Genomic DNA, 72,089 nt, shown 5'->3' on the forward strand with positions numbered 1-72,089 from the left:
TAGCCTGGTAATCTGCATGGTTTCCTCTATAGCCTGGTAATCTGCATGGTTTCCTCTATAGCCTGGTAATCTGGATGGTTTCCTCTGTAGCCTGGTAATCTGCATGGTTTCCTCTATAGCCTGGTAATCTGCATGGTTTCCTCTATAGCCTGGTACAGAGCCAAAACAACAACAAACATTGTCACCGCCCCAGTAATTACAGGGCACTGAAGATGATAATGACATGGATGATTATGAAGATCAGTGAATGTAGAGTAAAATGAGGTAAAGAGTCTTCATACCTCTGGTGCGTTCCTAATGAGGTAAACAGTCTTCATACCTCTGTGTGTTCCTAGTGAGGTAAACAGGCTTCATACCTCTGGTGTGTTCCTAGTGAGGTAAACAGGCTTCATACCTCTGGTGTGTTCCTAATGAGGTAAACAGTCTTCATACCTCTGGTGTGTTCCTAATGAGGTAAACAGGCTTCATACCTCTGGTGTGTTCCTAATGAGGTAAACAGTCTTCATACCCCTGGTGTGTTCCTAATGAGGTAAACAGGCTTCATACCCCTGGTGTGTTCCTAATGAGGTAAACAGGCTTCATACCTCTGGTGTGTTCCTAATGAGGTAAACAGGCTTCATACCTCTGGTGTGTTCCTAATGAGGTAAACAGGCTTCATACCTCTGGTGTGTTCCTAATGAGGTAAACAGTCTTCATACCTCTGGTGTGTTCCTAATGAGGTAAACAGGCTTCATACCCCTGGTGTGTTCCTAATGAGGTAAACAGGCTTCATACCTCTGGTGTGTTCCTAATGAGGTAAACAGGCTTCATACCTCTGGTGTGTTCCTAATGAGGTAAAGAGTCTTCATACCTCTGGTGTGTTCCTAATGAGGTAAAGCGTCTTCATAACTCTGGTGTGTTCCTAATGAGGTAAACAGGCTTCATACCTCTGGTGTGTTCCTAATGAGGTAAATAGTCTTCATACCTCTGGTGTGTTCCTAATGAGGTAAACAGGCTTCATACCTCTGGTGTGTTCCTAATGAGGTAAATAGTCTTCATACCTCTGGTGTGTTCCTAATGAGGTAAACAGGCTTCATACCTCTGATGTGTTCCTCATGAAGCTTACAATGTCATATTGAACACCTGGTCATATTTTATGATCAAAGACAATATGTTCTACCCATAATGCTATGTCTATATATTGTAACTATACAGTTAATGAGTAGAACGCTGCATCTAATTGATGTGTGGGCAGAACACTGCATCTAATTGATGTGTGGGCAGAATGCTGCATCTAATTGATGTGTGGGCAGAACACTGCATCTAATTGATGTGTGGGCAGAGCGCTGCATCTAATTGATGTGTGGGCAGAACGCTGCATCTAATTGATGTGTGGGCAGAATACTGCATCTAATTGATGTGTAGGCAGAGCACTGCATCTAATTGATGTGTAGGCAGAGCACTGCATCTAATTGCTGTGTGGGCAGAACACTGCATCTAATTGATGTGTAGGCAGAATGCTGCATCTAATTGATGTGTGGGCAGAACACTGCATCTAATTGATGTGTGGGCAGAACACTGCATCTAATTGATGTGTGGGCAGAATACTGCATCTAATTGATGTGTGGGCAGAATGCTGCATCTAATTGATGTGTGGGCAGAATGCTGCATCTAATTGATGTGTAGGCAGAACACTGCATCTAATTGATGTGTGGGCAGAACACTGCATCTAATTGATGTGTGGGCAGAATGCTGCATCTAATTGATGTGTAGGCAGAACACTGCATCTAATTGATGTGTGGGCAGAACACTGCATCTAATTGATGTGTGGGCAGAACACTGCATCTAATTGATGTGTGGGCAGAGCGCTGCATCTAATTGATGTGTAGGCAGAATGCTGCATCTAATTGATGTGTGGGCAGAATGCTGCATCTAATTGATGTGTGGGCAGAATACTGCATCTAATTGATGTGTAGGCAGAATGCTGCATCTAATTGATGTGTGGGCAGAATGCTGCATCTAATTGATGTGTGGGCAGAATGCTGCATCTAATTGATGTGTGGGCAGAATGCTGCATCTAATTGATGTGTGGGCAGAATGCTGCATCTAATTGATGTGTGGGCAGAATGCTGCATCTAATTGATGTGTGGGCAGAATGCTGCATCTAATTGATGTGTAGGCAGAATGCTGCATCTAATTGATGTGTGGGCAGAATGCTGCATCTAATTGATGTGTGGGCAGAATGCTGCATCTAATTGATGTGTGGGCAGAACACTGCATCTAATTGATGTGTGGGCAGAATACTGCATCTAATTGATGTGTAGGCAGAACACTGCATCTAATTGATGTGTGGGCAGAACGCTGCATCTAATTGATGTGTGGGCAGAACACTGCATCTAATTGATGTGTGGGCAGAACACTGCATCTAATTGATGTGTGGGCAGAGCGCTGCATCTAATTGATGTGTGGGCAGAATGCTGCATCTAATTGATGTGTGGGCAGAACGCTGCATCTAATTGATGTGTGGGCAGAACACTGCATCTAATTGATGTGTGGGCAGAACACTGCATCTAATTGATGTGTGGGCAGAACGCTGCATCTAATTGATGTGTGGGCAGAACACTGCATCTAATTGATGTGTGGGCAGAACACTGCATCTAATTGATGTGTGGGCAGAGCGCTGCATCTAATTGATGTGTGGGCAGAATGCTGCATCTAATTGATGTGTGGGCAGAATGCTGCATCTAATTGATGTGTGGGCAGAATGCTGCATCTAATTGATGTGTAGGCAGAATGCTGCATCTAATTGATGTGTGGGCAGAACACTGCATCTAATTGATGTGTGGGCAGAGCACTGCATCTAATTGATGTGTGGGCAGAACGCTGCATCTAATTGATGTGTGGGCAGAACGCTGCATCTAATTGATGTGTGGGCAGAATGCTGCATCTAATTGATGTGTGGGCAGAATGCTGCATCTAATTGATGTGTGGGCAGAATGCTGCATCTAATTGATGTGTAGGCAGAATGCTGCATCTAATTGATGTGTAGGCAGAATACTGCATCTAATTGATGTGTAGGCAGAACGCTGCATCTAATTGATGTGTGGGCAGAATGCTGCATCTAATTGATGTGTGGGCAGAACGCTGCATCTAATTGATGTGTGGGCAGAATGCTGCATCTAATTGATGTGTGGGCAGAACGCTGCATCTAATTGATGTGTGGGCAGAACACTGCATCTAATTGATGTGTGGGCAGAACACTGCATCTAATTGATGTGTGGGCAGAACACTGCATCTAATTGATGTGTGGGCAGAACACTGCATCTAATTGATGTGTGGGCAGAACGCTGCATCTAATTGATGTGTGGGCAGAATGCTGCATCTAATTGATGTGTGGGCAGAACACTGCATCTAATTGATGTGTGGGCAGAATGCTGCATCTAATTGATGTGTGGGCAGAATGCTGCATCTAATTGATGTGTGGGCAGAACGCTGCATCTAATTGATGTGTGGGCAGAATGCTGCATCTAATTGATGTGTGGGCAGAATGCTGCATCTAATTGATGTGTGGGCAGAACGCTGCATCTAATTGATGTGTGGGCAGAATGCTGCATCTAATTGATGTGTGGGCAGAATGCTGCATCTAATTGATGTGTGGGCAGAATGCTGCATCTAATTGATGTGTGGGCAGAACACTGCATCTAATTGATGTGTGGGCAGAATGCTGCATCTAATTGATGTGTGGGCAGAATGCTGCATCTAATTGATGTGTGGGCAGAATGCTGCATCTAATTGATGTGTGGGCAGAACACTGCATCTAATTGATGTGTGGGCAGAACACTGCATCTAATTGATGTGTGGGCAGAATGCTGCATCTAATTGATGTGTGGGCAGAACACTGCATCTAATTGATGTGTGGGCAGAGCGCTGCATCTAATTGATGTGTGGGCAGAGCGCTGCATCTAATTGATGTGTGGGCAGAATGCTGCATCTAATTGATGTGTGGGCAGAGCGCTGCATCTAATTGATGTGTGGGCAGAGCGCTGCATCATGCTCCTGATGAGGTGGCGGATGGTCTCCTGACGGATCTACTCGCGGACCTGGAGTAAAGAATCCGCGATATCCTGGTCAGTCTATGGTGCAACGTGGCGTTGGTGGATGGAGCAAGACATGATGTCCCAGATGTGCTCAATTGGATTCAGGTCTGGGGAACGAGCGGGCCAGTCCATAGCATCAATGCCTTCCTCTTGCAGGAACTGCTGACACACTCCAGCCACATGAGGTCTAGCATTGTCTTGCATTAGGAGGAACCCAGGGCCAACCACACCAGCTTATGGTCTCACAAGGGGTCTGAGGATCTCATCTCGGTACCTAATGGCAGTCAGGCTACCTCTGGAGAGCACAAGGAGGGCTGTGCGGCCCCCCAAAGAAATGCCACCCCACACCATGACTGACCCACCACCAAACCGGTCATGCTGGAGGATGTTGCAGGCAGCAGAACGTTCTCCACGGCGTCTCCAGACTGTCACGTCTGTGACGTGCTCAGTGTGAACCTGCTTTCATCTGTGAAGAGCACAGTGGCGAATTTGCCAATCTTGGTGTTCTCTGGCAAATGCCAAACATCCTGCACAGTGTTGGACTGTAAGCACAACCCCCACCTGTAGACATCGGGCCCTCATACCACCCTCATGGAGTCTGTTTCTGACCATTTGAGCAGACACATGCACATTTGTGGCCTGCTGGATGTCATTTTGCAGGACTCTGGCAGTGCTCCTCCTGCTCCTCCTTGCACAAAGGCGGAGGTAGCGGTCCTGCTGCTGGGTTGTTGCACTCCTACGGCCTCCTCCACGTCTCCTGATGTACTGGCCTGTCTCCTGGTAGCGCCTCCATGTATATATAGTGTAGGTAGCATGTTTGACGCTCATTAAGGACAACTTTAGCATTTTTCAACTACTTACAACTTTTAAGCTACTTTGCAACAACTTAGCATGTTAGCTAGCCCTTCCCAAAAACCTAACATTAAGAATTTTAGCTAAACGTAAACCTACGCTTTGCAAATAAATCTGTAACATATTTTGCAGGTAGCCTAGTGGTTAGAGCGTTGTGCCAGTAACCAAAAGGTTGCTAGATCGAATCCCTGGGCTGACAAGCTAAACATCTGTCCTTCTGCCCCCGAACAAGGCAGTTAACCCACTCTTCCAAGGCTGTCATTGAAAATAAGAATTTGTTCTTAACTGACTTGCCTAGTTAAATATCATAGATGAGTGTATCGGGAATTTACATGCAGAATAACACCAAATGCTTTGAGACCAGGTTGGACACACACATCCCCATCCCCCCAACCCATGGTAGTTGGTGACATTTTTCGTAGTGGTGGTCTTGGTGTGTAATGTTTTGAGAGGGGGGAGACGCTGTAGCTTCCTTCTTCCATCGGTTCCAGCCATTCTTTCACTCGCTCCCATCTAACGTCAGTGGAGAACTTCTCCTGTCTCGCACACAGACAGACCGCCTTGTCTGTTTAAAGACGTGCAGTATCCACTCCACGGGAAGATGGAGAAACGGCAAGCACAGTTCCCCAGATTTACAGAACAGAAGCTTTTCCGTCGATAGGAACTTCTTTTAGGGAAAGGGTAAGTGATATTTCACATTTTTACAGAATATTATTTTATTCGTTTTTTAAAATAATATAATTGTGCACTGGATATGTAGTTATGTTTGACCAGACCTATGGCGATAGGCTACTCTATACTGCCACAACATTATTACATTATGTTATAATGACAGGCTTTCTCAGGAAATTGACATATTTTAGATTTATATATTGTTGCAGACAAACCGGAACGTTCGAAACGGGCACACGTTGACGTCAGATGTTAACGAATTGCGCACGAGTAGTGTGCATGCGTAAATATCAAAAGTATTGCCACTCTGTCATTTGAAGCTTTATGCGTGAAGTTTATATTAATGTAATTCATGAGATTATTTGATTGTGAATCGAGATTGGTTCAAGGTTGGTTCCGTTACTTATCCAAGAACTCCCTGATGAAATTGGGATTTCTCCCTTTTCCTACGTTTGATTATGAATTCTACCCTCTCAAAATACCACTTTTTCCTCGAGCAAATTGTGTTTTGTGAGGGTTTCCACCTAAATGAATAAATACTCGTCAAGCTTTTCCAGACATAGGCTACTTGAAATATAAAGCAAATCAGTTTTTTTTTACTTATAATAATCAAATATGTGAATGTTTGACCAGAAGGCAATGTATCAGAGATGAGAGGGTGGTGGTAGCGGAGAGAGACAGAGATATATAGAGACAGAGGGAGGGAGAGACAGAGAAAAAGAGACAGAGATGATGTGTTTGGGGGGTTTGTCAGATAGGAAGGCACATATCTCTGCCCCTTCCCCCTTGTGGTAGGAACTGAGATTACAGAGTGTTGGCCATACTTCCAGTTTGGTATAGCCAAGGTGGGCTTTTCATTCTCTAGCTGTTAATCCATTATTATCAAGAGTTGGGCTGCATGGGGCTGGAAACCACCACCTTGGGGCGGGAGAAATAGCTTATAGCTGAAGTGGATTTCTGTTAGAAATCGTAACGGATGTTAATTTGGTCATGGGTATTGGTATTGGTCATGGGGAAGGTATTGGTCATTGGGAAGGTATTGGTCATGGGGAAGGTATTGGTCATGGGGAAGGTATTGGTCATGGGGAAGGTATTGGTATTGGTCATGGGGAAGGTATTGGTCATGGGGAAGGTATTGGTCATGGGGAAGGTATTGGTCATGGGGAAGGTATTGGTCATGGGGAAGGTATTGGTCATGGGGAAGGTATTGGTCATGGGGAAGGTATTGGTCATGGGGAAGGTATTGGTATTGGTCATGGGGAAGGTATTGGTCATGGGGAAGGTATTGGTATTGGGGAAGGTATTGGTCATGGGGAAGGTATTGGTCATGGGGAAGGTATTGGTCATGGGGAAGGTATTGGTCATGGGGAAGGTATTGGTCATGGGGAAGGTATTGGTCATGGGGAAGGTATTGGTATTGGTCATGGGAAGGTATTGGTCATGGGGAAGGTATTGGTCATGGGGAAGGTATTGGTCATGGGGAAGGTATTGGTATTGGTCATGGGGAAGGTATTGGTCATGGGGAAGGTATTGGTCATGGGGAAGGTATTGGTCATGGGGAAGGTATTGGTATTGGTCATGGGGAAGGTATTGGTCATGGGGAAGGTATTGGTCATGGGGAAGGTATTGGTATTGGTCATGGGGAAGGTATTGGTATTGGTCATGGGGAAGGTATTGGTCATGGGGAAGGTATTGGTCATGGGGAAGGTATTGGTCATGGGGAAGGTATTGGTCATGGGGAAGGTATTGGTCATGGGGAAGGTATTGGTCATGGGGAAGGTATTGGTCATGGGGAAGGTATTGGTCATGGGGAAGGTATTGGTCATGGGGAAGGTATTGGTATTGGTAATGGGGAAGGTATTGGTCATGGGGAAGGTATTGGTATTGGTCATGGGGAAGGTATTGGTCATGGGGAAGGTATTGGTCATGGGGAAGGTATTGGTATTGGTCATGGGGAAGGTATTGGTCATGGGGAAGGTATTGGTCATGGGGAAGGTATTGGTCATGGGGAAGGTATTGGTCATGGGGAAGGTATTGGTCATGGGGAAGGTATTGGTCATGGGGAAGGTATTGGTCATGGGGAAGGTATTGGTCATGGGGAAGGTATTGGTATTGGTCATGGGGAAGGTATTGGTCATGGGGAAGGTATTGGTCATGGGGAAGGTATTGGTATTGGTCATGGGGAAGGTATTGGTCATGGGGAAGGTATTGGTCATGGGGAAGGTATTGGTCATGGGGAAGGTATTGGTATTGGTCATGGGGAAGGTATTGGTCATGGGGAAGGTATTGGTCATTGGGAAGGTATTGGTCATGGGAAGGTATTGGTCATGGGGAAGGTATTGGTCATGGGGAAGGTATTGGTCATGGGGAAGGTATTGGTCATGGGGAAGGTATTGGTATTGGTCATGGGGAAGGTATTGGTATTGGTCATGGGGAAGGTATTGGTCATGGGGAAGGTATTGGTCATGGGGAAGGTATTGGTCATGGGGAAGGTATTGGTCATGGGGAAGGTATTGGTATTGGTCATGGGGAAGGTATTGGTCATGGGGAAGGTATTGGTCATGGGGAAGGTATTGGTCATGGGGAAGGTATTGGTCATGGGAAGGTATTGGTCATGGGGAAGGTATTGGTCATGGGGAAGGTATTGGTCATGGGGAAGGTATTGGTATTGGTCATGGGGAAGGTATTGGTCATGGGGAAGGTATTGGTCATGGGGAAGGTATTGGTCATGGGGAAGGTATTGGTCATGGGGAAGGTATTGGTATTGGGGAAGGTATTGGTCATGGGGAAGGTATTGGTCATGGGGAAGGTATTGGTCATGGGGAAGGTATTGGTCATGGGGAAGGTATTGGTCATGGGGAAGGTATTGGTATTGGTCATGGGGAAGGTATTGGTCATGGGGAAGGTATTGGTATTGGTCATGGGGAAGGTATTGGTATTGGTCATGGGGAAGGTATTGGTATTGGTCATGGGGAAGGTATTGGTATTGGTCATGGGGAAGGTATTGGTCATGGGGAAGGTATTGGTCATGGGAAGGTATTGGTCATGGGGAAGGTATTGGTCATGGGGAAGGTATTGGTCATGGGGAAGGTATTGGTCATGGGGAAGGTATTGGTCATGGGGAAGGTATTGGTCATGGGGAAGGTATTGGTCATGGGAAGGTATTGGTATTGGTCATGGGGAAGGTATTGGTATTGGTCATGGGGAAGGTATTGGTCATGGGGAAGGTATTGGTATTGGTCATGGGGAAGGTATTGGTCATGGGGAAGGTATTGGTATTGGTCATGGGGAAGGTATTGGTCATGGGGAAGGTATTGGTCATGGGGAAGGTATTGGTATTGGTCATGGGGAAGGTATTGGTCATGGGGAAGGTATTGGTATTGGTCATGGGGAAGGTATTGGTCATGGGGAAGGTATTGGTCATGGGGAAGGTATTGGTCATGGGGAAGGTATTGGTATTGGTCATGGGGAAGGTATTGGTCATGGGGAAGGTATTGGTCATGGGGAAGGTATTGGTCATGGGGAAGGTATTGGTATTGGGGAAGGTATTGGTCATGGGGAAGGTATTGGTATTGGTCATGGGGAAGGTATTGGTCATGGGGAAGGTATTGGTCATGGGGAAGGTATTGGTCATGGGGAAGGTATTGGTCATGGGGAAGGTATTGGTCATGGGGAAGGTATTGGTATTGGTCATGGGGAAGGTATTGGTCATGGGGAAGGTATTGGTCATGGGGAAGGTATTGGTAATGGGGAAGGTATTGGTATTGGTCATGGGGAAGGTATTGGTATTGGTCATGGGGAAGGTATTGGTCATGGGGAAGGTATTGGTCATGGGGAAGGTATTGGTCATGGGGAAGGTATTGGTCATGGGGAAGGTATTGGTCATGGGGAAGGTATTGGTCATGGGGAAGGTATTGGTATTGGTCATGGGGAAGGTATTGGTCATGGGGAAGGTATTGGTCATGGGGAAGGTATTGGTCATGGGGAAGGTATTGGTCATGGGGAAGGTATTGGTATTGGGGAAGGTATTGGTCATGGGGAAGGTATTGGTCATGGGAAGGTATTGGTCATGGGGAAGGTATTGGTCATGGGGAAGGTATTGGTCATGGGGAAGGTATTGGTCATGGGGAAGGTATTGGTCATGGGGAAGGTATTGGTATTGGTCATGGGAAGGTATTGGTCATGGGGAAGGTATTGGTCATGGGGAAGGTATTGGTCATTGGGAAGGTATTGGTATTGGTCATGGGGAAGGTATTGGTATTGGTCATGGGGAAGGTATTGGTCATGGGGAAGGTATTGGTCATGGGGAAGGTATTGGTCATGGGGAAGGTATTGGTATTGGGGAAGGTATTGGTCATGGGGAAGGTATTGGTCATGGGGAAGGTATTGGTCATGGGGAAGGTATTGGTCATGGGGAAGGTATTGGTCATGGGGAAGGTATTGGTCATGGGGAAGGTATTGGTCATGGGGAAGGTATTGGTCATGGGGAAGGTATTGGTATTGGTCATGGGGAAGGTATTGGTATTGGTCATGGGGAAGGTATTGGTCATGGGGAAGGTATTGGTCATGGGGGAAGGTATTGGTCATGGGGAAGGTATTGGTCATGGGGGGGAAGGTATTGGTCATGGGGAAGGTATTGGTATTGGTCATGGGGAAGGTATTGGTCATGGGGAAGGTCATGGGGAAGGTATTGGTCATGGGGAAGGTATTGGTCATGGGGGGAAGGTATTGGTCATGGGGAAGGTATTGGTCATGGGGAAGGTATTGGTCATGGGGAAAGGTATTGGTCATGGGGAAGGTATTGGTATTGGTCATGGGGAAGGTATTGGTTGGTATTGGTCATGGGGAAGGTATTGGTCATGGGGAAGGTATTGGTCATGGGGAAGTATTGGTATTGGTATTGGTCATGGGGAAGGTATTGGTATTGGTCATGGGGAAGGTATTGGTCATGGGGAAGGTATTGGTCATGGGGAAGGTATTGGTCATGAGGAAGGTATTGGTCATGGGGAAGGTATTGGTATTGGTCATGGGGGAAGGTATTGGTCATGGGGAAGGTATTGGTCATGGGGAAGGTATTGGTATTGGTCATGGGGAAGGTATTGGTCATGGGGAAGGTATTGGTCATGGGGAAGGTATTGGTCATGGGGAAGGTATTGGTAAGGTATTGGTCATGGGGAAGGTATTGGTCATGGGGAAGGTATTGGTCATGGGGAAGGTATTGGTCATGGGGAAGGTATTGGTCATGGGGAAGGTATTGGTCATGGGGAAGGTATTGGTCATGGGGAAGGTATTGGTCATGGGGAAGGTATTGGTCATGGGGAAGGTATTGGTCATGGGGAAGGTATTGGTCATGGGAAGGTATTGGTCATGGGGAAGGTATTGGTCATTGGGGGAAGGTATTGGTCATGGGGAAGGTATTGGTCATGGGGAAGGTATTGGTCATGGGGAAGGTATTATGGGAAGGTATTGGTCATGGGAAGGTATTGGGGGAAGGTATTGGTCATGGGGAAGGTATTGGTCATGGGGAAGGTATTGGTCATGGGGAAGGTATTGGTCATGGGGAAGGTATTGGTCATGGGGAAGGTATTGGTCATGGGGAAGGTATTGGTCATTGGGAAGGTATTGGTCATGGGGAAGGTATTGGTCATGGGGAAGGTATTGGTCATGGGGAAGGTATTGGTCATGGGGAAGGTATTGGTCATGGGGAAGGTATTGGTCATGGGGAAGGTATTGGTATTGGTCATGGGGAAGGTATTGGTCATGGGGAAGGTATTGGTCATGGGGAAGGTATTGGTCATGGGGAAGGTATTGGTCATGGGGAAGGTATTGGTATTGGTCATGGGGAAGGTATTGGTATTGGTCATGGGGAAGGTATTGGTCATGGGGAAGGTATTGGTCATGGGGAAGGTATTGGTCATGGGGAAGGTATTGGTATTGGTCATGGGGAAGGTATTGGTCATGTTGAAGGTATTGGTCATGGGGAAGGTATTGGTCATGGGGAAGGTATTGGTATTGGTCATGGGGGAAGGTATGGGGAAGGTATTGGTCATGGGGAAGGTATTGGTCATGGGGAAGGTATTGGTCATGGGAAGGTATTGGTCATGGGAGGAAGGTATTGGTCATGGGGAAGGTGGTTGGGGAAGGTATTGGTATTGGTCATGGGGAAGGTATTGGTCATGGGGGAAGGTATTGGTCATGGGGAAGGTATTGGTATTGGTCATGGGGAAGGTATTGGTCATGGGGAAGGTATTGGTCATGGGGAAGGTATTGGTCATGGGGAAGGTATTGGTATTGGTCATGGGGAAGGTATTGGTCATGGGGAAGGTATTGGTCATGGGGAAGGTATTGGTCATGGGGAAGGTATTGGTCATGGGGAAGGTATTGGTCATGGGGAAGGTATTGGTCATGGGGAAGGTATTGGTCATGGGGAAGGTATTGGTCATGGGGAAGGTATTGGTCATGGGGAAGGTATTGGTCATGGGGAAGGTATTGGTCATGGGGAAGGTATTGGTATTGGTCATGGGGAAGGTATTGGTCATGGGGAAGGTATTGGTCATGGGGAAGGTATTGGTCATGGGGAAGGTATTGGTCATGGGGAAGGTATTGGTCATGGGGAAGGTATTGGTCATGGGGAAGGGGTCAAGGTATTGGTCATGGGGAAGGTATTGGTCATGGGGAAGGTATTGGTCATGGGGAAGGTATTGGTCATGGGGAAGGTATTGGTCATGGGGAAGGTATTGGTCATGGGGAAGGTATTGGTCATGGGGAAGGTATTGGTCATTGGGAAGGTATTGGTCATGGGGAAGGTATTGGTCATGGGGAAGGTATTGGTCATGGGGAAGGTATTGGTCATGGGGAAGGTGGTTGGTATTGGTCATGGGGAAGGTATGGGGAAGGTATTGGTCATGGGGAAGGTATTGGTATTGGTATTGGGGAAGGTATTGGTCATGGGGAAGGTATTGGTCATGGGGAAGGTATTGGTCATGGGGAAGGTATTGGTCATGGGAAGGTATTGGTCATGGGGAAGGTATTGGTCATGGTCATGGGGAAAGGTATTGGTATTGGTCATGGGGAAGGTATTGGTCATGGGGAAGGTATTGGTCAGGGGGAAGGTATTGGTCATGGGGGGAAGGTATTGGTATTGGTCATGGGGAAGGTATTGGTATTGGTCATGGGAAGGTATTGGTCATGGGAAAGGTATTGGTCATGGGGAAGGTATTGGTCATGGGGAAGGTATTGGTATTGGTCATGGGAAGGTATTGGTCATGGGGAAGGTATTGGTCATGGTCATGGGGGGGAAGGTATTGGTCATGGGGAAGGTATTGGTCATGGGGGAAGGTATTGGTCATGGGGAAGGTATTGGTCATGGGGAAGGTATTGGTCATGGGGAAAATTGGTCATGGGAAGGTATTGGTATTGGTCATGGGGAAGGTATTGGTCATGGGGAAGGTATTGGTCATGGGGAAGGTATTGGTCATGGGGAAGGTATTGGTCATGGGGAAGGTATTGGTCATGGGGAAGGTATTGGTCATGGGGAAGGTATTGGTCATTGGGAAGGTATTGGTATTGGTCATGGGGAAGGTATTGGTCATTGGTATTGGTCATGGGGAAGGTATTGGTCATGGGAAGGTATTGGTCATGGGGAAGGGTCATGGGGAAGGTATTGGTCATGGGGAAGGTATTGGTATTGGTCATGGGGAAGGTATTGGTCATTGGGAAGGTATTGGTCATGGGAAGGTATTGGTCATGGGGAAGGTATTGGTCATGGGGAAGGTATTGGTCATGGGGGGAAGGTATTGGTATTGGTATTGGGGAAGGTATTGGTCATGGGGAAGGTATTGGTCATGGGGAAGGTGGGAAGGTATTGGTCATGGGGAAGGTATTGGTCATGGGGAAGGTATTGGTCATGGGGAAGGTATTGGTATTGGTCATGGGGAAGGTATTGGTATTGGTCATGGGGAAGGTATTGGTCATTGGGAAGGTATTGGTCATGGGGAAAGGTATTGGTATTGGTCATGGGGAAGGTATTGGTATTGGTCATGGGGAAGGTATTGGTATTGGTCATGGGGAAGGTATTGGTCATGGGGAAGGTATTGGTCATTGGGAAGGTATTGGTCATGGGGAAGGTATTGGTCATGGGGAAGGTATTGGTATTGGTATGGGGAAGGTATTGGTCATGGGGGGAAGGTATTGGTATTGGTATTGGGGAAGGTATTGGTCATGGGGAAGGTATTGGTATTGGTCATTGGGGAAGGTATTGGTCATGGGGAAGGTATTGGTCATGGGGAAGGTATTGGTCATGGGGAAGGTATTGGTCATGGGGAAGGTATTGGTCATGGGGAAGGTATTGGTATTGGGGAAGGTATTGGTCATGGGGAAGGTATTGGTCATGGGGAAGGTATTGGTATTGGTCATGGGGAAGGTATTGGTCATGGGGGAAGGTATTGGTCATGGGGAAGGTATTGGTCATGGGGAAATTGGTCGCGGGGGAAGGTATTGGTCATGGGGAAGGTATTGGTATTGGTCATGGGGGGAATGGGGGTATTGGTCATGGGGAAGGTATTGGTCATTGGGAAGGTATTGGTCATGGGGAAAGGTATTGGTCATGGGGAAGGTATTGGTCATGGGGAAGGTATTGGTATTGGGGGAAGGTATTGGTCATGGGGAAGGTATTGGTCATGGGGAAGGTATTGGTTGGTATTGGTCATGGGGAAGGTATTGGTATTGGTCATGGGGAAGGTATTGGTTGGTATTGGTCATGGGGAAGGTATTGGTCATGGGGAAGGTATTGGTCATGGGGAAGGTATTGGTCATTGGGAAGGTATTGGTATTGGGGAAGGTATTGGTCATGGGGAAGGTATTGGTCATGGGGAAGGTATTGGTATTGGTCATGGGGAAGGTATGGGGAAGGTATAATGGTATTGGTCATGGGGAAGGTATTGGTATTGGTCATGGGGAAGGTATTGGTCATGGGGAAAGGTATTGGTCATGGGGAAGGTATTGGTCATGGGGAAGGTATTGGTCATGGGGAAGGTATTGGTCATGGGGAAGGTATTGGTCATGGGGAAGGTATTGGTCATTGGGAAGGTATTGGTCATGGGGAAGGTATTGGTATTGGGGAAGGTATTGGTCATTGGGGAAGGTATTGGTCATGGGGAAGGTATTGGTCATGGGGAAGGTATTGGTCATGGGAAGGTATTGGTCATGGGGAAGGTATTGGTCATGGGGAAGGTATTGGTCATGGGGAAGGTATTGGTATGGTATTGGGAAGGTATTGGTATTGGTCATGGGGAAGGGAAGGTATTGGTCATGGGGAAGGTATTGGTCATGGGGAAGGTATTGGTCATGGGGAAGGTATTGGTCATGGGGGGGAAGGTATTGGTCATGGGGGGAAGGTATTGGTCATGGGGAAGGTATTGGTCATGGGGAAGGGGTCATGGGGAAGGTATTGGTCATGGGGAAGGTATTGGTCATTGTCATGGGGAAGGTATTGGTCATGGGAAGGTATTGGTCATGGGGAAGGTATTGGTCATGGGGAAGGTATTGGTATTGGGGAAGGTATTGGTCATGGGGAAGGTATTGGTCATTGGGGGAAGGTATTGGTCATGGGGAAGGTATTGGTCATGGGGAAGGTATTGGTCATGGGGAAGGTATTGGTCATGGGGAAGGTATTGGTCATTGGGGAAGGTATTGGTCATGGGGAAGGTATTGGTCATGGGGAAGGTATTGGTCATGGGGAAGGTATTGGTCATGGGGAAATTGGTCATGGGGAAGGTATTGGTCATGGGGAAGGTATTGGTCATGGGGAAGGTATTGGTCATGGGGAAGGTATTGGTCATGGGGAAGGTATTGGTCATGGGGAAGGTATTGGTCATGGGGAAGGTATTGGTCATGGGGAAGGTATTGGTCATGGGGAAAGGTATGGGGAAGGTATTGGTCATGGGGAAGGTATTGGTCATGGGGAAGGTATTGGTCATGGGGAAGGTATTGGTCATGGGGAAGGTATTGGTCATGGGGGGAATGGGGAAGGTATTGGTCATGGGGAAGGTATTGGTCATGGGGAAGGTATTGGTCATGGGGAAGGTATTGGTCATGGGGGAAGGTATTGGTCATGGGGAAGGTATTGGTCATGGGGGAAGGTATTGGTCATTGGGAAGGTATTGGTCATGGGGTCATGGTCATGGGGAAGGTATTGGTCATGGGGAAGGTATTGGTCATGGGGAAGGTATTGGTATTGGTCATGGGGAAGGTATTGGTCATGGGGAAGGTATTGGTCATGGGGAAGGTATTGGTCATGGGGAAGGTATTGGTCATGGGGTATTTTGAGTTCCATTACCTTCCAAATGTCCAGGGTTCAGAGGAATACCACTGGTTATGGGTAGGAGAGCAGGAAACTGGTCTGGTTGGAGGTTTCATGTTGTTGGGATGTTTCATGTCTACAGATGTAGGATGTTAATTTGAGCCAGTTTGTTACCGAAGAAAAATAATCCCACAGCAACAGGAAATGTAAATTATTATGTTGATTATAATTCATGGACATTTTTGTAGGGGTTGATACATTTTTTCGTTAGTGCAAATCAAGTCAAATTTAAAATTAGAATCACAAACTTTAGAAGCCTATTTAAACCTCAAATACACTACACGCTTGGATTTCCTACTGCGCAAGAAAATTCTCAGCAACAAAAGAGTGATCAAATTAAGATCCTCCGTCTGCAGTATGGGGGTGGATGGAACTGAGCATCCCACAAGGAGAGGATTCATAATTACAGTTAGTATTTAATGTATTATAAGACCAAGGATAGGTCTGCTGTGTTTTGTTGTACTAAACACAATGTATTTCGATTCTTACGAGACATCTAGAAATGTTTCTTATCATTAGATACTCCAGCCCCATTCCCTCTCTGTTCTCTGTGCAGTTATCATTAGTAGGCTAGGCTAGTGCACGGCAGCATGCATCGAGCTGTCATTCCCCTCCCTAGGGGTGGCATCTTTTTGGGCGCTCAGTCAAGCAGCTAATAGGGAAACATCATGTGACTCATTTAACTGTGTAATTATGTCTCTGGTCCATTATGGAGGGTAGAGAGAAGAGTCCCCCCTCCCCTATAGCGTCATCACAACCTGCTTCATTACATTACCCCTCTCTCTGTGCCTCAGCTGAGCCAGCACTGCCTGGATATATAGGAAATAGACATGAGACCACACAAGAGAAAGAGAAGGTGAGAGAGGAGGGGAGAAGTGTGTGTGTGTGTGTGTGTGTGAGAGAGAGAGAGGGAGAGAGAGTGAGAGAGACAGACAGAGAGGGGGATGCAAAAGGGACAGGGAGAGAAAGACAGGGACAGAAAAGGAGATCACTGAGGCAGTGAGTTATGAATTATGTAATTGTTTCATCAGTGGGAAGACCTCTGTCTTTCTATGGTATTTCTCTCTTTGCTGTTCCTCTCCAAGACCGCACAATATATTCACATTTTAGATTTTAAAGAAACATTTTCATCTGCTTCTTTATTTCTTGTGAATTGTTCCATAAACAATCATGTTTTTAACATATCAGATACATTATTTGATATCACTCGAGAAACAGTATATTACCACCAGTCAGTATATTACTACCAGTATATTACTACCAGTCAGTATATTACTACCAGTCAGTATATTACCACCAGTCAGTATATTACCTCCAGTCAGTATATTACTACCAGTCAGTATATTACTACCAGTCAGTATATTACTACCAGTCAGTATATTACCACCAGTCAGTATATTACCTCCAGTCAGTATATTACTACCAGTCAGTATATTACTACCAGTCAGTATATTACTACCAGTCAGTATATTACTACCAGTATATTACCACCAGTCAGTATATTACTACCAGTCAGTATATTACCACCAGTCAGTATATTACCACCAGTCAGTATATTACTACCAGTCAGTATATTACTACCAGTATATTACCACCAGTCAGTATATTACTACCAGTATATTACCACCAGTCAGTATATTACTACCAGTCAGTATATTACCACCAGTCAGTATATTACTACCAGTCAGTATATTACTACCAGTCAGTATATTACTACCAGTCAGTATATTACCACCAGTCAGTATATTACTACCAGTCAGTATATTACCACCAGTCAGTATATTACTACCAGTCAGTATATTACTACCAGTCAGTATATTACTACCAGTCAGTATATTACTACCAGTCAGTATATTACCACCAGTCAGTATATTACCACCAGTCAGTATATTACTACCAGTCAGTATATTACCACCAGTCAGTATATTACCACCAGTCAGTATATTACCACCAGTCAGTATATTACTACCAGTCAGTATATTACTACCAGTCAGTATATTACCACCAGTCAGTATATTACTACCAGTCAGTATATTACTACCAGTCAGTATATTACTACCAGTCAGTATATTACTACCAGTCAGTATATTACCACCAGTCAGTATATTACCACCAGTCAGTATATTACTACCAGTCAGTATATTACCACCAGTCAGTATATTACCACCAGTCAGTATATTACCACCAGTCAGTATATTACTACCAGTCAGTATATTACCACCAGTCAGTATATTACCACCAGTCAGTATATTACTACCAGTCAGTATATTACTACCAGTATATTACCACCAGTCAGTATATTACTACCAGTATATTACTACCAGTCAGTATATTACCACCAGTATATTACCACCAGTATATTACTACCAGTCAGTATATTACCACCAGTCAGTATGTTACTACCAGTCAGTATATTACTACCAGTATATTACTACCAGTCAGTATATTACTACCAGTCAGTATATTACTACCAGTCAGTATATTACCACCAGTCAGTATATTACTACCAGTCAGTATATTACTACCAGTATATTACTACCAGTCAGTATATTACCACCAGTATATTACCACCAGTCAGTATATTACCACCAGTCAGTATATTACTACCAGTCAGTATATTACTACCAGTCAGTATATTACCACCAGTCAGTATATTACCTCCAGTCAGTATATTACCTACCAGTCAGTATATTACTACCAGTCAGTATATTACTACCAGTCAGTATATTACTACCAGTCAGTATATTACTACCAGTATATTACCACCAGTCAGTATATTACTACCAGTATATTACCACCAGTCAGTATATTACCACCAGTCAGTATATTACCACCAGTCAGTATATTACTACCAGTCAGTATATTACTACCAGTATATTACCACCAGTCAGTATATTACCACCAGTATATTACCACCAGTCAGTATATTACCACCAGTCAGTATATTACTACCAGTCAGTATATTACTACCAGTCAGTATATTCCCTCCAGTCAGTATATTACCACCAGTCACTATATTACTACCAGTCAGTTTATTACTACCAGTCAGTTTATTACCACCAGTCAGTATATTACTACCAGTCAGTATATTACCACCAGTCAGTATATTACCACCAGTCAGTATATTACTACCAGTCAGTATATTACTACCAGTCAGTATATTACTACCAGTCAGTATATTACTACCAGTATATTACTACCAGTCAGTATATTACTACCAGTCAGTATATTACTACCAGTCAGTATATTACTACCAGTATATTACCACCAGTCAGTATATTACCTCCAGTCAGTATATTACTACCAGTCAGTATATTACTACCAGTCAGTATATTACTACCAGTCAGTATATTACCACCAGTCAGTATATTCCAGTCAGTATATTACTACCAGTCAGTATATTACCACCAGTCAGTATATTACTACCAGTCAGTATATTACTACCAGTCAGTATATTACTACCAGTCAGTATATTACCACCAGTCAGTATATTACTACCAGTCAGTATATTACCACCAGTCAGTATATTACCACCAGTCAGTATATTACTACCAGTCAGTATATTACTACCAGTCAGTATATTACTACCAGTCAGTATATTACCACCAGTCAGTATATTACCACCAGTCAGTATATTACCACCAGTCAGTATATTACCACCAGTCAGTATATTACTACCAGTCAGTATATTACCACCAGTCAGTATATTACCACCAGTCAGTATATTACCACCAGTCAGTATATTACCACCAGTCAGTATATTACCACCAGTCAGTATATTACCACCAGTCAGTATATTACCACCAGTCAGTATATTACTACCAGTCAGTATATTACTACCAGTATATTACCACCAGTCAGTATATTACTACCAGTATATTACCACCAGTCAGTATATTACCACCAGTATATTACCACCAGTATATTACTACCAGTCAGTATATTACCACCAGTCAGTATGTTACTACCAGTCAGTATATTACTACCAGTATATTACTACCAGTCAGTATATTACCACCAGTATAATACCACCAGTATATTACTACCAGTCAGTATATTACCACCAGTCAGTATGTTACTACCAGTCAGTATATTACTACCAGTATATTACTACCAGTCAGTATATTACTACCAGTCAGTATATTACCACCAGTCAGTATATTACTACCAGTCAGTATATTACTACCAGTATATTACTACCAGTCAGTATATTACTACCAGTCAGTATATTACTACCAGTATATTACCACCAGTCAGTATATTACCACCAGTATATTACCACCAGTCAGTATATTACTACCAGTCAGTATATTACTACCAGTCAGTATATTACTACCAGTCAGTATATTACCACCAGTATATTACTACCAGTCAGTATATTACCACCAGTCAGTATATTACTACCAGTCAGTATATTACTACCAGTCAGTATATTACCTCCAGTCAGTATATTACTACCAGTCAGTATATTACCTCCAGTCAGTATATTACCACCAGTCAGTATATTACCACCAGTATATTACTACCAGTCAGTATATTACTACCAGTATATTACTACCAGTCAGTATATTACTACCAGTCAGTATATTACTACCAGTCAGTATATTACTACCAGTCAGTATATTACCACCAGTATATTACCACCAGTCAGTATATTACTACCAGTCAGTATATTACCACCAGTCAGTATATTACCTCCAGTCAGTATATTACCTCCAGTCAGTATATTACCACCAGTCAGTATATTACCACCAGTCAGTATATTACCACCAGTATATTACCACCAGTCAGTATATTACCACCAGTCAGTATATTACCACCAGTCAGTATATTACTACCAGTCAGTATATTACTACCAGTATATTACCACCAGTCAGTATATTACTATATTACTACCAGTCAGTATATTACCACCAGTATATTACCACCAGTATATTACTACCAGTCAGTATATTACCACCAGTCAGTATGTTACTACCAGTCAGTATATTACTACCAGTATATTACTACCAGTCAGTATATTACCACCAGTATAATACCACCAGTATATTACTACCAGTCAGTATATTACCACCAGTCAGTATGTTACTACCAGTCAGTATATTACTACCAGTATATTACTACCAGTCAGTATATTACTACCAGTCAGTATATTACCACCAGTCAGTATATTACTACCAGTCAGTATATTACTACCAGTATATTACTACCAGTCAGTATATTACTACCAGTCAGTATATTACTACCAGTATATTACCACCAGTCAGTATATTACTACCAGTATATTACTACCAGTCAGTATATTACTACCAGTATATTACTACCAGTCAGTATATTACCACCAGTCAGTATATTACTACCAGTCAGTATATTACTACCAGTATATTACTACCAGTCAGTATATTACTACCAGTCAGTATATTACTACCAGTCAGTATATTACTACCAGTCAGTATATTACCACCAGTCAGTATATTACTACCAGTCAGTATATTACCTCCAGTCAGTATATTACTACCAGTCAGTATATTACCTCCAGTCAGTATATTACCTCCAGTCAGTATATTACTACCAGTCAGTATATTACTACCAGTATATTACTACCAGTCAGTATATTACCACCAGTATATTACTACCAGTCAGTATATTACCACCAGTATATTACCACCAGTCAGTATATTACTACCAGTCAGTATATTACCACCAGTCAGTATATTACCTCCAGTCAGTATATTACCTCCAGTCAGTATATTACCACCAGTCAGTATATTACTACCAGTCAGTATATTACCACCAGTCAGTATATTACCACCAGTCAGTATATTACCACCAGTCAGTATATTACTACCAGTCAGTATATTACTACCAGTCAGTATATTACTACCAGTCAGTATATTACTACCAGTCAGTATATTACTCCAGTCAGTATATTACCACCAGTCAGTATATTACTACCAGTCAGTATATTACCTCCAGTCAGTATATTACTACCAGTCAGTATATTACTACCAGTCAGTATATTACCTCCAGTCAGTATATTACCACCAGTCAGTATATTACCACCAGTATATTACCACCAGTCAGTATATTACTACCAGTCAGTATATTACCTCCAGTCAGTATATTACCTCCAGTCAGTATATTACTACCAGTCAGTATATTACTACCAGTCAGTATATTACTACCAGTCAGTATATTACCACCAGTATATTACCACCAGTCAGTATATTACCACCAGTCAGTATATTACCTCCAGTCAGTATATTACCACCAGTATATTACCACCAGTCAGTATATTACTACCAGTCAGTATATTACTACCAGTCAGTATATTACCTCCAGTCAGTATATTACTACCAGTCAGTATATTACCTCCAGTCAGTATATTACTACCAGTCAGTATATTACCTCCAGTCAGTATATTACTACCAGTCAGTATATTACTACCAGTCAGTATATTACCACCAGTCAGTATATTACTACCAGTCAGTATATTACTACCAGTATATTACTACCAGTCAGTATATTACCACCAGTCAGTATATTACCACCAGTCAGTATATTACTACCAGTCAGTATATTACCACCAGTCAGTATATTACTACCAGTCAGTATATTACTACCAGTATATTACTACCAGTCAGTATATTACCACCAGTCAGTATATTACTACCAGTATATTACCACCAGTCAGTATATTACCACCAGTATATTACCACCAGTCAGTATATTACTACCAGTCAGTATATTACTACCAGTATATTACTACCAGTCAGTATATTACTACCAGTCAGTATATTACTACCAGTATATTACTACCAGTCAGTATATTACTACCAGTCAGTATATTACTACCAGTCAGTATATTACCTCCAGTCAGTATATTACTACCAGTCAGTATATTACCTCCAGTCAGTATATTACTACCAGTCAGTATATTACTACCAGTATATTACTACCAGTCAGTATATTACCACCAGTATATTACTACCAGTCAGTATATTACTACCAGTCAGTATATTACCACCAGTCAGTATATTACTACCAGTCAGTATATTACCACCAGTATATTACCACCAGTCAGTATATTACTACCAGTCAGTATATTACTACCAGTCAGTATATTACCTCCAGTCAGTATATTACCTCCAGTCAGTATATTACTACCAGTCAGTATATTACTACCAGTCAGTATATTACCACCAGTCAGTATATTACCACCAGTATATTACCACCAGTCAGTATATTACCACCAGTCAGTATATTACCACCAGTCAGTATATTACTACCAGTCAGTATATTACTACCAGTCAGTATATTACTACCAGTCAGTATATTACTACCAGTCAGTATATTACTCCAGTCAGTATATTACTACCAGTCAGTATATTACTACCAGTCAGTATATTACCTCCAGTCAGTATATTACTACCAGTCAGTATATTACTACCAGTCAGTATATTACCTCCAGTCAGTATATTACCTCCAGTCAGTATATTACCACCAGTATATTACCACCAGTCAGTATATTACTACCAGTCAGTATATTACCACCAGTCAGTATATTACCTCCAGTCAGTATATTACTACCAGTCAGTATATTACTACCAGTCAGTATATTACTACCAGTCAGTATATTACCACCAGTCAGTATATTACCACCAGTATATTACCACCAGTCAGTATATTACCACCAGTCAGTATATTACCTCCAGTCAGTATATTACCACCAGTATATTACCACCAGTCAGTATATTACTACCAGTCAGTATATTACCTCCAGTCAGTATATTACTACCAGTCAGTATATTACCTCCAGTCAGTATATTACCTCCAGTCAGTATATTACCACCAGTCAGTATATTACCACCAGTCAGTATATTACTACCAGTCAGTATATTACCACCAGTCAGTATATTACCACCAGTATATTACCACCAGTCAGTATATTACCACCAGTCAGTATATTACCTCCAGTCAGTATATTACCACCAGTATATTACTACCAGTCAGTATATTACTACCAGTCAGTATATTACCTCCAGTCAGTATATTACTACCAGTCAGTATATTACCTCCAGTCAGTATATTACTACCAGTCAGTATATTACCTCCAGTCAGTATATTACTACCAGTCAGTATATTACCTCCAGTCAGTATATTACTACCAGTCAGTATATTACTACCAGTCAGTATATTACCACCAGTCAGTATATTACTACCAGTCAGTATATTACTACCAGTCAGTATATTACCTCCAGTCAGTATATTACTACCAGTCAGTATATTACCACCAGTCAGTATATTACTACCAGTCAGTATATTACCTCCAGTCAGTATATTACTACCAGTCAGTATATTACCACCAGTCAGTATATTACCACCAGTCAGTATATTACCTCCAGTCAGTATATTACTACCAGTCAGTATATTACCACCAGTCAGTATATTACCTCCAGTCAGTATATTACTACCAGTCAGTATATTACTACCAGTCAGTATATTACTACCAGTCAGTATATTACTACCAGTCAGTATATTACCACCAGTCAGTATATTACTACCAGTATATTACCACCAGTCAGTATATTACCTCCAGTCAGTATATTACTACCAGTCAGTATATTACTACCAGTCAGTATATTACCACCAGTCAGTATATTACTACCAGTCAGTATATTACCTCCAGTCAGTATATTACTACCAGTCAGTATATTACTACCAGTCAGTATATTACCACCAGTCAGTATATTACCACCAGTCAGTATATTCCCTCCAGTCAGTATATTACTACCAGTCAGTATATTACTACCAGTCAGTATATTACCACCAGTATATTACCACCAGTCAGTATATTACTACCAGTCAGTATATTACCTCCAGTCAGTATATTACCACCAGTCAGTATATTCCCTCCAGTCAGTATATTACTACCAGTCAGTATATTACCACCAGTCAGTATATTACTACCAGTCAGTATATTACCACCAGTATATTACTACCAGTCAGTATATTACCACCAGTCAGTATATTACCACCAGTCAGTATATTACTACCAGTCAGTATATTCCCTCCAGTCAGTATATTACCACCAGTCAGTATATTACTACCAGTCAGTATATTACTACCAGTATATTACCACCAGTCAGTATATTACCACCAGTATATTACTACCAGTCAGTATATTACTACCAGTCAGTATATTACCACCAGTATATTACTACCAGTCAGTATATTACTACCAGTATATTACCACCAGTCAGTATATTACTACCAGTATATTACCACCAGTCAGTATATTACCACCAGTATATTACCACCAGTCAGTATATTACCACCAGTATATTACCACCAGTCAGTATATTACTACCAGTATATTACCACCAGTCAGTATATTACTACCAGTATATTACCACCAGTCAGTATATTACTACCAGTCAGTATATTACTACCAGTCAGTATATTACTACCAGTATATTACCACCAGTCAGTATATTACTACCAGTATATTACCACCAGTCAGTATATTACCACCAGTATATTACCACCAGTCAGTATATTACTACCAGTCAGTATATTACCACCAGTCAGTATATTACTACCAGTCAGTATATTACCACCAGTCAGTATATTACCACCAGTCAGTATATTACCACCAGTATATTACCACCAGTCAGTATATTACTACCAGTATATTACCACCAGTCAGTATATTACTACCAGTATATTACCACCAGTCAGTATATTACTACCAGTCAGTATATTACCACCAGTCAGTATATTACTACCAGTCAGTATATTACTACCAGTCAGTATATTACTACCAGTCAGTATATTACTACCAGTATATTACCACCAGTCAGTATATTACTACCAGTATATTACCACCAGTCAGTATATTACTACCAGTATATTACCACCAGTCAGTATATTACTACCAGTCAGTATATTACTACCAGTCAGTATATTACTACCAGTCAGTATATTACTACCAGTCAGTATATTCCCTCCAGTCAGTATATTACCACCAGTCAGTATATTCCCACCAGTCAGTATATTACCACCAGTCAGTATATTACTACCAGTCAGTATATTCCCTCCAGTCAGTATATTACCACCAGTCAGTATATTACTACCAGTCAGTATATTACTACCAGTCAGTATATTACCACCAGTATATTACCACCAGTCAGTATATTACTACCAGTATATTACCACCAGTCAGTATATTACCACCAGTATATTACCACCAGTCAGTATATTACTACCAGTCAGTATATTACTACCAGTCAGTATATTACCACCAGTATATTACTACCAGTCAGTATATTACTACCAGTCAGTATATTACCACCAGTCAGTATATTACTACCAGTCAGTATATTACCACCAGTATATTACTACCAGTCAGTATATTACTACCAGTATATTACCACCAGTCAGTATATTACTACCAGTATATTACCACCAGTCAGTATATTACCACCAGTATATTACCACCAGTCAGTATATTACTACCAGTCAGTATATTACTACCAGTCAGTATATTACCACCAGTCAGTATATTACCACCAGTCAGTATATTACTACCAGTCAGTATATTACTACCAGTATATTACCACCAGTCAGTATATTACTACCAGTATATTACCACCAGTCAGTATATTACTACCAGTATATTACCACCAGTCAGTATATTACTACCAGTCAGTATATTACCACCAGTCAGTATATTACCACCAGTCAGTATATTACTACCAGTCAGTATATTACTACCAGTCAGTATATTACTACCAGTATATTACCACCAGTCAGTATATTACTACCAGTATATTACCACCAGTCAGTATATTACTACCAGTATATTACCACCAGTCAGTATATTACTACCAGTCAGTATATTACCACCAGTCAGTATATTACCACCAGTCAGTATATTACCACCAGTCAGTATATTACTACCAGTCAGTATATTACCACCAGTCAGTATATTACTACCAGTCAGTATATTACTACCAGTCAGTATATTCCCTCCAGTCAGTATATTACCACCAGTCAGTATATTACTACCAGTCAGTATATTCCCTCCAGTCAGTATATTACCACCAGTCAGTATATTACTACCAGTCAGTATATTCCCTCCAGTCAGTATATTACTACCAGTCAGTATATTACCACCAGTCAGTATATTACTACCAGTCAGTATATTACCACCAGTCAGTATATTACCACCAGTCAGTATATTACCACCAGTCAGTATATTACCACCAGTCAGTATATTACTACCAGTCAGTATATTACCACCAGTCAGTATATTACCACCAGTATATTACCACCAGTCAGTATATTACTACCAGTATATTCCCACCAGTCAGTATATTACCACCAGTCAGTATATTACCACCAGTATATTACCACCAGTCAGTATATTACTACCAGTCAGTATATTACTACCAGTCAGTATATTACTACCACCAGTATATTACTACCAGTCAGTATATTACTACCAGTCAGTATATTACCACCAGTCAGTATATTACCACCAGTCAGCATATTACCACCAGTCAGTATATTACTACCAGTCAGTATATTACCTCCAGTCAGTATATTACTACCAGTATATTACCACCAGTAGTATATTACTACCAGTCAGTATATTACCTCCAGTCAGTATATTACTACCAGTCAGTATATTACTACCAGTCAGTATATTACTACCAGTATATTACCACCAGTCAGTATATTACTACCAGTATATTACCACCAGTCAGTATATTACTACCAGTATATTTCCACCAGTCAGTATATTACTACCAGTCAGTATATTCCCTCCAGTCAGTATATTACCACCAGTCAGTATATTCCCTCCAGTCAGTCAGTATATTACCACCAGTCAGTATATTACCACCAGTATATTACCACCAGTCAGTATATTACTACCAGTCAGTATATTACCACCAGTCAGTATATTACCACCAGTCAGTATATTACTACCAGTATATTACCACCAGTCAGTATATTACTACCAGTATATTACCACCAGTCAGTATATTACCACCAGTATATTACCACCAGTCAGTATATTACTACCAGTATATTACCACCAGTATATTACCACCAGTCAGTATATTACTACCAGTCAGTATATTACTACCAGTATATTACCACCAGTCAGTATATTACTACCAGTCAGGATATTACCACCAGTATATTACTACCAGTCAGTATATTACTACCAGTATATTACCACCAGTCAGTATATTACTACCAGTATATTACCACCAGTCAGTATATTACCACCAGTATATTACCACCAGTCAGTATATTACTACCAGTCAGTATATTACCACCAGTCAGTATATTACCACCAGTCAGTATATTACCACCAGTCAGTATATTACTACCAGTCAGTATATTACCACCAGTCAGTATATTACCACCAGTATATTACCACCAGTCAGTATATTACTACCAGTATATTACCACCAGTCAGTATATTACTACCAGTATATTACCACCAGTCAGTATATTACTACCAGTCAGTATATTACCACCAGTCAGTATATTACTACCAGTCAGTATATTACTACCAGTCAGTATATTACTACCAGTCAGTATATTACTACCAGTATATTACCACCAGTCAGTATATTACTACCAGTATATTACCACCAGTCAGTATATTACTACCAGTATATTACCACCAGTCAGTATATTACTACCAGTCAGTATATTACTACCAGTCAGTATATTACCACCAGTCAGTATATTACTACCAGTCAGTATATTCCCTCCAGTCAGTATATTACCACCAGTCAGTATATTCCCTCCAGTCAGTATATTACCACCAGTCAGTATATTACTACCAGTCAGTATATTCCCTCCAGTCAGTATATTACCACCAGTCAGTATATTACTACCAGTCAGTATATTACTACCAGTCAGTATATTACCACCAGTATATTACCACCAGTCAGTATATTACTACCAGTCAGTATATTACCACCAGTCAGTATATTACCACCAGTCAGTATATTACCTCCAGTCAGTATATTACTACCAGTCAGTATATTACCACCAGTCAGTATATTACCACCAGTATATTACCACCAGTCAGTATATTACTACCAGTCAGTATATTACCACCAGTCAGTATATTACTACCAGTCAGTATATTACCACCAGTATATTACTACCAGTCAGTATATTACTACCAGTATATTACCACCAGTCAGTATATTACTACCAGTATATTACCACCAGTCAGTATATTACCACCAGTATATTACCACCAGTCAGTATATTACTACCAGTCAGTATATTACCACCAGTCAGTATATTACCACCAGTCAGTATATTACCACCAGTCAGTATATTACTACCAGTCAGTATATTACTACCAGTATATTACCACCAGTCAGTATATTACTACCAGTATATTACCACCAGTCAGTATATTACTACCAGTATATTACCACCAGTCAGTATATTACTACCAGTCAGTATATTACCACCAGTCAGTATATTACCACCAGTCAGTATATTACTACCAGTCAGTATATTACTACCAGTCAGTATATTACTACCAGTATATTACCACCAGTCAGTATATTACTACCAGTATATTACCACCAGTCAGTATATTACTACCAGTATATTACCACCAGTCAGTATATTACTACCAGTCAGTATATTACCACCAGTCAGTATATTACCACCAGTCAGTATATTACCACCAGTCAGTATATTACTACCAGTCAGTATATTACCACCAGTCAGTATATTACTACCAGTCAGTATATTACTACCAGTCAGTATATTCCCTCCAGTCAGTATATTACCACCAGTCAGTATATTACTACCAGTCAGTATATTCCCTCCAGTCAGTATATTACCACCAGTCAGTATATTACTACCAGTCAGTATATTACCTCCAGTCAGTATATTACTACCAGTCAGTATATTACCACCAGTCAGTATATTACTACCAGTCAGTATATTACTACCAGTCAGTATATTACTACCAGTCAGTATATTACCACCAGTCAGTATATTACCACCAGTCAGTATATTACTACCAGTCAGTATATTACCACCAGTCAGTATATTACCGCCAGTATATTACCACCAGTCAGTATATTACTACCAGTATATTACCACCAGTCAGTATATTACCACCAGTCAGTATATTACCACCAGTATATTACCACCAGTCAGTATATTACTACCAGTCAGTATATTACTACCAGTCAGTATATTACTACCAGTATATTACCACCAGTCAGTATATTACTACCAGTCAGTATATTACCACCAGTCAGTATATTACCACCAGTCAGTATATTACCACCAGTCAGTATATTACTACCAGTCAGTATATTACTACCAGTCAGTATATTACTACCAGTATATTACCACCAGTCAGTATATTACCACCAGTCAGTATATTACCACCAGTCAGTATATTACTACCAGTCAGTATATTACTACCAGTATATTACCACCAGTCAGTATATTACTACCAGTATATTACCACCAGTCAGTATATTACTACCAGTATATTACCACCAGTCAGTATATTACTACCAGTCAGTATATTACCACCAGTCAGTATATTACCACCAGTCAGTATATTACTACCAGTCAGTATATTACCACCAGTCAGTATATTACTACCAGTCAGTATATTACTACCAGTCAGTATATTCCCTCCAGTCAGTATATTACCACCAGTCAGTATATTACTACCAGTCAGTATATTACCACCAGTCAGTATATTACCACCAGTCAGTATATTACTACCAGTCAGTATATTCCCTCCAGTCAGTATATTACTACCAGTCAGTATATTACCACCAGTCAGTATATTACTACCAGTCAGTATATTACTACCAGTCAGTATATTACTACCAGTCAGTATATTACTACCAGTCAGTATATTACCACCAGTCAGTATAGCCAGTATACCACCAGTCAGTATATTACCACCAGTATATTACCACCAGTCAGTATATTACTACCAGTATATTACCACCAGTCAGTATATTACCACCAGTCAGTATATTACCACCAGTATATTACCACCAGTCAGTATATTACTACCAGTCAGTATATTACTACCAGTATATTACCACCAGTCAGTATATTACCACCAGTCAGTATATTACCACCAGTCAGTATATTACCACCAGTCAGTATATTACTACCAGTCAGTATATTACTACCAGTCAGTATATTACTACCAGTATATTACCACCAGTCAGTATATTACCACCAGTCAGTATATTACCACCAGTCAGTATATTACCACCAGTCAGTATATTACTACCAGTCAGTATATTACTACCAGTCAGTATATTACTACCAGTATATTACCACCAGTCAGTATATTACCACCAGTCAGTATATTACTACCAGTCAGTATATTACCACCAGTCAGTATATTACCACCAGTCAGTATATTACTACCAGTCAGTATATTACTACCAGTCAGTATATTACTACCAGTCAGTATATTACTACCAGTCAGTATATTACTACCAGTCAGTATATTACTACCAGTCAGTATATTACTACCAGTCAGTATATTACTACCAGTCAGTATATTACCACCAGTCAGTATATTACCACCAGTCAGTATATTACCACCAGTCAGTATATTACCACCAGTCAGTATATTACCACCAGTCAGTAATGTCGTCATGTTTAACTCTGACCTCTGTCCTTCTCCAGTGTGCTCTGACCTGCTGAAGGAACATGGATGTGTCTGAGGGCCAGCAGCAGTATGGAGGATCTAAGAAGAGGGTGAAGATCCACCCCAATTCCATCACAGTGAAATACGCCACCCACTTCCCCCAGCCTGGAGACGAGGGTTACGACGATGCTCCGTCCTTTGAGGACTTTGATTCGTTTGCCAAGGCCAGCCCTGCCAAGAGACTGGTGACAGGCGGTAGTAGGAAGACCATGGAGCCCCCCAGGACGCTATGGGGAGGGGTGGAGCCCCAGAGCCGGGACAAGGGGGTCGGGGGGCAGCTGGCTAGCTTTGGGGAGGCCAACTTCCTGGCGTCCCGGGTCACCTGGATGGCGTTGTTCGGGGCAGCGGTGGCTCACGGCTGCGTTGCTCTGATCACACGGCTGGCGGCGGACCGCTCCAAAGTGCCGTCCCTGGAGCTGATCTTCATCCGGTCTGTGATCCAGGTCTTGTCCATCACAGTGGTGTTTTATAACCAGGAGGAACCCTTCGGCCCGAAGGGGTACCGCCTCCGGCTCTTCTTTTACGGTGTCTGCAACGTAATCTCCATCACCTGCGCCTACACCGCCTTCGCCATCGTGCCGCCCAGCAACGGTACCATCATGTGGCGCGCAACCACCACGGTGTTCATTGGCGTGATGGCCTTCCTGTTGTTAGACGAGAGGCTGGGCTACACGGACGTGGTGACGGTGGTGGGCAGCGTGTTCGGCCTGTGTCTCGTCATGATCCCCAATGTGGCCGACGAGGAGAAGTCTCGCCTCACCTTCTGGAAGGAGGCGTTCGGCTACACCATGACGGTGATGGCCGGCCTCACCGGAGCCCTGTCCATGATCGTCTACCGGGCCATCAAGGAGCGCGTCAGCATGTGGACAGCCCTGTTCACGTTCGGCTGGACGGGCACGGTGTGGGGCGCTCCACCATGTTCGTTATGCAGGAGCCGATCATCCCCCTGGATGGGGAGACGTGGGGCTACCTCACGGGGATCTGTATCTGTTCCACCGTGGCGTTCCTGGGGGTCTACTATGCCCTCAACAAGTTCCACCCCGCCCTGGTGAGCACCGTGCAGCACCTGGAGATAGTGGTGGCCATGTTGCTTCAGCTCATGGTGCTGCGCATGGTCCCCTCCATCTACGACGTCATCGGGGGGCTGGTCATCATGGCCAGTGTGTTTACTCTAACGGGAGTGAAGCTGTATAGGGTCAGCCGGGCTGTACGGCAGGACTACCAGGAGATACTGAACTCACCCATCAAATAGAGTCTGGAGTTCTGATTCAGGATCAGTTTGGCCCTATAGACCATAATGCATAAGATTACATGGACAGGGGTGAAACAGATTGTAGACCTCCACTTACTACTCTCTCTGTATATTCAGAATTGTGGTGGTCATTAACCTGGCGGAGTGTCAACTTGTGTGCAATGTCTTTGGCTAAAGTTCTATTTGTCTGTGAAAAGATATGAAACGGTTTGTTCTGATAGCTTTGATTTCATGTCAACTGTGATGAAGAAGAGTGTCAAAGTAACGCGTGTTGTTTAGATTGTATGATACGTGCTGTACCTTAACTTTACCGCTCTGGCGTAAATATGTGTCAGAGATATTCAGGCTGTGTCTGTCTCTGCTAGATGGACAGCATCTAAATAAGATACTCGATACTACTGCTGCTGACGGTGTGTAACAGAGCCGTGTTGACAAGGTGGTAAATCATCTTCCGTTGTTTCCTGCATCAGGGTGTGTCTTTTATCTCACAGTATCACAGTGTCTCTGCTACGCAGAACCCACTGGTTAAAACACACTCAGGTTTATTTATTAATAGTGAAGGAAAGAAAAAAACACAGGCTGCGTTTCAGAATGTCATTAATGAACTTCTGTTGATCTCTGGAGAAAATGAAAACAGGAGTCTAAATCAAATACTACAGATTGTATATATTACAGAATGTATATACTACAGATTGTATATACTACAGAAGGTTTATACTACAGATTGTATATACTACAGATTGTATATATTACAGAAGGTATATACTACAGATTGTATATACTACAGAAGGTTTATACTACAGAAGGTATATACTACATATTGTATATACTACAGATTGTATTCTACAGATTGATATCTACAGAGTATCTCAACAGATTGTATAATGAAAACAGGAGTACAGATTAAATACAGATTGTAATACTACAGATTGTATATATACTACAGATTGTATATACTACAGATTGTATATACTACAGAAGGTTTATACTACAGATTGTATATACTACAGATTGTATATACTACAGATTGTATATATTACAGAAGGTATATACTACAGATTGTATATACTACAGAAGGTTTATACTACAGATTGTATATACTACAGATTGTATATACTACAGAAGGTATATACTAGAGATTGTATATACTAGAGATTGTATATATTACAGAAGGTATATACTACAGATTGTATATACTACAGAAGGTTTATACTACAGATTGTATATACTACAGATTGTATATATTACAGAAGGTATATACTACAGATTGTATATACTACAGAAGGTTTATACTACAGAAGGTATATACTACAGATTGTATATACTACAGATTGTATATACTACAGATTGTATCTACTACAGATTGTATATACTACAGAAGGTATATACTACAGATTGTATATACTACAGATTGTATATACTACAGATTGTATATATTACAGAAGGTATATACTACAGATTGTATATACTACAGAAGGTTTATACTACAGATTGTATATACTACAGATTGTATATACTACAGAAGGTATATACTAGAGATTGTATATACTACAGATTGTATATACTACAGATTGTATATACTACAGAAGGTATATACTACAGATTGTATATACTACAGATTGTATATACTACAGATTGTATCTACTACAGATTGTATATACTACAGATTGTATATACTACAGAAGGTATATACTACAGATTGTATCTACTACAGATTGTATATACTACAGATTGTATATACTACAGAAGGTATATACTACAGATTGTATATACTACAGATTGTATATACTACAGAAGGTTTATACTACAGAAGGTATATACTACAGTAGGTATATACTACAGAAGGTATATACTACAGATTGTATATACTACAGAAGGTATATACTACAGAAGGTATATACTACAGATTGTATATACTACAGAAGGTATATACTACAGATTGTATATACTACAGAAGGTATATACTACAGAAGGTATATACTACAGAAGGTATATATTACAGATTGTATATACTACAGAAGGTATATACTACAGAAGGTATATATTACAGATTGTATATACTACAGATTTTATATACTACAGAAGGTATATACTACAGAAGGTATATACTACAGAAGGTATATACTACAGAAGGTTTATACTACAGATTGTATATACTACAGAAGGTATATACTACAGAAGGTTTATACTACAGATTGTATATACTACAGAAGGTATATACTACAGATTGTATATACTACAGAGGTATATACTACAGAAGGTATATACTACAGAAGGTATATATTACAGATTGTATATACTACAGAAGGTATATACTACAGATTGTATATACTACAGATTGTATATACTACAGAAGGTATATACTACAGATTGTATATACTACAGAAGGTATATATTACAGATTGTATATACTACAGAAGGTATATACTACAGATGGTATATACTACAGAAAGGATATATCTATACTGAACAAAAAGAGAAACGCAACAACTTCAAATGTTACAGTTCATAGAAGGATATAATATATATATATATATATCAATTGAAAAAAAATAATAATACAAAATCTATGGATTTCACATGACTGGGCCTGGGTGGGCCTGGGAGGGCCTGGCTGGGCCTGGGAGGGCATAGGCCCACCCACTGGGGAGCCAGGCCCACCCACTGGGGAGCCAGGCCCACCCACTTGGTAGCCAGGCCCACCCACTGGGGAGCCAGGCCCACCCACTGGGGAGCCAGGCCCACCCACTGGGGAGCCAGGCCCAGCCACTGGGGAGCCAGGCCCACCCACTGGGGAGCCAGGCCCAGCCACTGGGGAGCCAGGCCCAGCCACTTGGTAGCCAGGCCCACCCACTGGGGAGCCAGGCCCAGCCACTGGGGAGCCAGGCCCAGCCAATCAGAATGAGTTTCCCAACAAAAGGGCTTTATTACAGACAGAAATACTCCTCAGTTTCATCAGCTGTCCGGGTGGCTGGTCTCAGACGATCCAGCAGGTGAAGAAGCCGGATGTGGAGGTCCTGGGCTGGTGTGGTTACACGTGGTCTGTGGTTGAGGAGGTCCTGGGCTGGTGTGGTTACATGTGGTCTGTGGATGTGGAGGTCCTGGGCTGGTGTGGTTACATGTGGTCTGTGGATGTGGAGGTCCTGGGCTGGTGTGGTTACATGTGGTCTGTGGTTGTGGAGGTCCTGGGCTGGTGTGGTTACATGTGGTCTGTGGATGTGGAGGTCCTGGGCTGGTGTGGTTACATGTGGTCTGTGGATGTGGAGGTCCTGGGCTGGTGTGGTTACATGTGGTCTGTGGGTCCTGGGAGGTCCATGTGGTCTGTGGTTGTGGAGGTCCTGGGCTGGTGTGGTTACACCTGGTCTGTGGTTGTGGAGGTCCTGGGCTGGTGTGGTTACACCTGGTCTGTGGATGTGGAGGTCCTGGGCTGGTGTGGTTACACCTGGGCTGGTGTGGTTACACCTGGTCTGTGGATGTGGAGGTCCTGGGCTGGTGTGGTTACACGTGGTCTGTGGTGGTGAGGTCCTGGGCTGGCGTGGTTACACGTGGTCTGTGGTGGTGAGGTCCTGGGCTGGCGTGGTTACACGTGGATGTGGAGGTCCTGGGCTGGTGTGGTTACACGTGGTCTGTGGTTGTGAGGTCCTGGGCTGGTGTGGTTACACGTGGTCTGTGGTGGTGAGGTCCTGGGCTGGTGTGGTTACACGTGGTCTGTGGTGGTGAGGTCCTGGCCTGGCGCGGTTACACGTGGATGTGGAGGTCCTGGGCTGGTGTGGTTACACGTGGTCTGTGGTTGTGGAGGTCCTGGGCTGGTGTGGTTACACGTGGTCTGTGGTTGTGGAGGTCCTGGGCTGGTGTGGTTACACGTGGTCTGTGGTTGTGGAGGTCCTGGGCTGGTGTGGTTACACGTGGTCTGTGGTTGTGGAGGTCCTGGGCTGGTGTGGTTACACGTGGTCTGTGGATGTGGAGGTCCTGGGCTGGTGTGGTTACACCTGGTCTGTGGTTGTGGAGGTCCTGGGCTGGTGTGGTTACACCTGGTCTGTGGATGTGGAGGTCCTGGGCTGGTGTGGTTACACGTGGTCTGTGGTTGTGGAGGTCCTGGGCTGGTGTGGTTACACCTGGTCTGTGGTTGTGGAGGTCCTGGGCTGGTGTGGTTACACATGGTCTGTGGTTGTGGAGGTCCTGGGCTGGTGTGGTTACACGTGGTCTGTGGTTGTGGAGGTCCTGGGCTGGTGTGGTTACACCTGGTCTGTGGTTGTGGAGGTCCTGGGCTGGTGTGGTTACACCTGGTCTGTGGTTGTGGAGGTCCTGGGCTGGTGTGGTTACACCTGGTCTGTGGATGTGGAGGTCCTGGGCTGGTGTGGTTACACGTGGTCTGTGGATGTGAGGCTGGCTGGTTAATACACCTGGAAATTGGCATGTGGAGGTCCTGGGCAGCTCTGTTGGACATTCTGCAGTCAGCATGCCTGCACATACCTGCAATCAAAACTGGTACATTTTAGAGTGGTCCTTTTCTTGTGGCACAAGGTGGTCTGTGTAATGATGAGTTTCATCTGTTTATTGATATGCCACCTGTCAGGTGGATGGATTATCTTGGTAAAGGACAAATGCTCACTAACAGGGATGTCCTCAATTTCTGGCACAACTGGTGTGGTTACACGTGGTCTGCGGTATGAAATGGGCTTTGTGGTTACATGGTCTGCGTACATGTGGAGGTACACTCACAGAACACCATGTGGTTACATGTACATATTCTGTGGTTATCCTGTTAGTCCTGCATAAGGAACTGTGGTTACCATGTCTGTTGGTTGTGATTCCATGGCTGGTGTGGTTCTTCCTGGTTTAGTTTCAGCTGGCTGGTGTGGTTAAATGTGGCTGAGGCAGGCTGGAGCGTCCTAAATGAGTGGTAAACCACCTAAATACATAAACCTGGGCTGGTGTGGTTACACGTGGTCTGCGGTTGTGGACTCCTGGGCTGGTGTGGTTCACCTGGTCTGTGGTTGTGGAGGTCCTGGGCTGGTGTGGTTACACCTGGTCTGTGGTTGTGGAGGTCCTGGGCTGGTGTGGTTACACCTGGTCTGTGGTTGTGGAGGTCCTGGGCTCCCTGTGGTTCACCTGGTCTGTGGTTGTGGAGGTCCTGGGCTGGTCTGGTTACTCCTGGTCTCACCTCTCCCCTGGGCTGGTGTGGTTACACCTGGTCTGTGGTTGTGGAGGTCCTGGGCTGGTGTGGTTACACCTGGTCTGTGGTTGTGGAGGTCCTGGGCTGGTGTGGTTACCGTGGTCTGTGGATGTGGAGGTCCTGGGCTGGCCTGGTTACACGTGGTCTGTGGATGTGCCTCCCTCTGGTTCCCCTAGAGCCTCCATTACGTCTCTCCCCTCGCAGCTCTGTTGGACATTCCTGCAGTCAGCATGCCTGCACATACCTGCAATCAAAACTCTACATTTTAGAGTGGCCTTTTCTTGTCCCAGCACAAGGTGCACCTGTGTAATGATCAGTTTCATCTGTTTATTGATATGCCACCTGTCAGGTGGATGGATTATCTTGGTAAAGGACATCAATCAATTTCTGCACAACATTTGAGAGAAATAAGCTTTTTGTACATATGGAACATAATTATCGGTATCTACACATCACAGAACACCATGTGGTTTCCTTCCTCCTATATAATGTGTACATATTCCACTATCTTTTACTATCCTGTTAGCCAGCAGCATAAGGAACTGATTACCATGATGTTGGCTTAGTGATTACATGTGTGTGTGTTCTTCCTCTGTTTAGTTTCAGCTGGCTATCATGTAAATGGGCTGAGGCAGGCTTCAGCGCCACTAAATGAGTTAAACCACCTAAATACATAAACCTTCGCTGCCTCCCTCTCCTCTCCTCTCCCCTCGCTGACTCCCTCTCCTCTCCCCTCCCCTCGCTGACTCCCTCTCCTCTCCCCTCCCCTCGCTGACTCCCTCTCCTCTCCCCTCCCCTCGCTGACTCCTCTCCCTCTCCTCTCCCCTCCTCTGCCTCCCCTCGCCTCCCTCTCCTCTCCCCTCGCTGCCTCCCTCTCCCCTCTCCCCTCGCTGCCTCCCTCTCCTCTCCCCTCGCTGCCCCTCTCCTCCCTCTCCTCTCCCCTCGCTGCCTCCCTCCTCTCTCCTCTCCCCTCGCTGCCTCCCCCTCTCCTCTCCCCTCGCTCCCTCCCTCTCCTCCTCCCCTCGCTGCCTCCCTCTCTCCTCTCCTCTCCCCTCGCTGCCTCCCCTCCCTCTCCTCTCCCCTCGCTGCCTCCCTCTCCTCTCCTCTCCCCTCGCTGCCTCCCTCTCCCTCCCCTCACTCCCTCCTCTCTCTCCTCTCCCCTCGCTGCCTCCCTCTCCTCTCCCCTCGCTGCCTCCCTCTCCTCTCCCCTCGCTGCCTCCCTCTCCTCTCCTCTCCCTCGCTGCCTCCCTCTCCTCTCCTCTCCCCTCGCTGCCTCCCCTCTCTCTCTCCCCTCCCCTCCCCTGCCTCCCTCTCCTCTCCCCTCGCTGCCTCCCTCTCTCTCTCTCCCTCGCCTCCCTCTCCTCTCCCCTCGCTGCCTCCTCTCTCCTCTCCCCTCGCTGCCCTCCCTCTCCTCTCCCCTCGCTGCCTCCCTCTCGTCTCCCCTCGCTGCCTCCCTCTCCTCTCCCCTCGCTGCCTCCCTCTCCTCTCCCTTCCCTCGCTGTCTCCCTCTCCTCTCCCCTCGCTGCCTCCCTCTCCTCTCCTCTCCCTCGCTGCCTCCTCTCCTCTCCTCTCCCCTCGCTGCCTCCCTCTCCTCTCCCCTCGCTGCCTCCCTCTCCTCTCCCCTCGCTGCCTCCCTCTCCTCTCCCCTCGCTGCCTCCCTCTCCTCTCCCCTCGCTGCCTCCCTCTCCTCTCCTCTCCCCTCGCTTCCTCCCTCTCCTCTCCCCTCGCTGCCTCCCTCTCCTCTCCCTCGCTGCCTCCCTCTCCTCTCCCCTCGCTGCCTCCCTCTCCTCTCCCCTCGCTGCCTCCCTCTCCCCTCTCCTCACCCCTCGCTGCCTCCCTCTTCTCTCCCTCTCCCCTCGCTCCCCTCTCCCCTCTCCTCCCTCTCTCTCCCTGACTCTCCCTCCTCTCCCTCGCTGCCTCCCTCTCCTCTCCCCTCGCTGCCTCCCTCTCCTCTCCCCTCCTCTCCCCTCGCTGCCTCCCTCTCCCCTCGCTAACTCCCTCTTCTCTCCTCTCCCCTCGCTGCCTCCCTCTCCTCTCCCCTCTCTGCCTCCCTCTCCTCTCCCCTCGCCAACTCCCTCTTCTCTCCTCTCCCTCGCTGCCTCCTCCCTCTCCTCTCCCCTCGCTGCCTCCCTCTCCTCTCCCCTCGCTGCCTCCCTCTCCTCTCCCCTCGCTGCCTCCCTCTCCTCTCCTCTCCCTCGCTGCCTCCCCTCTCCTCTCCTCTTCCCTCGCTGCCTCCCTCTTCTCTCCCCTCGCTGCCTCCCTCTTCTCTCCCCTCGCTGCCTCCCTCTCCCCTCTCCTCTCCCCTCGCTGCCTCCCTCTTCTCTCCCCTCGCTGCCTCCCTCTCCTCTCCTCTTCCCTCGCTGCCTCCCTCTCCTCTCCCCTCCTCTCCCTCCCTCTCCTCTCCCCTCCTCTCCCCTCTCTGCCTTCCTCTCCTCTCCCCTCGCTGCCTCCCTCTTCTCTCCTCTCCCCTCGCTGCCTCCTCTCCTCTCCTCTCCTCTCCTCTCCCCTCGCTGCCTCCCTCTCCTCTCCTCTCGCTGCCTCCCTCGCTGCCTCCCTCTCCCTCGCTGCCTCCCTCCCTCTCCTCTTCCCTCGCTGCCTTCCTCTTCTCTCCTCTCCCCTCGCTGCCTCCCTCTCCTCTCCTCTCCCCTGCCTCCCCTCCCTCTCCTCTCCTCTCTCTCTTCTTCCCTCGCAACCTCCCTCCCTCTCCTCTCCCCTCGCTGCCTCCCTCTCTCCTCTCCCCTCGCTGCCTCCCTCCCTCTCCTCTCCTCTTCCCTCGCTACCTCCCTCTCCTCTCCTCTCCCCTCGCTGCCTCCCTCTCCTCTCCTCTCCTCTTCCCCCTCGCAACCTCCCTCTCCTCTCCTCTCCTTCGCTGCCTCCCTCCTCTCCCCCTCTGCCTCCCTCTCCTCTCTCCCCTCGCTGCCTCCCTCTCCTCTCCCCTCGCTGCCTCCCTCTCCTCTCCCCTCGCTGCCCCTCCCTCTCCTCTCCCCTCGCTGCCTCTCCTCTCCTCTCCCTCGCTGCCTCCCTCTCTCCTCCTCTCCCCTCGCTGCCTCCCTCTCCTCTCCCCTCCCCTCGCTGCCTCCCTCTCCTCTCCCCCTGCCTCCCCTCCCTCCTCTCCTCTCCCCTCGCTGCCTCCCCTCTCCTCTCCTCTCCCCTCGCTGCCTCCCTCTCTCTCCCCTCTGCCTCCCTCTCCTCCCCTCGCTGCCTCTCCTCTCCCTCTCCTCGCTGCTCCCTCTCCTCTCCTCTCGCTGCCTCCCTCTCCTCTCCTCTCGCTGCCTCCCTCTCCTCTCCTCTCGCTGCCTCCTGCCCCCTCTCTCTCTCCCTCGCTGCCTCCCTCTCCTCTCTCCCCTCGCTGCCTCCCTCTCCTCTCCCCTCGCTGCCTCCCTCTCCTCTCCCCCTCTCTGCCTCCCTCTCCCTCTCCCCCACTGCCTCCCTCCCCTCTCCTCTCCTCACTGCATCTCCTCTCTTCTCTCTCCATGCTGCCTCTCATCTCCTTTCCTCCCCCTCCTCCACCCCCCTCATTTCCGCTCCCTGTCCTCTCTCCTACCTCTCCTCTCATCTCCCGTCCATGCTCAGTGATGGGTATTCGTCTACAGAGGTGAAACTCATTTATATCAATATAATCAGTCTCAGTATTATTCTCCAAACTTTAATATCAATATAATAATGATGAAAAGGCTTGAGGAGCTCCAAGGTGATTTTGTGTATAGTGGTAATAAAGAAATCATTTTTTTGTCCACCAGGTGGCGTATGAAACATTTTAGTCAATGTATTTACAAAGTATTTTTTTATTTTTTGTACAGAAACAAACAGCAAGCAATACAGACGTGGAAGCACGGTATCTAGGAAAGACTCCCTAGAAAGGACGGAGCCTTGAAGAAACGTAGAGGAACCAGGCTCTGAGGGGTGGCCAGTCCTCTACTGGCTAGAGAGGAACCAGGCTCTGAGGGGTGGCCAGTCCTCTACTGGCTGTACTGGCTAGAGAGGAACCAGGCTCTGAGGGGTGGCCAGTCCTCTACTGGCTGTACTGGGTAGAGATGAACCAGGCTCTGAGGGGTGGCCAGTCCTCTACTGGCTGTACTGGGTAGAGATGAACCAGGCTCTGAGGGGTGACCAGTCCTCTACTGGCTGTACTGGGTAGAGAGGAACCAGGCTCTGAGGGGTGGCCAGTCCTACTGGTCACTGGGTAGCATGGCTGAGGGGTGACCAGTCCACTACTGGCTGTACTCGAAGGAACCAGGCTCTGAGGGTGGCCAGTCCTCTACTGGCTGTAGCTACAGAGAGGAACCAGGCTCTGAGGGGTGGCCAGTCCTCTACTGGCTGTACTGGGTAGAGAGGAACCAGGCTCTGAGGGGTGGCCAGTCCTCTACTGGCTGTACTGGGTAGAGAGGAACCAGGCTCTGAGGGTGGCCAGTCCTCTACTGGCTGTACTGGGTAGAGAGGAACCAGGCTCTGAGGGGTGACCAGTCCTCTACTGGCTGTACTGGGTAGAGAGGAACCAGGCTCTGAGTCCCTCTACTGGGGGTAGAGAGGACCAGTCCTCTACTGGCTGTACTGGGTAGAGAGGAACCAGGCTCTGAGGGGTGACCAGTCCTCTACTGGCTGTACTGGGTAGAGAGGAACCAGGCTCTGAGGGGTGGCCAGTCCTCTACTGGCTGTACTGGGTAGAGAGGAACCAGGCTCTGAGGGGTGACCAGTCCTCTACTGGCTGTACTGGGTAGAGAGGAACCAGGCTCTGAGGGGTGACCAGTCCTCTACTGGCTGTACTGGGTAGAGAGGAACCAGGCTCTGAGGGGTGGCCAGTCCTCTACTGGCTGTACTGGGTAGAGAGGAACCAGGCTCTGAGGGGTGACCAGTCCTCTACTGGCTGTACTGGGTAGAGAGGAACCAGGCTCTGAGGGGTGACCAGTCCTCTACTGGCTGTACTGGGTAGAGAGGAACCAGGCTCTGAGGGGTGACCAGTCCTCTACTGGCTGTACTGGGTAGAGAGGAACCAGGCTCTGAGGGGTGGCCAGTCCTCTACTGGCTGTACTGGGTAGAGAGGAACCAGGCTCTGAGGGGTGACCAGTCCTCTACTGGCTGTACTGGGTAGAGAGGAACCAGGCTCTGAGGGGTGACCAGTCCTCTACTGGCTGTACTGGGTAGAGAGGAACCAGGCTCTGAGGGGTGACCAGTCCTCTACTGGCTGTACTGGGTAGAGAGGAACCAGGCTCTGAGGGGTGACCAGTCCTCTACTGGCTGTACTGGGTAGAGAGGAACCAGGCTCTGAGGGGTGACCAGTCCTCTACTGGCTGTACTGGGTAGAGAGGAACCAGGCTCTGAGGGGTGACCAGTCCTCTACTGGCTGTACTGGGTAGAGAGGAACCAGGCTCTGAGGGGTGACCAGTCCTCTACTGGCTGTACTGGGTAGAGAGGAACCAGGCTCTGAGGGGTGACCAGTCCTCTACTGGCTGTACTGGGTAGAGAGGAACCAGGCTCTGAGGGGTGACCAGTCCTCTACTGGCTGTACTGGGTAGAGAGGAACCAGGCTCTGAGGGGTGACCAGTCCTCTACTGGCTGTACTGGGTAGAGAGGAACCAGGCTCTGAGGGGTGACCAGTCCTCTACTGGCTGTACTGGGTAGAGAGGAACCAGGCTCTGAGGGGTGACCAGTCCTCTACTGGCTGTACTGGGTAGAGAGGAACCAGGCTCTGAGGGGTGGCCAGTCCTCTACTGGCTGTACTGGGTAGAGAGGAACCAGGCTCTAAATATATATATAAATAAATATATGCCATTTACTGGCTGTACTGGGTACAGTCAGGTGAGCAACCAGTTCTACTGGCTGTACTGGGTGATCCCGGAATCTGGGGTGACCAGTCCACTACTGGCGTACTTAGAGAGGAACCAGGCCTGAGGGTCTACCAACTGGCTGTACAGAAGGACCAGGCTCTGAGGGGTGGCCAGTCCTCTACTGGCTGTACTGGGTAGAGAGGAACCAGGCTCTGAGGGGTGACCAGTCCTCTACTGGCTGTACTGGGTAGAGAGGAACCAGGCTCTGAGGGGTGACCAGTCCTCTACTGGCTGTACTGGGTAGAGAGGAACCAGGCTCTGAGGGGTGACCAGTCCTCTACTGGCTGTACTGGGTAGAGAGGAACCAGGCTCTGAGGGGTGACCAGTCCTCTACTGGCTGTACTGGGTAGAGAGGAACCAGGCTCTGAGGGGTGACCAGTCCTCTACTGGCTGTACTGGGTAGAGAGGAACCAGGCTCTGAGGGGTGACCAGTCCTCTACTGGCTGTACTGGGTAGAGAGGAACCAGGCTCTGAGGGGTGACCAGTCCTCTACTGGCTGTACTGGGTAGAGAGGAACCAGGCTCTGAGGGGTGACCAGTCCTCTACTGGCTGTACTGGGTAGAGAGGAACCAGGCTCTGAGGGGTGGCCAGTCCTCTACTGGCTGTACTGGGTAGAGAGGAACCAGGCTCTGAGGGGTGACCAGTCCTCTACTGGCTGTACTGGGTAGAGAGGAACCAGGCTCTGAGGGGTGACCAGTCCTCTACTGGCTGTACTGGGTAGAGAGGAACCAGGCTCTGAGGGGTGACCAGTCCTCTACTGGCTGTACTGGGTAGAGAGGAACCAGGCTCTGAGGGGTGGCCAGTCCTCTACTGGCTGTACTGGGTAGAGAGGAACCAGGCTCTGAGGGGTGGCCAGTCCTCTACTGGCTGTACTGGGTAGAGAGGAACCAGGCTCTGAGGGGTGACCAGTCCTCTACTGGCTGTACTGGGTAGAGAGGAACCAGGCTCTGAGGGGTGACCAGTCCTCTACTGGCTGTACTGGGTAGAGAGGAACCAGGCTCTGAGGGGTGACCAGTCCTCTACTGGCTGTACTGGGTAGAGAGGAACCAGGCTCTGAGGGGTGACCAGTCCTCTACTGGCTGTACTGGGTAGAGAGGAACCAGGCTCTGAGGGGTGACCAGTCCTCTACTGGCTGTACTGGGTAGAGAGGAACCAGGCTCTGAGGGGTGACCAGTCCTCTACTGGCTGTACTGGGTAGAGAGGAACCAGGCTCTGAGGGGTGACCAGTCCTCTTCTGGCTGTACTGGGTAGACCAGAGGAACCAGGCTCTGAGGGGTGGCCAGTCCTCTACTGGCTGTACTGGGTAGAGAGGAACCAGGCTCTGAGGGGTGACCAGTCCTCTACTGGCTGTACTGGGTAGAGAGGAACCAGGCTCTGAGGGGTGGCCAGTCCTCTACTGGCTGTACTGGGTAGAGAGGAACCAGGCTCTGAGGGGTGGCCAGTCCTCTACTGGCTGTACTGGGTAGAGAGGAACCAGGCTCTGAGGGGTGGCCAGTCCTCTACTGGCTGTACTGGGTAGAGAGGAACCAGGCTCTGAGGGGTGGCCAGTCCTCTACTGGCTGTACTGGGTAGAGAGGAACCAGGCTCTGAGGGGTGGCCAGTCCTCTACTGGCTGTACTGGGTAGAGAGGAACCAGGCTCTGAGGGGTGGCCAGTCCTCTACTGGCTGTACTGGGTAGAGAGGAACCAGGCTCTGAGGGGTGACCAGTCCTCTACTGGCTGTACTGGGTAGAGAGGAACCAGGCTCTGAGGGGTGGCCAGTCCTCTACTGGCTGTACTGGGTAGAGAGGAACCAGGCTCTGAGGGGTGACCAGTCCTCTACTGGCTGTACTGGGTAGAGAGGAACCAGGCTCTGAGGGGTGGCCAGTCCTCTACTGGCTGTACTGGGTAGAGAGGAACCAGGCTCTGAGGGGTGACCAGTCCTCTACTGGCTGTACTGGGTAGAGAGGAACCAGGCTCTGAGGGGTGGCCAGTCCTCTACTGGCTGTACTGGGTAGAGAGGAACCAGGCTCTGAGGGGTGGCCAGTCCTCTACTGGCTGTACTGAGTAGAGAGGAACCAGGCTCTGAGGGGTGACCAGTCCTCTACCAGAGTACTGTACTGGTGGAGATTATGAGAGTAAATGTCCATCGTTCTTCAAGATGGTCAAACGTTCATAGATGACCAGCAGGGTCACATAATAATCCCAGTGGTTATAGAAGGTGCAACAACAGGTCAGCACTTCAGGAGTAAATGTCAGTTGGCCTCATAGAGAGCATTCAGAGGTCTATGTTGTATGATGCCCTTCTACCATTCTAGTTCAGTACATTCTACCATTCTAGTTCAGTACATTCTACCATTCTAGTTCAGTACATTCTACCATTCTAGTTCAGTACATTCTACCATTCTAGTTCAGTACATTCTACCATTCTAGTTCAGTACATTCTACCATTCTAGTTCAGTACATTCTACCATTCTAGTTCAGTACATTCTACCATTCTAGTTCAGTACATTCTACCATTCTAGTTCAGTACATTCTACCATTCTAGTTCAGTATATTCTACCATTCTAGTTCAGTAGATTCTACCATTCTAGTTCAGTACATTCTACCATTCTAGTTCAGTACATTCTACCATTCTAGTTCAGTACATTCTACCATTCTAGTTCAGTACATTCTACCACTTCTAGTTCAGTACATTCTACCATTCTAGTTCAGTACATTCTACCATTCTAGTTCAGTACATTCTACCATTCTAGTTCAGTACATTCTACCATTCTAGTTCAGTACATTCTACCATTCTAGTTCAGTACATTCTACAATTCTAGTTCAGTACATTCTACCATTCTAGTTCAGTACATTCTACCATTCTAGTTCAGTACATTCTACCATTCTAGTTCAGTACATTCTACCATTCTAGTTCAGTACATTCTACCATTCTAGTTCAGTACATTCTACCATTCTAGTTCAGTACATTCTACCATTCTAGTTCAGTACATTCTACCATTCTAGTTCAGTACATTCTACCATTCTAGTTCAGTACATTCTACCATTCTAGTTCAGTACATTCTACCATTCTAGTTCAGTACATTCTACCATTCTAGTTCAGTACATTCTACCATTCTAGTTCAGTACATTCTACCATTCTAGTTCAGTACATTCTACAATTCTAGTTCAGTACATTCTACCATTCTAGTTCAGTACATTCTACCATTCTAGTTCAGTACATTCTACCATTCTAGTTCAGTACATTCTACCATTCTAGTTCAGTACATTCTACCATTCTAGTTCAGTACATTCTACCACTCTAGTTCAGTGCATTATACCATTATAGGTCAGTATATTCTAGTTTAGTGCTTTCTAGTTCAGTCCATTCAACTATTCTAGTTCAGTCCATTCTACCATTCCAGTTCAGTACATTCTACCATTCTAGTTCAGTGCATTCCACTACTCTAGTTCAGTACATTCTACCATTCTAGTTCAGTGCATTCTACCACTCTAGTTCAGTACATTCTACCATTCTAGGTCAGTATATTCTACCAGTGCTTTCTAGTTCAGTCCATTCTACCATTCTAGTTCAGTCCATTCTACCATTCCAGTTCAGTACATTCTACCATTCTAGTTCATAACATTCTACCATTCTAGTTCAGTACATTCTACCACTCTTGTTCAGTACATTATACCATTCTAGTTCAGTGCATTCTACCATTCTAGTTCATAACATTCTACCATTCTAGTTCAGTACATTCTACCACTCTTGTTCAGTACATTATACCATTCTAGTTCAGTACATTATACCATTCTAGTTCAGTACATTCTACCACTCTTGTTCAGTACATTATACCATTCTAGTTCAGTACATTCTACCGTTCTAGTTCAGTACATTCTACCACTCTTGTTCAGTACATTATACCATTCTAGTTCAGTACATTCTACCGTTCTAGTTCAGTACATTCTACCACTCTTGTTCAGTACATTATACCATTCTAGTTCAGTACATTCTACCATTCTAGTTCAGTACATTCTACCGTTCTAGTTCAGTACATTCTACCACTCTAGTTCAGTGCATTATACCATTCTAGTTCAGTACATTCTACCATTCTAGTTCAGTGCATTCTACATCTCTAGTTCAGTACATTATACCATTATAGGTCAGTATATTCTAGTTTAGTGCTTTCTAGTTCAGTCCATTCAACTATTCTAGTTCAGTCCATTCTACCATTCCAGTTCAGTACATTCTACCATTCTAGTTCAGTGCATTCCACCACTCTAGTTCAGTACATTCTACCATTCTAGTTCAGTGCATTCTACCACTCTAGTTCAGTACATTATACCATTCTAGGTCAGTATATTCTAGTTTAGTGCTTTCTAGTTCAGTCCATTCTACCATTCCAGTTCAGTACATTCTACCATTCTAGTTCAGTGCATTCTACCACTCTAGTTCAGTACATTCTACCATTCTAGTTCAGTACATTCTACCATTCTAGTTGAGTACATTCTACCATTCTAGTTCAGTACATTCTACCATTCTAGTTCAGTACATTCTACCATTCTAGTTCAGTACATTCTACCATTCTAGTTCAGTACATTCTACCATTCTAGTTCAGTACATTCTACCATTCTAGTTCAGTACATTCTACCATTCTAGTTCAGTACATTCTACCATTCTAGTTCAGTACATTCTACCATTCTAGTTCAGTACATTCTACCATTCTAGTTCAGTACATTCTACCATTCTAGTTCAGTACATTCTACCATTCTAGTTCAGTACATTCTACCATTCTAGTTCAGTACATTCTACCATTCTAGTTCAGTACATTCTACCATTCTAGTTCAGTACATTCTACCATTCTAGTTCAGTACATTCTACAATTCTAGTTCAGTACATTCTACCATTCTAGTTCAGTACATTCTACCATTCTAGTTCAGTACATTCTACCATTCTAGTTCAGTACATTCTAGTTCAGTACATTCTACTATTGTAGTTCAGTACATTCTACAATTGTAGTTCAGTACATTCTACCACTCTCGTTCAGTACATTCTACCACTCTAGTTCAGTACATTCTACCACTCTAGTTCAGTACATTCTACCACTCTAGTTCAGTACATTCTAGTTCAGTCCATTCTAGTTCAGTATATTCTACCATTCTAGTTCAGTACATTCTAGTTCAGTCCATTCTAGTTCAGTACATTCTACCATTCTAGTTCAGTACATTCTACCATTCTAGTTCAGTACATTCTACCATTCTAGTTCAGTACATTCTACCATTCTAGTTCAGTACATTCTACCATTCTAGTTCAGTACATTCTACCATTCCAGTTCAGTACATTCTACCATTCTAGTTCAGTGCATTCCACTACTCTAGTTCAGTACATTCTACCATTCTAGTTCAGTGCATTCTACCACTCTAGTTCAGTACATTATACCATTCTAGGTCAGTATATTCTAGTTTAGTGCTTTCTAGTTCAGTCCATTCAACTATTCTAGTTCAGTCCATTCTACCATTCCAGTTCAGTACATTCTACCATTCTAGTTCAGTCCATTCAACTATTCTAGTTCAGTCCATTCTACCATTCTAGTTCAGTACATTCTACCATTCTAGTTCATAACATTCTACCATTCTAGTTCAGTACATTCTACCACTCTTGTTCAGTACATTATACCATTCTAGTTCAGTGCATTATACCATTCTAGTTCAGTACATTCTACCAGTTCTTGTTCAGTACATTATACCATTCTAGTTCAGTACATTCTACCGTTCTAGTTCAGTACATTCTACCACTCTTGTTCAGTACATTATACCATTCTAGTTCAGTACATTCTACCGTTCTAGTTCAGTACATTCTACCACTCTTGTTCAGTACATTATACCATTCTAGTTCAGTACATTCTACCATTCTAGTTCAGTACATTCTACCGTTCTAGTTCAGTACATTCTACCACTCTAGTTCAGTGCATTATACCATTCTAGTTCAGTACATTCTACCATTCTAGTTCAGTGCATTCTACATCTCTAGTTCAGTACATTATACCATTATAGGTCAGTCCATTCTAGTTCTAGTTCAGTCCATTCAACTATTCTAGTTCAGTCCATTCTACCATTCCAGTTCAGTACATTCTACCATTCTAGTTCAGTGCATTCCACCACTCTAGTTCAGTACATTCTACCATTCTAGTTCAGTGCATTCTACCACTCTAGTTCAGTACATTATACCATTCTAGGTCAGTATATTCTAGTTTAGTGCTTTCTAGTTCAGTCCATTCTACCATTCCAGTTCAGTACATTCTACCATTCTAGTTCAGTGCATTCTACCACTCTAGTTCAGTACATTCTACCATTCTAGTTCAGTACATTCTACCATTCTAGTTCAGTCCATTCTACCATTCTAGTTCAGTCCATTCAACTATTCTAGTTCAGTCCATTCTACCATTCTAGTTCAGTCCATTCTACCATTCTTGTTCAGTACATTCTACCATTCTAGTTCATTACAATCTACCATTCTAGTTCAGTACGTTCTACAATTCTAGTTCAGTACATTCTACCATTCTAGTTCAGTACGTTCTACCATTCTAGTTCAGGACATTCTACCATTCTAGTTCAGTACATTCTACCATTCTAGTTTTGTACATTCTACTCTTCTAGTTCAGTCCATTCTACCATTCATGTTTCAGTACGTTCTACAATTCTAGTTCAGTACATTCTACCATTCTAGTTCAGTACGTTCTACCATTCTAGTTCAGTGCATTCTACCATTCTTGTTTAGTACATTCTACCATTCTAGTTCATTACAATCTACCATTCTAGTTCAGTACGTTCTACAATTCTAGTTCAGTACATTCTACCATTCTAGTTCAGTACATTCTACCATTCTAGTTCAGTACGTTCTACCATTCTAGTTCAGTGCATTCTACCATTCTAGTTCAGTACGTTCTACCATTCTAGTTCAGTGCATTCTACCATTCTAGTTCAGGACATTCTACCATTCTAGTTCAGTACATTCTACCATTCTAGTTCAGTGCATTCCAGTTCAGTCCATTCAACTATTCTAGTTCAGGGCATTCTACCATTCTCGTTCATAACATTCTGATATTCTAGTTTAGTACATTCTACCATTTTAGTTCAGTCATTCTACCATTCTAGTTCAGTACATTCTACAATTCTAGTTCAGTACATTCTACCATTCTAGTTCATAACATTCTACCATTTTAGTTCATAACATTCTACCATTCTAGTTTAGTACAGTCTACCATTCTCGTTCAGTGCATTCTAGTTCAGTCCATTCAACTATTCTAGTTCAGTCCATTGTACCATTCTAGTTCAGTACATTCTACCGTTCTAGTTCAGTACATTCTACCACTCTCGTTCAGTACATTCTACCATTCTAGTTCAGTACGTTCTACAATTCTAGTTCAGTACATTCTACCATTCTAGTTCAGTATGTTCTACCATTCTAGTTCAGTGCATTCTACCATTCTAGTTCAGTACATTCTACCATTCTAGTTCAGTATGTTCTACCATTCTAGTTCAGTACATTCTACCATTCTAGTTCAGTACATTCTACCATTCTAGTTCAGTGCATTCTAGTTCAGTCCATTCAACTATTCTAGTTCAGTGCATTCTACCATTCTGATATTCTAGTTTAGTACATTCTACCATTTTAGTTCAGTACATTCTACAATTCTAGTTCAGTACATTCTACAATTGTAGTTCAGTACATTCTACCATTCTAGTTCATAACATTCTACCATTTTAGTTCATAACATTCTACCATTCTAGTTTAGTACAGTCTACCATTCTAGTTCAGTGCATTCTAGTTCAGTCCATTCAACTATTCTAGTTCAGTCCATTGTACCATTCTAGTTCAGTACATTCTACCGTTCTAGTTCAGTCCATTGTACCATTCAAGTTCAGTACATTCTACCGTTCTAGTTCAGTACATTCTACCACTCTCGTTCAGTACATTCTACCATTCTAGTTCAGTACGTTCTACAATTCTAGTTCAGTACATTCTACCATTCTAGTTCAGTGCATTCTATCATTCTAGTTCAGGACATTCTACCATTCTAGTTCAGTACATTCTACCATTCTAGTTCATAACATTCTACCATTTTAGTTCATAACATTCTACCATTCTCGTTCAGTACATTCTACCATTCTAGTTCAGTGCATTCTAGTTCAGTCCATTCAACTATTCTAGTTCAGTGCATTCTACCATTCTCGTTCATAACATTCTGATATTCTAGTTTAGTACATTCTACCATTTTAGTTCAGTCATTCTACCATTCTAGTTCAGTACATTCTACCATTCTAGTTCATAACATTCTACCATTTTAGTTCATAACATTCTACCATTCTAGTTTAGTACATTCTACCATTCTAGTTCAGTGCATTCTAGTTCAGTCCATTCAACTATTCTAGTTCAGTCCATTGTACCATTCTAGTTCAGTACATTCTACCGTTCTAGTTCAGTACATTCTACCGTTCTAGTTCAGTACATTCTACCGTTCTAGTTCAGTACATTCTACCATTCTAGTTCAGTACATTCTACCGTTCTAGTTCAGTACATTCTACCATTCTAGTTCAGTACATTCTACCACTCTAGTTCAGTACATTCTACCGTTCTCGTTCAGTACATTCTACCATTCTAGTTCAGTACATGCTACCCTTCTTAGATCAGTTTATTCTAGTTCAGTCCATTCTACCACTCTTAGTACAGTATATTCTACTTAATTCCATCCTGCCATTCTAGTTGAGTACATTCTACCATTCTAGTTGAGTACATTCTACCATTCTAGTTCAGTACATTCTACCATTCTAGTTCAGTACATTCTACCATTCTAGTTCAGTACATTCTGCCATTCTAGTTCAGTACATTCTACCATTCTAGTTCAGTACATTCTACCATTCTAGTTCAGTACATTCTACCGTTCTAGTTCAGTACATTCTACCATTCTAGTTCAGTACATTCTCCCATTCTAGAAACAGTACATTCTACCATTCTAGTTGAGTACATTCTGCCATTCTCTAGAAACTGGGACATTCTATCCCTGTTTCTAGTTCAGTACATTCTACCATTCTTAGGTCAGTACATTCTACCATTCTAGTTCAATATATTAATTCAGTCCATTCCTGTTTACTACATTCCAACATTATATTTCAGTACATTCTACCATTCTAGTTTTGTACATTCTACTCTCCTAGTTCAGTCCATTCTACCATTCATGGTTCAGTACATTCTACCATTCATGGTTCAGTACATTCTACCATTCTAGTTTTGTACATTCTACTCTTCTAGTTCAGTCCATTCTACCATTCTAGTTCAGTACATTCTACCATTCTAGTTTTGTACATTACTCTATTCTAGTTCAGTACATTCTACCATTCTAGTTTTGTACATTACTCTATTCTAGTTCAGTACATTCTACCATTCTAGTTCAGTACATTCTACCATTCTAGTTCAGTACATCCCTGTTCTAGAAACAGTGGGACATTCTACCATTCTAGTTTTGTACATTACAGGATCCCTATTCTAGTTCAGTGGGACATTCTACCATTCAGTGGGAAGGTTCAGTACATTCTAGAAACAGTGGGAAGTTTTGTACATCCCTGTTCTTCTAGAAACAGTCCATTCTACCATTCTAGTTCAGTACATTCTACCATCCTAGTTTTGTACATTACAGGATCCCTGTATTCTAGAAACAGTGGGAAGGTTAGTTTTGTACATTCTAGGATCCCTGTTTCAGAAACATTCTACCATTCTAGTTTTGAACATTATCAGGATCTGTTTCTAGAAACATTGTTAAGGAAGGTTGGAAGCAGGATCCCTGTTCAGTAGAAACAGTGGGAAGGTTGGAAGCAGGATCCCTGTTCTCTAGAAACAGTGGGAAGGTTGGAAGCAGGATCCCTGTTCTCTAGAAACAGTGGGAAGGTTGGAAGCAGGATCCCTGTTCTCTAGAAACAGTGGGAAGGTTGGAAGCAGGATCCCTGTTCTCTAGAAACAGTGGGAAGGTTGGAAGCAGGATCCCTGTTCTCTATAAACAGTGGGAAGGTTGGAAGCAGGATCCCTGTTCTCTAGAAACAGTGGGAAGGTTGGAAGCAGGATCCCTGTTCTCTAGAAACAGTGGGAAGGTTGGAAGCAGGATCCCTGTTCTCTAGAAACAGTGGGAAGGTTGGAAGCAGGATCCCTGTTCTCTAGAAACAGTGGGAAGGTTGGAAGCAGGATCCCTGTTCTCTAGAAACAGTGGGAAGGTTGGAAGCAGGATCCCTGTTCTCTAGAAACAGTGGGAAGGTTGGAAGCAGGATCCCTGTTCTCTAGAAACAGTGGGAAGGTTGGAAGCAGGATCCCTGTTCTCTAGAAACAGTGGGAAGGTTGGAAGCAGGATCCCTGTTCTCTAGAAACAGTGGGAAGGTTGGAAGCAGGATCCCTGTTCTCTAGAAACAGTGGGAAGGTTGGAAGCAGGATCCCTGTTCTCTAGAAACAGTGGGAAGGTTGGAAGCAGGATCCCTGTTCTCTAGAAACAGTGGGAAGGTTGGAAGCAGGATCCCTGTTCTCTAGAAACAGTGGGAAGGTTGGAAGCAGGATCCCTGTTCTCTAGAAACAGTGGGAAGGTTGGAAGCAGGATCCCTGTTCTCTAGAAACAGTGGGAAGGTTGGAAGCAGGATCCCTGTTCTCTAGAAACAGTGGGAAGGTTGGAAGCAGGATCCCTGTTCTCTAGAAACAGTGGGAAGGTTGGAAGCAGGATCCCTGTTCTCTAGAAACAGTGGGAAGGTTGGAAGCAGGATCCCTGTTCTCTAGAAACAGTGGGAAGGTTGGAAGCAGGATCCCTGTTCTCTAGAAACAGTGGGAAGGTTGGAAGCAGGATCCCTGTTCTCTAGAAACAGTGGGAAGGTTGGAAGCAGGATCCCTGTTCTCTAGAAACAGTGGGAAGGTTGGAAGCAGGATCCCTGTTCTCTAGAAACAGTGGGAAGGTTGGAAGCAGGATCCCTGTTCTCTAGAAACAGTGGGAAGGTTGGAAGCAGGATCCCTGTTCTCTAGAAACAGTGGGAAGGTTGGAAGCAGGATCCCTGTTCTCTAGAAACAGTGGGAAGGTTGGAAGCAGGATCCCTGTTCTCTAGAAACAGTGGGAAGGTTGGAAGCAGGATCCCTGTTCTCTAGAAACAGTGGGAAGGTTGGAAGCAGGATCCCTGTTCTCTAGAAACAGTGGGAAGGTTGGAAGCAGGATCCCTGTTCTCTAGAAACAGTAGGAAGGTTGGAAGCAGGATCCCTGTTCTCTAGAAACAGTGGGAAGGTTGGAAGCAGGATCCCTGTTCTCTAGAAACAGTGGGAAGGTTGGAAGCAGGATCCCTGTTCTCTAGAAACAGTGGGAAGGTTGGAAGCAGGATCCCTGTTCTCTAGAAACAGTGGGAAGGTTGGAAGCAGGGATCCCTGTTCTCTAGAAACAGTGGGAAGGTTGGAAGCAGGATCCCTGTTCTCTAGAAACAGTGGGAAGGTTGGAAGCAGGATCCCTGTTCTCTAGAAACAGTGGGAAGGTTGGAAGCAGGATCCCTGTTCTCTAGAAACAGTGGGAAGGTTGGAAGCAGGATCCCTGTTCTCTAGAAACAGTGGGAAGGTTGGAAGCAGGATCCCTGTTCTCTAGAAACAGTGGGAAGGTTGGAAGCAGGATCCCTGTTCTCTAGAAACAGTGGGAAGGTTGGAAGCAGGATCCCTGTTCTCTAGAAACAGTGGGAAGGTTGGAAGCAGGATCCCTGTTCTCTAGAAACAGTGGGAAGGTTGGAAGCAGGATCCCTGATCCCTGTTCTCTAGAAACAGTGGGAAGGTTGGAAGCAGGATCCCTGTTCTCTAGAAACAGTGGGAAGGTTGGAAGCAGGATCCCTGTTCTCTAGAAACAGTGGGAAGGTTGGAAGCAGGGATCCCTGTTCTCTAGAAACAGTGGGAAGGTTGGAAGCAGGATCCCTGTTCTCTAGAAACAGTGGGAAGGTTGGAAGCAGGATCCCTGTTCTCTAGAAACAGTGGGAAGGTTGGAAGCAGGATCCCTGTTCTCTAGAAACAGTGGGAAGGTTGGAAGCAGGATCCCTGTTCTCTAGAAACAGTGGGAAGGTTGGAAGCAGGATCCCTGTTCTCTAGAAACAGTGGGAAGGTTGGAAGCAGGATCCCTGTTCTCTAGAAACAGTGGGAAGGTTGGAAGCAGGATCCCTGTTCTCTAGAAACAGTGGGAAGGTTGGAAGCAGGATCCCTGTTCTCTAGAAACAGTGGGAAGGTTGGAAGCAGGATCCCTGTTCTCTAGAAACAGTGGGAAGGTTGGAAGCAGGATCCCTGTTCTCTAGAAACAGTGGGAAGGTTGGAAGCAGGATCCCTGTTCTCTAGAAACAGTGGGAAGGTTGGAAGCAGGATCCCTGTTCTCTAGAAACAGTGGGAAGGTTGGAAGCAGGATCCCTGTTCTCTAGAAACAGTGGGAAGGTTGGAAGCAGGATCCCTGTTCTCTAGAAACAGTGGGAAGGTTGGAAGCAGGATCCCTGTTCTCTAGAAACAGTGGGAAGGTTGGAAGCAGGATCCCTGTTCTCTAGAAACAGTGGGAAGGTTGGAAGCAGGATCCCTGTTCTCTAGAAACAGTGGGAAGGTTGGAAGCAGGATCCCTGTTCTCTAGAAACAGTGGGAAGGTTGGAAGCAGGATCCCTGTTCTCTAGAAACAGTGGGAAGGTTGGAAGCAGGATCCCTGTTCTCTAGAAACAGTGGGAAGGTTGGAAGCAGGATCCCTGTTCTCTAGAAACAGTGGGAAGGTTGGAAGCAGGATCCCTGTTCTCTAGAAACAGTGGGAAGGTTGGAAGCAGGATCCCTGTTCTCTAGAAACAGTGGGAAGGTTGGAAGCAGGATCCCTGTTCTCTAGAAACAGTGGGAAGGTTGGAAGCAGGATCCCTGTTCTCTAGAAACAGTGGGAAGGTTGGAAGCAGGATCCCTGTTCTCTAGAAACAGTGGGAAGGTTGGAAGCAGGATCCCTGTTCTCTAGAAACAGTGGGAAGGTTGGAAGCAGGATCCCTGTTCTCTAGAAACAGTGGGAAGGTTGGAAGCAGGATCCCTGTTCTCTAGAAACAGTGGGAAGGTTGGAAGCAGGATCCCTGTTCTCTAGAAACAGTGGGAAGGTTGGAAGCAGGATCCCTGTTCTCTAGAAACAGTGGGAAGGTTGGAAGCAGGATCCCTGTTCTCTAGAAACAGTGGGAAGGTTGGAAGCAGGATCCCTGTTCTCTAGAAACAGTGGGAAGGTTGGAAGCAGGATCCCTGTTCTCTAGAAACAGTGGGAAGGTTGGAAGCAGGATCCCTGTTCTCTAGAAACAGTGGGAAGGCTGGAAGCAGGATCCCTGTTCTCTAGAAACAGTGGGAAGGTTGGAAGCAGGATCCCTGTTTTCTAGAAACAGTGGGAAGGTTGGTGGCAGGATCCCTGTTCTCTAGAAACAGTGGGAAGGTTGGAAGCAGGATCCCTGTTCTCTAGAAACAGTGGGAAGGTTGGAGGCAGGATCCCTGTTCTCTAGAAACAGTGGGAAGGTTGGAAGCAGGATCCCTGTTCTCTAGAAACAGTGGGAAGGTTGGAAGCAGGATCCCTGTTCTCTAGAAACAGTGGGAAGGTTGGAAGCAGGGATCCCTGTTCTCTAGAAACAGTGGGAAGGTTGGAAGCAGGATCCCTGTTCTCTAGAAACAGTGGGAAGGTTGGAAGCAGGATCCCTGTTCTCTAGAAACAGTGGGAAGGTTGGAAGCAGGATCCCTGTTCTCTAGAAACAGTGGGAAGGTTGGAAGCAGGATCCCTGTTCTCTAGAAACAGTGGGAAGGTTGGAAGCAGGGATCCCTGTTCTGTAGAAACAGTGGGAAGGTTGGAAGCAGGATCCCTGTTCTCTAGAAACAGTGGGAAGGTTGGAAGCAGGATCCCTGTTCTCTAGAAACAGTGGGAAGGTTGGAAGCAGGATCCCTGTTCTCTAGAAACAGTGGGAAGGTTGGAAGCAGGATCCCTGTTCTCTAGAAACAGTGGGAAGGTTGGAAGCAGGATCCCTGTTCTCTAGAAACAGTGGGAAGGTTGGAAGCAGGATCCCTGTTCTCTAGAAACAGTGGGAAGGTTGGAAGCAGGATCCCTGTTTTCTAGAAACAGTGGGAAGGTTGGAAGCAGGATCCCTGTTCTCTAGAAACAGCAGGAAGGTTGGAAGCAGGATCCCTGTTCTCTAGAAACAGTGGGAAGGTTGGAAGCAGGGATCCCTGTTCTGTAGAAACAGTGGGAAGGTTGGAAGCAGGATCCCTGTTCTCTAGAATCCCTGTTCTCTAGAAACAGTGGGAAGGTTGGAAGCAGGGATCCCTGTTCTCTAGAAACAGTGGGAAGGTTGGAAGCAGGATCCCTGTTCTCTAGAAACAGTGGGAAGGTTGGAAGCAGGATCCCTGTTCTCTAGAAACAGTGGGAAGGTTGGAAGCAGGATCCCTGTTCTCTAGAAACAGTGGGAAGGTTGGAAGCAGGATCCCTGTTCTCTAGAAACAGTGGGAAGGTTGGAAGCAGGATCCCTGTTCTGTAGAAACAGTGGGAAGGTTGGAAGCAGGATCCCTGTTCTCTAGAAACAGTGGGAAGGTTGGAAGCAGGATCCCTGTTCTCTAGAAACAGTGGGAAGGTTGAAGCAGGATCCCTGTTCTCTAGAAACAGTGGGAAGGTTGGAAGCAGGATCCCTGTTCTGAAGAAACAGTGGGGAGGTTGGAAGCAGGATCCCTGTTCTCTAGAAACAGGGTGAAAGTTGTTGGCAGGATCCCTGTTCTCTAGAAACAGTGGGAAGGTTGGTGGCAGGATCCCTGTTCTGTAGAAACAGTGGGAAGGTTGGAAGCAGGATCCCTGTTCTCTAGAAACAGTGGGAAGGTTGGAAGCAGGGATCCCTGTTTTCTAGAAACAGTGGGAAGGTTGGAAGCAGGATCCCTGTTCTCTAGAAACAGTGGGAAGGTTTTAAGCAGGATCCCTGTTCTGTAGAAACAGTGGGAAGGTTGGAAGCAGGGATCCCTGTTCTCTAGAAACAGTGGGAAGGTTGGAAGCAGGATCCCTGTTCTCTAGAAACAGTGGGAAGGTTGGAAGCAGGATCCCTGTTCTCTAGAAACAGTGGGAAGGTTGGAAGCAGGATCCCTGTTCTCTAGAAACAGTGGGAAGGTTGGAAGCAGGATCCCTGTTCTCTAGAAACAGTGGGAAGGTTGGAAGCAGGATCCCTGTTCTCTAGAAACAGTGGGAAGGTTGGAAGCAGGATCCCTGTTCTGTAGAAACAGTGGGAAGGTTGGAAGCAGGATCCCTGTTCTCTAGAAACAGTGGGAAGGTTGGTGGCAGGATCCCTGTTCTCTAGAAACAGTGGGAAGGTTGGAAGCAGGATCCCTGTTCTCTAGAAACAGTGGGAAGGTTGGAAGCAGGATCCCTGTTCTCTAGAAACAGTGGGAAGGTTGGAAGCAGGATCCCTGTTCTCTAGAAACAGTGGGAAGGTTGGAAGCAGGATCCCTGTTCTCTAGAAACAGTGGGAAGGTTGGAAGCAGGATCCCTGTTCTCTAGAAACAGTGGGAAGGTTGGAAGCAGGATCCCTGTTCTCTAGAAACAGTGGGAAGGTTGGAAGCAGGATCCCTGTTCTCTAGAAACAGTGGGAAGGTTGGAAGCAGGATCCCTGTTCTCTAGAAACAGTGGGAAGGTTGGAAGCAGGATCCCTGTTCTCTAGAAACAGTGGGAAGGTTGGAAGCAGGATCCCTGTTCTCTAGAAACAGTAGGAAGGTTGGAAGCAGGATCCCTGTTCTCTAGAAACAGTGGGAAGGTTGGAAGCAGGATCCCTGTTCTCTAGAAACAGTGGGAAGGTTGGAAGCAGGATCCCTGTTCTCTAGAAACAGTGGGAAGGTTGGAAGCAGGATCCCTGTTCTCTAGAAACAGTGGGAAGGTTGGAAGCAGGATCCCTGTTCTCTAGAAACAGTGGGAAGGTTGGAAGCAGGATCCCTGTTCTCTAGAAACAGTGGGAAGGTTGGAAGCAGGATCCCTGTTCTCTAGAAACAGTGGGAAGGTTGGAAGCAGGGATCCCTGTTCTCTAGAAACAGTGGGAAGGTTGGAAGCAGGATCCCTGTTCTCTAGAAACAGTGGGAAGGTTGGAAGCAGGATCCCTGTTCTCTAGAAACAGTGGGAAGGTTGGAAGCAGGATCCCTGTTCTCTAGAAACAGTGGGAAGGTTGGAAGCAGGATCCCTGTTCTCTAGAAACAGTGGGAAGGTTGGAAGCAGGATCCCTGTTCTCTAGAAACAGTGGGAAGGTTGGAAGCAGGATCCCTGTTCTCTAGAAACAGTGGGAAGGTTGGAAGCAGGATCCCTGTTCTCTAGAAACAGTGGGAAGGTTGGAAGCAGGATCCCTGTTCTGTAGAAACAGTGGGAAGGTTGGAAGCAGGATCCCTGTTCTCTAGAAACAGTGGGAAGGTTGGAAGCAGGATCCCTGTTCTCTATACTGTCTGTCTGCTGTCAGTCACCACACTACCCTGCTACAACATACTGTCTGTCTGCTGTCAGTCACCACACTACCCTGCTACAACATACTGTCTGCTGTCAGTCACCACACTACCCTGCTACAACATACTGTCTGTCTGCTGTCAGTCACCACACTACCCTGCTACAACATACTGTCTGCTGTCAGTCACCACACTACCCTGCTACAACATACTGTCTGTCTGCTGTCAGCCACCACACTACCCTGCTACAACATACTGTCTGTCTGCTGTCAGTCACCACACTACCCTGCTACAACATACTGTCTGTCTGCTGTCAGTCACCACACTACCCTGCTACAACATACTGTCTGTCTGCTGTCAGTCACCACACTACCCTGCTACAACATACTGTCTGTCAGTCACCACACTACCCTGCTACAACATACCGTCTGCTGTCAGCCACCACACTACCCTGCTACAACATACTGTCTGTCTGCTGTCAGTCACCACACTACCCTGCTACAACATACTGTCTGTCTGCTGTCAGTCACCACACTACCCTGCTACAACATACTGTCTGCTGTCAGTCACCACACTACCCTGCTACAACATACTGTCTGTCTGCTGTCAGTCACCACACTACCCTGCTACAACATACTGTCTGTCTGCTGTCAGTCACCACACTACCCTGCTACAACATACTGTCTGTCCTGCTGTCAGTCACCACACTACCCTGCTACAACATACTGTCTGCTGTCAGTCACCACACTACCCTGCTACAACATACTGTCTGCTGTCAGTCACCACACTACCCTGCTACAACATACTGTCTGCTGTCTGTCACCACACTGTCTACAACATACTCTGTCAGTCACCACACTGTCTGTCTGTCTGTCAGTCACCACACTACCCTGCTACAACATACTGTCTGCTGTCAGTCACCACACTACCCTGCTACAACATACTGTCTGTCTGCTGTCAGTCACCACACTACCCTGCTACAACATACTGTCTGCTGTCAGTCACCACACTACCCTGCTACAACATACTGTCTGTCTGTCTGTCTGTCTGTCACACTACTGTCTGTCTGTCTGTCTGTCTGTCTGTCAGTCACCACACTACCCTGCTACAACATACTGTCTGCTGTCAGTCACCACACTACCCTGCTACAACATACTGTCTGTCTGCTGTCAGTCACCACACTACCCTGCTACAACATACTGTCTGTCTGCTGTCAGTCACCACACTACCCTGCTACAACATACTGTCTGCTGTCAGTCACCACACTACCCTGCTACAACATACTGTCTGTCTGTCTGTCTGTCACCACACTACCCTGCTACAACATACTGTCTGTCTGCTGTCAGTCACCACACTACCCTGCTACAACATACTGTCTGCTGTCAGTCACCACACTACCCTGCTACAACATACTGTCTGCTGTCAGTCACCACACTCACTCAGTAGGACGTAGTACTGTGGTAAAGTCTCTCACTCAGTATGACGTAGTACTGTGGTAAAGTCTCTCTCAGTAGTACTGTGGTAAAGTCTCTCTCAGTAGTACTGTGGTAAAGTCTCTCTCAGTAGTACTGTGGTAAAGTCTCTCTCTCAGTAGTACTGTGGTAAAATCTCTCAGTAGTACTGTGGTAAAGTCTCTCTCAGTATGACGTAGTACTGTGGTAAAGTCTCTCTCTGAGTAGTACTGTGGTAAAAAGTACTCTCTCTCAGTTGACGTAGTACTGTGGTAAAGTCTCTCAGTAGTCAGTTGTAAACTCTCAGACGTAGTACTGTGGTAAAGTCTCTCAGTATGACGTAGTACTGTGGTAAAGTCTCTCTCAGTATGACGTAGTACTGTGGTAAAGTCTCTCTCAGTATGACGTAGTACTGTCGTAAAGTCTCTCCCAGTAGTACTGTCATAAAGTCTCTCCCAGTAGTACTGTGGTAAAGTCTCTCCCAGTAGTACTGTGGTAAAGTCTCTCCCACTACACTGGAAGTTCACAGGAATATGACTTTTAGATTGCGGAAACGTCTATCGTACATGTCAGATTTCAATGCTGACCAATGGGGCTCCAGAGTGGCGCAGTAGTCTAAGGCACTGCATCTCAGTTATTTTTTATTTATTCACCTTTATTTAACCAGGTAGGCCTGATCACCTTTATTAAACCAGGTAGGCCTGATCACCTTTATTAAAACAGGTAGGCCTGATCACCTTTATTAAACCAGGTAGGCCTGATCACCTTTATTAAACCAGGTAGGCCTGATCACCTTTAGTAAACCAGGTAGGCCTGATCACCTTTATTAAACCAGGTAGGCCTGATCACCTTTATTAAACCAGGTAGGCCAGATCACCTTTATTTAACCAGGTAGACCAGATCACCTTTATTTAACCAGGTAGACCAGATCACCTTTATTTAACCAGGTAGACCAGATCACCTTTATTTAACCAGGTAGACCAGATCACCTTTATTTAACCAGGTAGGCCTGATCACCTTTATTAAACCAGGTAGGCCTGATCACCTTTATTAAAACAGGTAGGCCTGATCACCTTTATTAAACCAGGTAGGCCTGATCACCTTTATTAAACCAGGTAGGCCTGATCACCTTTATTAAACCAGGTAGGCCTGATCACCTTTATTAAACCAGGTAGGCCTGATCACCTTTATTAAACCAGGTAGGCCTGATCACCTTTATTAAACCAGGTAGGCCTGATCACCTTTATTAAACCAGGTAGGCCAGATCACCTTTATTTAACCAGGTAGACCAGATCACCTTTATTTAACCAGGTAGACCAGATCACCTTTATTTAACCAGGTAGACCAGATCACCTTTATTTAACCAGGTAGACCAGATCACCTTTATTTAACCAGGTAGGCCTGATCACCTTTATTAAACCAGGTAGGCCTGATCACCTTTATTAAACCAGGTAGGCCTGATCACCTTTATTAAACCAGGTAGGCCTGATCACCTTTATTAAACCAGGTAGGCCTGATCACCTTTATTAAACCAGGTAGGCCTGATCACCTTTATTAAACCAGGTAGGCCTGATCACCTTTATTAAACCAGGTAGGCCAGATCACCTTTATTTAACCAGGTAGGCCAGATCACCTTTATTTAACCAGGTAGGCCAGATCACCTTTATTTAACCAGGTAGACCAGATCACCTTTATTTAACCAGGTAGGCCAGATCACCTTTATTTAACCAGGTAGACCAGATCACCTTTATTTAACCAGGTAGACCAGATCACCTTTATTTAACCAGGTAGACCAGATCACCTTTATTTAACCAGGTAGACCAGATCACCTTTATTTAACCAGGTAGACCAGATCACCTTTATTTAACCAGGTAGGCCAGATCACCTTTATTTAACCAGGTAGGCCAGATCTCCTTTATTTAACCAGGTAGACCAGATCACCTTTATTTAACCAGGTAGACCAGATCACCTTTATTTAACCAGGTAGGCCAGATCACCTTTATTTAACCAGGTAGGCCAGATCACCTTTATTTAACCAGGTAGACCAGATCACCTTTATTTAACCAGGTAGACCAGATCACCTTTATTTAACCAGGTAGGCCAGATCACCTTTATTTAACCAGGTAGACCAGATCACCTTTATTTAACCAGGTAGACCAGATCACCTTTATTTAACCAGGTAGGCCAGATCACCTTCATTTAACCAGGTAGACCAGATCACCTGTATTTAACCAGGTAGGCCAGATCACCTTTATTTAACCAGGTAGACCAGATCACCTTTATTTAACCAGGTAGGCCAGATCACCTTCATTTAACCAGTTAGGCCAGATCACCTTTATTTAACCAGTTAGGCCAGATCACCTTTATTTAACCAGGTAGGCTAGTTTAGAACAAGTTCTCATTTACAACTGAGACCTGGCCAAGGTAAAGCAAAGCAGTTCTACACATACAACGACACAGAGTTACACATGGAATAAACAAACAGACAGTCAATAATACAGTAGGACAAAAGAAAACTACAAAAAGTATATATATAGTGAGTGCAAATGAGGTAAGATAAGGGAGTTAAGGCAATAAATATGCCATGGTGGCGAAGTAATTAAAATATAACAATTACACACTAGAATGCTCGATGTGCATTAGATGAATGTGCAAGTAGAGATACTGGGGTGCAAAGGAGCAAGATAAATAAATAAATAAATACAGTATGGGGATGAGGTAGATAGATAGATGGGCTGTTTACAGATGGGCTATGTACAGGTGCAGTAATCTGTGAGCTGCTCTGACAGCTGGTGGTTAAAGCTAGTGAAGGAGATAAGTGTTTCCAGTTTCAGAGATTTTTCTAGTTCGTTCCAGTCGTTGGCAGCAGAGAACTAGAAGGAGAGGCGGCCAAAGAAAGAATTGGTTTTGGGGGTGACCAGAGAGATATACCTGCTGGAGCGTGTGCTACAGGTGGGTGCTGCTATGGTGACCATCAGCTGAGACAAGGGGGGAATTTACCTAGCAGGGTCAGCATGAGTGAAGGGGGCTTTGTTGCGAAATAGGAAGCCAATTCTATATTTCACTTTGGATTGGATATGTTTGATGTGGGTCTGGAAGGAGAGTTTACAGTGTAACCAGACACCCAGGTATTTGTCGTTGTCCAGTAGCACTGCAGGATAGGTATACCAGTCTATTCTGGTCACTGCAGGATAGGCATACCAGTCTATTCTGGTCACTGCAGGATAGGCATACCAGTCTATTCTGGTCACTGCAGGATAGGCATACCAGTCTATTCTGGTCACTGCAGGATAGGCATACCAGTCTATTCTGGTCACTGCAGGATAGGCATACCAGTCTGTTGGTCACTGCAGGATAGGCATACCAGTCTATTCTGGTCACTGCAGGATAGGCATACCAGTCTATTCTGGTCACTGCAGGATAGGCATACCAGTCTGTTGGTCACTGCAGGATAGGCACACCAGTCTATTCTGGTCACTGCAGGATAGGCATACCAGTCTATTCTGGTCACTGCAGGATAGGCACACCAGTCTATTCTGGTCACTGCAGGATAGGCATACCAGTCTATTCTGGTCACTGCAGGATAGGCATACCAGTCTATTCTGGTCACTGCAGGATAGGCACACCAGTCTATTCTGGTCACTGCAGGATAGGCACACCAGTCTATTCTGGTCACTGCAGGATAGGCATACCAGTCTATTCTGGTCACTGCAGGATAGGCACACCAGTCTATGTTGGTCACTGCAGGATAGGCACACCAGTCTATGTTGGTCACTGCAGGATAGGCACACCAGTCTATGTTGGTCACTGCAGGATAGGCACACCAGTCTATGTTGGTCACTGCAGGATAGGCACACCAGTCTATGTTGGTCACTGCAGGATAGGCACACCAGTCTATTCTGGTCACTGCAGGATAGGCATACCAGTCTATTCTGGTCACTGCAGGATAGGCACACCAGTCTATTCTGGTCACTGCAGGATAGGCACACCAGTCTATGTTGGTCACTGCAGGATAGGCACACCAGTCTATGTTGGTCACTGCAGGATAGGCACACCAGTCTATGTTGGTCACTGCAGGATAGGCACACCAGTCTATGTTGGTCACTGCAGGATAGGCACACCAGTCTATGTTGGTCACTGCAGGATAGGCACACCAGTCTATTCTGGTCACTGCAGGATAGGCATACCAGTCTATGTTGGTCACTGCAGGATAGGCACACCAGTCTATGTTGGTCACTGCAGGATAGGCACACCAGTCTATTCTGGTCACTGCAGGATAGGCATACCAGTCTATGTTGGTCACTGCAGGATAGGCACACCAGTCTATGTTGGTCACTGCAGGATAGGCACACCAGTCTATGTTGGTCACTCCAGGATAGGCATACCAGTCTATGTTGGTCACTGCAGGATAGGCATACCAGTCTATTCTGGTCACTACAGGATAGGCATACCAGTCTATGTTGGTCACTCCAGGATAGGCATACCAGTCTATGTTGGTCACTGCAGGATAGGCATACCAGTCTATGTCTGGTCACTGCAGGATAGGCATACCAGTCTATGTTGGTCACTGCAGGATAGGCATACCAGTCTATTCTGGTCACTGCAGGATAGGCATACCAGTCTATGTTGGTCACTGCAGGATAGGCATACCAGTCTATTCTGGTCACTGCAGTGGCCATTGAAGAATACCATGGTGGTCAAATAATGTCCTCTTACAGCAGTAGAGGCTAACCCTGTAATAGTTGGACAACCTGCCAATTACAGAGACGTGATCATTATTTCCCTGGAAGAAAATAATGTTAATAGAAAATACTAGGCTAATAGATGCTTGTACTACATTTAGCCTTACATACGAGACATACTCTACACATTATAGCAGTACAAATACACAGACTTTATGTGAGAGACAACTTGATTTGTGTCAAGGGAAAAACACACATTTCATGTCAACATGTGAGTTTGTCTTGGGTTAGGTCTATCTGGAATCATTGGGACGTCGCAACCCTAACATAAACCTGAACCATATTATATTTTTATTTAACTAGGCAGGTCAGTTAAGAGCAAGTTCTAATTTACAACCACGGACTACACCGGCTAAACCCGGACGTCGCTGGACCAGTTGTGATACAGCCTGGATAATCCTTACCATAATAATTTTATACGTCAACCCTGATGGGGGGGGGGAGAGTCCCAAAGATCCCGTAAAGCAAGGACCGTTCGTTTTGCATGGCCCGGTGCCCCAGTTGAATGAATATTTAAACTCCTCTTACGCGGGGCACCGGGCCATGTAAGATGAACTCACCCAATGGGGATGCGGTAAAAATTTGATAGGCAGCCAACCACTGTTGTGGTGGACCGGTTTGATTGACACTGCCACTGTCCAATGGGAGCATTGTGTATCTTGAACACTGGGAGCAACTCGCAGAGCTATCTCTGTGGCTTGAGCTTTTGTCATGCTGGAAACGGGAAAGCTATTTCCAACAAGGTTGGTATTATGATTATAGTCAGCTAGACAAGTTGTGCAAGGTTACCTTATAGCTCGCTGGGTTTTGGTCCTAGCCACCATCCATCTACACGGGCGTTTCAAATCATCTTTGCTGTACATGGTGATTTCATCAACCGAGAAAGGACAGGTACGACCGATCAGCTATAACCAGGTAAGGAAGCGGAGGATCTGCAATGTTCATCCCAGCAACTTGATTAGCTTCACTAGCTGGTAGGTTTAGCAAAAGAAATATCAAATCTGGCCTGAACTCTTAGGAACAGAGGCACGGCATGATAATAAAACATCATCCCTCGTAGTGTTTGCTGAATAATATCATATTGATTATTTAACTACATAGCTATCACTGCCTTCTTGGCAAAGCTAGTTGTCTAGATTGCTAATGTTAGTTCGCCAGCTGTCTTGCCAGGGTGGCAGATATGCCAACTGGGTGTTCATTTGTCGGGCTCAGATTGTCTCACATAGTAGGATTATTGTGGATAGTCAGATTCATAGAATAGTTCGTTTTTTAAAACGTTTAATATGTTTTGCAAGAAGAACGATTCACCTAGTAATGAAGTTTACATTTTACACATCTGAAATGAGGCTCCCTGATGGGACTTTTGACAAATGCAGAAAATCCGTTTATGAAAATAAACGTTTTAGTACAGTGACAATGTTATTTTTGCGAAGACGGACTTTATTTGATTCTGATTTTGTGATACATACAGTTGATATGTGGAAACTATTATACTTTAAGTTTTTCCCGAACTCACTTCACTCGTGTATAGATGTTTTATCATCGTCTGAAACGCCACGTACAGCAGGACAGATGCTGTTCTCAGCACAGTTCAAAATATATCTCTGTCGACACGTTTTAAACGAATGGAGGACAACGCGTTGGTTTGTCATGGTGAGGAGGTGCAGGTTGGTTTGTCATGGTGGGGAGGTGCAGGTTGGTTTGTCATGGTGAGGAGGTGCAGGTTGGTTTGTCATGGTGGGGAGGTGCAGGTTGGTTTGTCATGGTGGGGAGGTGCAGGTTGGTTTGTCATGGTGAGGAGGTGCAGGTTGGTTTGTCATGGTGAGGAGGTGCAGGTTGGTTTGTCATGGTGAGGAGGTGCAGGTTGGTTTGTCATGGTGAGGAGGTGCGCGTTGGTTTGTCATGGTGAGGAGGTGCGCGTTGGTTTGTCATGGTGAGGAGGTGCGCGTTGGTTTGTCATGGTGAGGAGGTGCAGGTTGGTTTGTCATGGTGAGGAGGTGCAGGTTGGTTTGTCATGGTGAGGAGGTGCAGGTTGGTTTGTCATGGTGAGGAGGTGCAGGTTGGTTTGTCATGGTGGGGAGGTACAGGTTGGTTTGTCATGGTGAGGAGGTACAGGTTGGTTTGTCATGGTGGGGAGGTGCAGGTTGGTTTGTCATGGTGAGGAGGTGCAGGTTGGTTTGTCATGGTGGGGAGGTGCAGGTTGGTTTGTCATGGTGGGGAGGTGCCCTTTGGTTTGTCATGGTGAGGAGGTGCAGGTTGGTTTGTCATGGTGGGGAGGTGCAGGTTGGTTTGTCATGGTGAGGAGGTGCAGGTTGGTTTGTCATGGTGGGGAGGTGCAGGTTGGTTTGTCATGGTGAGGAGGTGCAGGTTGGTTTGTCATGGTGGGGAGGTGCAGGTTGGTTTGTCATGGTGGGGAGGTGCAGGTTGGTTTGTCATGGTGGGGAGGTGCAGGTTGGTTTGTCATGGTGAGGAGGTGCAGGTTGGTTTGTCATGGTGGGGAGGTGCAGGTTGGTTTGTCATGGTGGGGAGGTGCAGGTTGGTTTGTCATGGTGGGGAGGTGCAGGTTGGTTTGTCATGGTGAGGAGGTGCAGGTTGGTTTGTCATGGTGAGGAGGTGCAGGTTGGTTTGTCATGGTGGGGAGGTGCGCGTTGGTTTGTCATGGTGAGGAGGTGCAGGTTGGTTTGTCATGGTGAGGAGGTGCAGGTTGGTTTGTCATGGTGGGGAGGTGCAGGTTGGTTTGTCATGGTGAGGAGGTGCAGGTTGGTTTGTCATGGTGGGGAGGTGCAGGTTGGTTTGTCATGGTGGGGAGGTGCAGGTTGGTTTGTCATGGTGGGGAGGTGCAGGTTGGTTTGTCATGGTGAGGAGGTGCAGGTTGGTTTGTCATGGTGGGGAGGTGCAGGTTGGTTTGTCATGGTGAGGAGGTGCGCGTTGGTTTGTCATGGTGAGGAGGTGCAGGTTGGTTTGTCATGGTGAGGAGGTGCAGGTTGGTTTGTCATGGTGAGGAGGTGCAGGTTGGTTTGTCATGGTGGGGAGGTGCAGGTTGGTTTGTCATGGTGAGGAGGTGCAGGTTGGTTTGTCATGGTGAGGAGGTGCAGGTTGGTTTGTCATGGTGGGGAGGTGCAGGTTGGTTTGTCATGGTGGGGAGGTGCAGGTTGGTTTGTCATGGTGGGGAGGTGCAGGTTGGTTTGTCATGGTGGGGAGGTGCAGGTTGGTTTGTCATGGTGGGGAGGTGCAGGTTGGTTTGTCATGGTGGGGAGGTTTTACGGTCCGTACACATATCGCCTGCATAGCTAGCTACACATCCATAATCACACACAATAATTTGTTTATCCCCCGCTACACAATAAGCAAGAAAGGAGTTAGCTGGGTATGTTGTGGTGCATTCACTTACTGCCGTACAATGTAGAGAAAAAAATATAAATTAAACAAGGTTTTCATCACTATTGATGTTTTATTGCTTTGAACTGAACCAATTGGAAGGACATATTTTACATACAGTATTTTATGGAGATAAATGAGCCCCATTGAACAGAAATGTAGGCCGGTCTACACACCACACGAGGGACAGAGTTTTACTGTGTGTGTGTTGGAAATGTATTTCTTGCACTTGATGCATGTGTACCACGTCTTCCTGTCCTTCTTGGGTCCACACGCATCGCAGTGCTTCTTCTGGTTGCTACCGGCTGCAATCTAGAATGATGAAAACACTTAGGTCAGGAATTTTACTAACATCTCACTCACATAGTTACAGCAGACCGAGGTAGGAGAGTCAGACACCAACACTATCATTGTCAACCTTCCTCTTGAGGAGCTCCTGTCCCCGCTTGTAATAGTAAAAAAGTTTTTGAATGTGATGTTGTGGTCACGGAGTCTGTGTCACATCCAGGACAACCTGCATCCCTTGGCTCTTCTCAGGGGCTCATCCAGGACAACCTGCATCCCTTGGCTCTTCTCAGGGGCTCATCCAGGACAACCTGCATCCCTTGGCTCTTCTCAGGGGCTCATCCAGGACAACCTGCATCCCTTGGCTCTTCTCAGGGGCTCATCCAGGACAACCTGCATCCCTTGGCTCTTCTCAGGGGCTCATCCAGGACAACCTGCATCCCTTGGCTCTTCTCAGGGGCTCATCCAGGACAACCTGCATCCCTTGGCTCTTCTCAGGGGCTCCTCTATCTGGCTTCCCCTTTCACTTGCAAGTTCCTCACATTTGATGAAGCAGCATCACAGGCAGCCCAGATCTTGGTTCCATATTTTGCGGGTTTAGACAGAATGTACTGCCTGAAGGGGCAGAAGCCCCTAAATGGCATAAGCTGCTCATCAACAGTAACGTTGGGCCCAGAGTTGTACAACAGGGGAAGGCGGTCCACCCACTTGTCCCACACTGACCTGATAGCAGCTAGCTTGTCTCTCTGCACTGACCTGATAGCATCTAGCATGTCTCTCTGCACTGACCTGATAGCATCTAGCTTGTCTCTCTGCACTGATCTGATAGCAGATAGCTTGTCTCTCTGCACTGACCTGATAGCATCTAGCTTGTCTCTCTGCACTGACCTGATAGCATCTAGCATGTCTCTCTGCACTGACCTGATAGCAGCTAGCTTGTCTCTCTGCACTGACCTGATAGCATCTAGCTTGTCTCTCTGCACTGACCTGATAGCAGCTAGCTTGTCTCTCTGCACTGACCTGATAGCATCTAGCATGTCTCTCTGCACTGACCTGATAGCATCTAGCTTGTCTCTCTGCACTGACCTGATAGCAGCTAGCTTGTCTCTCTGCACTGACCTGATAGCAGCTAGCTTGTCTCTCTGCACTGACCTGATAGCAGCTAGCTTGTCTCTCTGCACTGACCTGATAGCATCTAGCTTGTCTCTCTGCACTGACCTGATAGCATCTAGCTTGTCTCTCTGCACTGACCTGATAGCATCTAGCTTGTCTCTCTGCACTGACCTGATAGCAGCTAGCTTGTCTCTCTGCACTGACCTGATAGCATCTAGCTTGTCTCTCTGCACTGACCTGATAGCATCTAGCTTGTCTCTCTGCACTGACCTGATAGCATCTAGCTTGTCTCTCTGCACTGACCTGATAGCATCTAGCATGTCTCTCTGCACTGACCTGACAAGCATCTAGCATGTCTCTCTGCACTGACCTGACAAGCATCTAGCATGTCTCTCTGCACTGACCTGATAGCAGCTAGCTTGTCTCTCTGCACTGACCTGATAGCATCTAGCATGTCTCTCTGCACTGACCTGATAGCATCTAGCTTGTCTCTCTGCACTGACCTGATAGCAGCTAGCTTGTCTCTCTGCACTGACCTGATAGCAGCTAGCTTGTCTCTCTGCACTGACCTGATAGCAGATAGCTTGTCTCTCTGCACGGACCTGATTGCAGCTAGCTTGTCTCTCTGCACTGACCTGATTACAGCTAGCTTGTCTCTCTACACTGACCTGATAGCAGCTAGCTTGTCTCTCTGCACTGACCTGATA

General features: G+C 45.3%; 2 protein-coding genes and 2 long non-coding RNA genes across 6 annotated transcripts in view; 3 read left to right on the top strand and 1 right to left on the bottom strand.

The window, feature by feature from the left end:
- The first annotated feature begins 5,395 nt into the window (after nucleotides 1-5,395).
- On the top strand, nucleotides 5,396-33,424 carry LOC118383443 (solute carrier family 35 member G2-like). The gene is given in 3 exon segments (XM_052516600.1): nucleotides 5,396-5,609; nucleotides 31,693-32,620; nucleotides 32,623-33,424. Coding segments are annotated over 2 exon segments (1,248 nt in total). The 5' UTR covers nucleotides 5,396-5,609; nucleotides 31,693-31,716; the 3' UTR covers nucleotides 32,967-33,424.
- Nucleotides 33,425-55,313: 21,889 nt separating this feature from the next.
- On the top strand, nucleotides 55,314-60,477 carry LOC127928971 (uncharacterized). Of its 2 annotated transcripts, XR_008133075.1 has the most exons (5): nucleotides 55,314-55,394; nucleotides 55,842-55,882; nucleotides 57,323-57,603; nucleotides 59,984-60,024; nucleotides 60,305-60,477. It is a non-coding gene; the product is annotated as an uncharacterized LOC127928971 (long non-coding RNA). The 2 variants fall into 2 exon arrangements; XR_008133074.1 differs by lacking the exons at nucleotides 59,984-60,024; nucleotides 60,305-60,477 and having other exon boundaries at nucleotides 55,329-55,394; nucleotides 57,563-57,606.
- Nucleotides 60,478-67,265: 6,788 nt separating this feature from the next.
- LOC118379752 (cytoplasmic protein NCK1-like) overlaps nucleotides 67,266-72,089 on the top strand; it is a 152,155-nt gene continuing 147,331 nt past the window's right edge. Inside the window, exon 1 of one of the 2 annotated variants that reach the window (XM_052516616.1) lies at nucleotides 67,266-67,521. The gene's annotated coding sequence lies outside the window, so the exon portion shown is untranslated. The remainder of the gene's footprint in view (nucleotides 67,522-72,089) is intronic. The other variant, XM_052516617.1, reaches the window with a different exon arrangement.
- LOC127928976 (uncharacterized) lies at nucleotides 71,097-71,975 on the bottom strand. The gene is made up of 3 exons (XR_008133077.1): nucleotides 71,952-71,975; nucleotides 71,191-71,256; nucleotides 71,097-71,157 (listed from the first exon to the last, which is right to left on the bottom strand). It is a non-coding gene; the product is annotated as an uncharacterized LOC127928976 (long non-coding RNA).

The sequence above is a fragment of the Oncorhynchus keta genome, unplaced genomic scaffold, assembly GCF_023373465.1.
Source record: "Oncorhynchus keta strain PuntledgeMale-10-30-2019 unplaced genomic scaffold, Oket_V2 Un_scaffold_515_pilon_pilon, whole genome shotgun sequence".
In the NCBI taxonomy this organism is placed as follows: Eukaryota; Metazoa; Chordata; class Actinopteri; order Salmoniformes; family Salmonidae; genus Oncorhynchus; species Oncorhynchus keta.